The 72,089-nt window shown below is 39.6% G+C and overlaps 2 protein-coding genes, 1 long non-coding RNA gene and 2 other non-coding genes across 5 annotated transcripts; 2 read left to right on the top strand and 3 right to left on the bottom strand.

The window, feature by feature from the left end:
• Nucleotides 1-9,694: 9,694 nt before the first annotated feature.
• On the top strand, nt 9,695-11,052 carry LOC113302948. The gene is made up of 4 exons (XR_003337222.1): nt 9,695-9,827; nt 10,157-10,235; nt 10,344-10,438; nt 10,623-11,052. It is a non-coding gene; the product is annotated as an uncharacterized LOC113302948 (long non-coding RNA).
• A 679-nt stretch (nt 11,053-11,731) lies between these two features.
• Nucleotides 11,732-12,442, bottom strand: LOC113304151 (E3 ubiquitin ligase BIG BROTHER-related-like). Its single transcript, XM_026553212.1, has one exon. The coding sequence runs from the start codon at nt 12,440-12,442 to the stop codon at nt 11,732-11,734; it is 711 nt and encodes a 236-aa protein (XP_026408997.1).
• Nucleotides 12,443-16,054: 3,612 nt separating this feature from the next.
• Nucleotides 16,055-16,990, top strand: LOC113304152 (F-box/kelch-repeat protein At3g06240-like). Its single transcript, XM_026553213.1, has one exon. The coding sequence runs from the start codon at nt 16,055-16,057 to the stop codon at nt 16,988-16,990; it is 936 nt and encodes a 311-aa protein (XP_026408998.1).
• A 1,472-nt stretch (nt 16,991-18,462) lies between these two features.
• TRNAN-GUU lies at nt 18,463-18,536 on the bottom strand. Its single transcript has one exon. It is a non-coding gene; the product is annotated as a tRNA-Asn (tRNA).
• Nucleotides 18,537-48,957: 30,421 nt separating this feature from the next.
• On the bottom strand, nt 48,958-49,031 carry TRNAN-GUU. The gene has a single exon. It is a non-coding gene; the product is annotated as a tRNA-Asn (tRNA).
• Nucleotides 49,032-72,089: the final 23,058 nt, after the last annotated feature.

Below are 72,089 nucleotides of genomic sequence, written 5' to 3' on the forward strand. Positions count from 1 at the left end.
AAGCTCATATCTGTAATATTCTCACATTGAATGAAGTTTTCATGTTCCGGACATATGCAAGAATCTTGTATCTTTTTATGTTGTAGATGGTAAAAGATTTAAGATCTTAAGTGAATTTAGAAAACTTGTTGTAACTAAGGGCAGTGACTTTTTAGGCGACGGTTATAAGACTTAAGGTCTTTATAAGCTTAAAAGAAAATCTGATAAAATGAACATAGTTGATTCTTGTGCTTTCTTTTGTGTGACTTTGACATGTAAATTATAAGTCAATGCATAAACTGGATAGCATAGGCTACGTACCCAAATTTAATTTGGATATTGAACACAAAAGTTAAATTCGCGTAGAATCAAAATATGATAGAAAACCTTTTAGCAAAATGTTCATAGAAATTCTAAACCCTTAGAATTAATTCACTCGAACCTAGTTGACATGAATCCAGTTCAAACTAGAGGTGGTAAGAAATGGTTTATTACTTTTATAGACGACTGTACTAGGTATTGTCATATATATTTGCTTAGAGGTAAGGATGATGCCTTAGAAGCCTTTAAGATGTATAAAATTGAAGTTGAAAACCAAATGAATACTACCATTAAAACCATTAGGTCTGACCGTGGTGGTGAGTACAAAATTCCGAAAGGAGATTTCTGTGTAAAACATGGCATAATACACTAAGTTACCCCTCCTTATTCACCTCAGTCGGGTGGTATAGCTGAACGTAAGAACCGTACCCTTAAGGAGATGATGAATGCCATGTTAATTAGTTCAGGATTACCTTCGAACTTGTGGGGGGAAGCTGTACTCTCAGCCTGCTATATCCTGAACAGAGTACCTTTTAAAGGATCAGATAAAACTCCATATGAACTGTGGAAAGGTAGACAACCTTATTATGCATACTTCAAAGTGTGTGGGTGTTTGGCTAAGGTTTCCATCCCTAAACCTAAAATATAGGACCCAAAAATATAGCTTCGTCCATAACATTTACCGAAACCCCACTCTGCTAAGAAGCTTCATTTAGTGAAATGGACTAAGTCCGTCTGAACCAGACTTGGGATCATGCTAGTTTACCTCCGGGGAGTAAGACCATAGGATGTAAATAAGTCTTTAAGAGAAAACGTAAGGTAGATGGAACTGTGGAAAAATTATGAGGCTAGGTTGATATCTAAAGGATATAAACTAAAAGTAGGTGTACATTTCCTTGATTCTAATTCGCCTGTGACAAGAATTACTTCCGTTGAGATGCTAATTGTTATTATTGCCATAAACAACTTAGAGATACATCAGATGGATGTTAATACAAATTTTATAAAGCCTTGAATTAGATAAAGAAATTTACATAGACCAAACTGAGGACTTTGTAGTGAAAATTTGTGAAGACAAAGATTTCAAGTTGAACAAATCTTTGTATTGTTTTCAAATAAGCACGTAAAGAGAGACATGATAATTTGATCATGTGATAATGAGTAGTGGATTTAAGGTAATGAATCTGACAAGTATATTTGCAAGTAACTTGTTAAGGATGCCTATGTGATTGTATGCTTGTATATTGATGATATGCTTATACTTGATATAAACGTAGATATAATTAATTCCACTAAAACATACGCTGAATGAGAACGTTGACTTGAAATACTTAGACCTTATTGATGTAATCATAAGGATTAGGATTAGAAGATAATCTAACATTTATAGTCTTAGTCATTCTCATTGTATTGAATTTGTTCTTATGAGATACAATCAGTCTGATTGTAAGCATGCCTTACTCCGTACGATTATTCTTGTAGATTCGACAAAAATAAGAGTAATGGAATATCTTAACTTGAATACTCAAGAGTTATAGGATGTATGATGAATTTAATGAACTGTAAGAGTCCAGACATTACCTATATTGTGAGTAAGTTAAGTATATATACTTGTAGTCCAGAACAAGAGCATTAGGATGCGCTTAGTAGAGTATTATGGTACCTAAAATACTCTATTACCTTTTTTTTATTTATGAAAGGTATCTTGTTGTCCTTGAGGGACTTTGTGATGCAAACTGGATAGTTGATTCAGAGGAGTCTAAGTCTACGAGTGGATATGTTTTCACTCTAGCAAGAGGGTTTGTTTCTGGAAGTTTTTCAGACAAACATATATTGCTCAATTCATTATGGAATCTGAGAGTATTGCGTTAGATAAAGCACGAGATGGGGCCGAGTGCCTAAGATGCTTTTTAGAAGACATTCCTCTCTGGCATAGGCCTGTGCCAGCTATATCTATACATTGTGTTAGCCAAGCTATAATAGTTAAAGCTAAGTAATAACTAATCTCAATCGGCGTTATTTCCATTGATTGGCTAAAGTCCAAGGAGAATTTCGCGCAACCTTTGACGAAAGGTTTTACAAAGAGATAGTTAAAAATGCATCGAGGGGGTTGGGGCTTAAGCTCATATATTAAACTTACCATGAAGGATACTCAACCTTGCTGACTGGAGATCCCATGATCAAGGTTTCGAATGAGAAACTAATTTGTGGTGGGTAAAGGTAAACACTATCAGAGATTTTCATTCTCTGTCCCTTCCCTATGGTGTAGACGTGATAGTGTGACTTCATGTGGAGGATGACTTTTTAATAAGTCTTAATGAGTTCTATAGTTTCAATTTAAGATTGAAGTGGGGTGTAGTAGTAAACACTATTGATGGATATCACCTATCTGAATGTGGAAGTGGGTCGCTTCCTATGATAATATGAGCTGATTCTCTAGAGCATTCTGAGAAACAGGATAAGTCCAGGGCCAAAACGGACACAACAGCACGAGCATGACAGCAACCTTGGAGATATCATGCGTGGTTATTATCGCGGATTACACCAAACGCTAGCAGTTCAAGACATCGCGTTCACTGTCTAGCAAGTAGTTCCGGTAATCTCTCACTAAGCAAAGGTTCAAGACCTCATGGACACCTCTGCCTATAGTGGTATTTCCTGTTTTTCGTTTTTATCTATTTTTAATTCATTTTGAGAAAATGAGTTTTATGTTGTTTTTATGGTCTTGGTATTACTAGTTCATAGGACCTAAGGGTCACTAAGGATTCACTAGTTCATGATTTTTCACTTTGGTGAAAGAAACCTTTAGTCTCACTTTTGAGAAACTAAAGATGAAAGCTCTCTATACTATTATGATTTATGCAATCCATAGTATGACCCTGGGATCAACACACTACTGTGTGAAGGAGAGGACGTTGAAATGGCTAGTATGAATTCAACATGCACGATCTGTCTGTCTGTTCAGTCAGTTCGGGTCGTGAGATTGGGTTGTTGATTTACCAAGATCTATCTGTGTTTTTCACGTTTTATTGAGTTTTCATTCATGTGGGGGATTGTTGGAAAAACGATTGATAAAAATACTTTTTAAAGATTTTAATTTAGTGTTTCTTTTGTGAATGAAAACTTATTAGTCCCACATAGTGGAGTTTCCACTCTTTGGTTGTTTTTAAGAGACTATATAAGATTTTTAGTCCCACATAGGGGAGGAGCTCTTCTTAACTTGAGTTTGTCAATTATATAAACAAATTCACTTCTTTTGTAAATGTATGGAAAAAAGGGGTTGCTCTATATTCTAGAGGGACCCCTATATGGTAAAGGGGTTTCTTTATATTCTAGAGAGACCCCCAAGGGGATTCTCTATATTTTAGAGAGACCCCTAAGGGAAAATATTTTGTATTGCTTTCTTTAGCATTCGCGATTTTCCTTAATGTTTTCTCGGAGTTTCCAAGCTCAAGTTGAGCATCTACTACATATGCTAGTAGTAGGTGTATTAGGGTGTTTTATCCTGGAGATATCCGTCCTGTGAGGGCTATAGCATCACTCTTGAGTGTAGCCGGACGCTAATGTCTTAAGGACAGCGTGTTGAACACGCGACTCACTCTGTTTTCCAAAGTTTTGCCCTGTTGCTGTTGCGGAGATATGGGGAGCTTGTTCGTTTCGTCAAAGCAATCACTTCCACTATAAAGGAGCTAAGTATCAATACCTTTTTGCTTATTTGATTTTTCTTTGTTTTTGATTATTGCACCCAACAAAAACATAGTGGAGTACATAGGAGGAACAATATATAGTTCTTAAGAAAACAGTAGGTAGTAACCGTCTGGTAGAGAACAATATGCTTTTGGTTTGGATAAGACACTGTTGGATAAGGTAGTCATGGTATGAGTGGTCATTTGAAATTTCAGAAATAGTGTCTGCATGAGATGAGATTTAAGGAATTTGAACTGTGGGTTTGGGAGAAGTTGGTTGAACTAAAGGAGCAGAAAGAGGAGAAGTTGAACTATTCGGCATGCATGGCTTGATGAATCTCTTCCCCGCAGCTATATTTTCTTGCAAGTCTGACCGCTCTGCTTTAGTTAGAGAGATGTGTAACATGTGTTCATATGGAACTCAAAGAGAAATTGAAGAGTCAAAATTTATTCTTACCAATGTAATACCTTAAGCTCTCTAGGTTTTTTTTTTTTTTTTGAAGCATGCATATTAATAAAAGGGATTAGATTACAATTTGTCGTGGATATGTGTTATCCACTGAATTTTGAAAAAATGTGACTAATAAAAGATGGATTGACTGGTCCCATATTTTGATTGAAAAATTTCATGTTTGGTTTCCATTTACCGCATGATTGTCCATTCCGTCAGCTGCTTGATTTCCTTCCCCGTAACTGTGTTGAATAGTAGCTTGCGAGATCTGTCGTAGTCTATTTTTTAAGCTATATTTTTTAAGCTCTCTAGGTATGAACATATCATGATGACCAACAGAAAGAAAAATGATAAAAATGAAGAATAACGAGTTGAATTTTGAATAAAAATATTATCGAGAGGCGGGTACCAAGGAAAGCAAATCTTAACCGTAGGAGTGGGAGAGGAACATATCATCATGACCACTGAAGCTCCTTAACAGCAAAGTCACTGCAGCAGCTTTTGGGCCAAAAAAAAAAGAAGAAATAAACGAGAACTGCGGTCCTATCTACTTTCCCAGTTTTTCTCTCTCTACCATGTTTTTGTCCTCTACCTCCTGAAACTCTTCCTTCGTTCTTCCAGCCTCTTTTTTTCCTAGATTTTTGATCCCCTTATTCTTTCTTACTTCTTTTCTCATTCCATGGCAAACTCTAAATCGATCCTTCCTCAATATATTCACATTGAGAAAAAAATTCCTTCGTTTAAATTTTCTGAATTCTCGCTCTTCTCATCTTATTGTCATCAATCATTCTTTCCAACCCAGTCATCTCAATCTGAAATCTCTATCTCTTTGGCCATTCGGACTTCAATGTCTCTTGAGATAATTTCAGTACTTAAATCTCGAGTATGATCTTCATCCAAAACTTCATTTCTAGAAAATAAAGTCTCGAGTTCAGACCTAATACTTTCACTATCAGAAAAGAAAGGGTTGATCCTTACCACTTCTTCCGGATAATGTCTCATCTCTGTTGTAGCAACTGTACCTGATCCTATTCCTCCATATCGTATGCACTCGTTTCTAACATTAAGTATTATTTGATAACTAATATCATCACTGATATGAGGTTCAACTAGAAGTTGATAATCAGAAGGCAACCTAATTCTAGATGTCATGATGAATGACCGAGAATGAAAGAATGTGAGACCAAAGAAAGTTTTTTTGAGATAAAACAACTTATATGAAAGTGTAAACTGAAGGAACCGGTATTTATAAGCAATTCACTTGTCCTATAGTTGGAAACTAAGAAACTACTTTTGGCTGTTTTCTCAAATCGTTTTTGGAAAGGAAACCTGATTCGTGTTGCCCATTATTGGCCATTTTCATAAATCGGCGATTGCTAAATTCTTTCATGGTTTTTGTTTGTTGTTATAGAGTATATATTAATTAATCTCGGAGGTTGACGGGTCGGCCACGGTACAGGTTGGTGCAATTTTATTTTTGGAAATCTTTATTTATTTTCATTTTTTTTTTAAAGTAGAGACTCCAAGCAACTAATGAATTGTCAAAGAATGAATGATATCTTCAGTTCTCAAACGACCGCACAGTTTTTGTGTATACCATCCTCGGTGGTCCTCTCCTTGGTGTTTATACGATGATTATCTGTTAAGGATCGAGCAAGAGAGAGGAGAGCATAAACGCGGAAGCGTAAAAGACTACATTGATAATAATCTTGGTATGTCAACTTTCATGGCTCAACAACCTATTTATATTGTTCACAAACTTGACGACCACTCAAGGTACTTTCCTAAATAAGATCAAACTATAAACATAGACACTTTCCTAATATAACTCTCACAACTTAATGTGTATATCTCCTAAATATAGACTCTCATATATTATTTCCTAATACCCTCCCTCAAGATGGAGCATGTAGATCACGAATGCCCATTTTGGACAAAAGAAATTTAACTTCAGTTTTTTTTTCTTTTTTTTTTTCAACACTTTGGTGAAAAAAAAAAACTTCAGATCGTAGTTTAAGGACGTTTCGGTCCCCTTCGTAGTTTAAGGACATTTCGGTCCCCTTCGGAAGTTTAAGGACATTACAGTCCTCTTCGTAGTTTAGGGACATCTTTCGGTCCTCTTCGTAGTTTAAGGACGTTTCGGTCCCCTATTCGTAGTTTAAGGACATTTCGGTCCTCTTCGTAGTTTAAGGACATTACGGTCCCATCTTCGTAGTTTAAGGACGTTTCGGTCCTCTTCGGAAGTTTTAGGACATTACGGTCCCAATCATAGTTTTAGGACATTACGGTCCTCTTCGATAGAATACTTTTTGTACTCTCTCGACAACTCATAGGATTTCAACCTATTATTGTTGTTCTTTTTCTCATCACCTCTTGGTGATTGTTTTCTTCTCTCTCTTTTTTTTTTCTTTCTTCACAACATGAATGTTGTTTCTTCTTCTCTTGTTCCAGTCACGCTATTTTTGCGAGACCTTCACACTTCTTTGTTCTTCAAGATTCTATGACAATCTTGTCGTCTTTACAAAGTATGCCACACTTTGTAGGATCTCTAAGTTTCTGCCACAAACTCTTCAACCACACTTCACTTCTTCCAACATGTTTAACAGCTTTCTGCAATACCTCTGACAGAACTGTCACACTTGCTTCTGTTACGCTTCTGTAACGATTCTTCTTTGTAACATCTCTTCTCTAACAATTCTGTAACTGTTACTGACTTTCAGTAACACCTCTGACAGAACTGTCACACTTGCTTCTGTTACGCTTCTGTAACGATTCTTCTTTGTAACATCTCTTCTCTAACAATTCTTTACTGTTACTGACTTTCAATAACACTTCCTCACAAACCCTAAACATCACGTACTGTGATTTTTTTTTTTTTTTTTAGAGCATCATCTAATTTCTTGCTCCAAACTGCACCATTTCAATCAACAGTAGTAACCACCGCATCATATTCTTCCCTGATTTTCTCGGTGGGGAAATCTCTGCTCAATCTTCTCTAATTCAATGGCAACAGCTCTTCCTTGATTTTTTTTTTTTTTTTTTTTTTTTTTTTTTTTTACCATCTGTATTTCTAATGTCTTCAAACGTCGTCGTTCATCAGTAGATTCTCGGAAACCATCTGCTTTCTTCTAGGTTTAAGGACGACGTTATTCATGGGTATTTCAACAGCAACCACCAAGTTTGCCGGTGTTAATTTTGGCATCAAACTCGCTCCATATCAACCAATACCGATCACCACCATCCGATCCGTGATCGACAGCAAACCCATTCATCAATGTCGAGTTCCAACTCCATCATAACCTATCTCCATTCTCCTGTGATCCCTAATAGTAACCGAGTATCTATGTTTTGATCATCCTTGCTTGGCCGCTGAACACTTTAAACTTGTACCAAGACTCCCGTGTCATCCTTAGCTTCTCAACTTCGAGAGTATGTCTTAATCCAATTCTTCATACGGGCTCACGAGCTCACAACAAACCAGCTGCAAGTCCACCTTCTATCACTGACACAATGACCGACAGAAGTATACGTTTCTTTTAGCGAAAACAACATCAACAATCAAGATATCTTGCTTGAGAATAATACTGCCCAAACTTTCACAAATTCAACCAACAGCTCTGTTTCCTTGTTTGTCTCAACTTCTAAATCCAACCATCACGATGATCCGTCTTGGCTAGGAATCACACAAACACGGATCGACAGGTAACAAGTGATGGGTATAAAATAGGGTTACGGCAGATCATACGTCTTCTTCTCAATTATCAGATTTTTGTGTTTTTTTTTTTTTTTTTTTTTCTTACGACTTGAAAACTCTATACCAAAACATCTAACTTCTCTTCCTCTCCTCTCTCCCTCTCAGATACCATGTTAAGGATCGAGCAAGAGAGAGGAGAGCATAAACGCGGAAGCGTAAAAGGCTACATTGATAATAATCTTGGTATGTCAACTTTCATGGCTCAACAGCCTATTTATATTGTTCACAAACTTGACGACCACTCAAGGTACTTTCCTAACTAAGATCAAACCCTAAACATAGACAAACACGGATTTTTGTGTTTGCGAAAACCACGAACGAATATTTGCAGATGGCAAAACTTTAAACTGAACATACAAAGGATCATGAATATATGTATTTTTGTACTATGCTGGTCTAATTACTAAAAATAAGACATTTTTGGATGTATCTTTCAAAAATACCGGTGAAACGTAAATTAATATACGAATATGGGATAATGTACCATTTTTACCCATAACAGTTAACTTTATCACATTTTTGTCCTAAAAATTAGTGGACTTTCCATTTTCTTTTTTGTTATTTGTTTTCAAATGTTATCATGGGTAAATAAATTGGATAATGCTAGTGATTTCATGAATAAGGAAGGTAAAGCGAATGAGACCAAAACCATACTTAGTAGTATAAATGAAAGGATATAATTAAAAAATTAACTAATTTTTCTTTGTAGAAAAGGTGTTTATTGATTTTTTATATATATATATATATATATATATATATATATATATATATTTATTTTTTTGCCTGTTGTATAGCTTTTGGTTTTTGTGTAGCTATATTTGTAAAAATCGATTGTGTTGTATCTAACTTTATTTTGTACTTTTAATTAAATCATAACTTCTTTTTAGCTAAAAAAATAAAATCAAAAATAAATAAAGTATTTTCTTTTATTATTTATAGCAAAATTTCCTCTTTGTTTATCGTTAAGATCCACAATCGGAAGTTCGGACCTCTAACTGGACTTTTTGAGATTATTCAAAAGTACTATAATTGGAATTTATTTTTAAAAACTGAGGTCAAATGGTCCGGAATTTTTCTTACTAAAGTCTGGACCTTTTAAAAAATCAAAAATTCTTCACGAACAATGAAAAAACCGTGAAGAGAAAAGACCGCCAAAAAACTCCCACAGATGCCCGACTCCTGCTGTCCTCCGCGGAGCCCACAGGACCCACTAAAAAACTATGAGAGCTTTTTAGTATTCAGTTTTTACGTGCTTTATTTTGTCGTCTGTCAAGAACCACTGTTAAAAAATATGGGTTGCTACATAGGGACCACATAAGTTGAGAAGGTCTTGACCACTAGACTAAGAGTCCGGACCGCAGGTGCCAAGTAAGCACCAGGTAGGTTTAAGAAGTCCAGACTTTTAAAATTAAGATCTAGAGTCTGGACCATACCATTTACATCATCAATCGGTTATTGTTATTTAATTTATTTAATCTTACATCTGTATTACACCTTTGTCTCCACCATCCTAAAGTCCACAAAAATTTGCACTTACGTCCCTTCTTCCTCATTGAAGTATACCAGCAGTCTACCACTACCACCTCTTCTAAATTTCTTACCAGTACCATTATTCGGTCACTCAAATTCTTTTCCGGTATGTACACAGAAAATTCAAACAACATAATTTTTTCCCTTTTCCTAGTTTACTTGATTAGGTTAGAAAAAGTGAAGACTAAAAGTATAATTAATCTTCTCAGCTCCCAGTTGTCTTGCTTGTTTTTGTTTTGTTTCTTTCTTGGGTTTGTTACATTTATATCTCTTCTGTCACGTTCTGAGAGTTCTTCTTTTAATCAATTATGATTTTCTGTTAAAAGAAATGGAAACATTATTGCTCGTTTACTGTTTGATAAAATGCTTACTGTCTCTTTTTTGACTTAATATGTTGGTCCAATTATACCTCTTTTTCTATGATGAATCATGTAGGAACACCAAGTGGATTTGCAATCCGAGGACCTTGCTCACAGGATTGGTTAATGAAGTTCTAGTCTTTTGCTTCACAGAGGTTTTTTTTTTTGTTTTTTTTTCTTGTTCTATTATCCATACCCAGTGTTTGTATTTTAAGACCTCATCTCCAAATATCTTGTTTGTTTGCTGTACAATGATATTTCAGTGTACCAGAGAGGAAAAGGTGATTGAGAGGGCTTACAAGAAGCTTGAACTTGATTCTTTAGTGATCTAAGGACGACGACTAGCTGAGTAAAAAAAGTAAGAGGTGTCAATCCTTGCTATTTAACAGGCTCTGGTTAATTTCTCATGGGGTGTCGGTGGCAATATTGCTAACAATTTTAGGTTTATCACTGAATTATTATGTATCCTAGTGTACCTATTAGTTATAACTCATTTGTAAGTGTTCTTTTTTTATTATTAATCTCACATTATTGTTTTCCAGAGATCACTCCAAATGTGCTTTCGTAAGCCGCTGCCATATCAGGTGTTTCAAGTGTATCCTATAAGTCAACGGAAGTTGAAGGAACTTCGTTGTCACACACTATCACAAGTATTCGGTGGAGCCGTTCTTGGAATTTCGGTAGCTTTCTTTTGTTGCCAAGGTTGCTTGACATACACATAAGTTGCCAATGTACTGAAGAGCTGGAACTGTAGATGCGACCGTTCCTCGACGAGAGCTTTTCAGTTTTCCACCTTTTCCTGTGTAATGCTTGTGAAACTTCTTTGCTATTTAATCAATTCATGCATTAAAAATCTCATTTACTTGTGATTCTATCTGTATTTTAACTATTTCTCGAGGTTGTAAAGAGAGCTAGAGAAAATACACTTAAACTAAATTTCTATGTTTAATATTAAATTTAAGAAACCTAGGGTTGGATAACTGAGATAGATACCGAAGGCGCTACCTATTTATCATCCGGTCATATTTCATTTTTGTTATGGCTACTCGCTACTTAATCTGTATTTTATGGAGATTGGTCCAAATCTTTGCTGCTAGCGAAATATTTTGTTGTTATGATGAATTAAGTACACCTTTATCTCATCGTTCAGTTGCAGCTGACTATTATTTATTATCTTGAAAGTATAGTTACTTGAAACGTTATATACTTAGTCTGATATTGTACGAAAGCAACATTCACTTCATTTTCTCCTTCATGTTTTCTAATTGACGAACGCATCGAGACAGCGCACTGGATTATGTTTATTCTGAATATACACGATTGTAGGTCTTTAGTCGTGAGTTCAGTTGTGACTGTTTTCGTTTAGTGTGCATATCTAAATTTTGCAGGCTAAGATGAAATAAGATTTCTTGAAGACTTATGAGTCTATGACTGCTTCAGTTTTTTTTTTTTATCCCCTTCAGGTTTTGGCTTAATTTTACATACTGATAAAAATATTAAGAAATTATAAAAAGACAGATTTTTAAAATTACAACAATATTCACTTTCGGAATATAATATTGATATGTACGATGAATTCAATATACACTCCCGAGGGGGACCAAACTAGTTAAACCTCATGAGTTTTAAGAAAAGATGAAAAAAAGAAAAACTAATCTATAGCAGCTTGTTTAGATACTTCTTCATTGTTGCTGTTTTGGACGATGGAGCTGCGACATAATGGACATGATGATTTTCCTTCAAACCATCTCAGCAAACAACCAGAGTGGAACTCATGCCCGCATCTCATCAACATTACTTCTTCTTTATCAATAAAATCGTCCAAGCAAATACTGCATGCATCTGAATTCCCAGATTCACTGACGTACTCGAATCTTTTCAGTTGACTGATTTCTAAACTTGAAGGAGGATTTCTCCTGATCCCATTGTACGAATCTTCTTGCGTATCAAAATCTGGTTGGAATTCCTCTCCTTGTTCGTCAACTGTGCTTTCAGTAAATAAAATAATAATTACCCTAAAATCTGCCGAAACATTAGTTATTTCAGCCATTCCGGCTTCAATCTCTCTTGAGATTCTTTCAGTACTTAAACCTCGAGTATGGTTTTCATCCAAAACTTCACTTCTAGAAAACAAAGTTTCAAGTTGAGACCTAATACTTTCACTATCAGAAAAGAAAGGGTTGATCCTTACCACTTCTTCCGGATAATATCTCATCTCTGTTGTAGCAACAGTACCTCCTATTCCTCCATACCGTATGCACTGGTTTCTAACATTAAGTATTATTTGACAAATAGTATCATCACTAACATGAGGTTCAACTAGAAGTTGATAATCAGAAGGCAACCTAATTCTAGATGTCATGATGATCGGGAGTCAAAGAAAAATTTGACAGAAAGAAAGTTTTTTAAGATAAAAAAAACTTATTAAAATATAAACTAAACAAAGCCGTATTTATAAGCAAAATACGTCTCCTATAATTGAAAGCTACGGAACTACTTCTGGCGGTTTCATCAAATCGTTTTCGGAAAGGAAACCTATTTGGTACTGCTTCCTTAAACCGGTGATTGCTCGTGGTTTTGTTGTTAAGAAAAGTAAATATCAATCTAGGAGGTTGATGGGTCGGCACCTGTGGTCTAGTCTAGTGGTTGAATAGTACCCTGCCACGGTACAGACCGGGTTCGAACTGCAAACATGCTTTCCACGGACTCCTTTAGTAGAGACTCCTGTTCGGTTCGGACCATCAATACTACTCTTCAGGTCAGGAAAACCATCGAAAAGGATTCCTTCATGCCTCCAAGGAAAAGGTTAAAGGTTCGTTGTCCTCCACATAGTCCAGGAAAACCATCAAGTTGTGATCCTGATAACACACCAGATGTACCAAACCTTAAGCTAGGAAAATCAGAAGGAGAAGAGGAGCCACCTTTGAAGGAAGATGATGATGTTCTGGATCAGGAACATATTGAAGACGAGGCTAGCATATATATAAATCAGTTGGTATTGACAAAATCTTAAGTTCGCCAGCTGCCTTAAGTTGAGTTTACTTGGGTATTAAGTTGGTTTTTCCGCATCAATTTTTTTTTATATTTTTTAGTTTTCTGCAACACAAGTTAACGTGCGCATCAACAAATCCAAGAAATAAAGTTTCAGTTAGAAACTGCATGTACTTATGTATATTTTAGTACTCAATCCGGTGGTTTCATATAATTAATTGTTGAAAAACAGTGTTATGTATGATCATTAGGGCTTGCGGCACGGGATGTCTTTTTCTCTAATTCGACATTGTTTGCGTTCGGCTTATTTTATTTTTTCCATGGAAAATAGATTTGATATTCAAAATGATTTCGGCCAGGAAAATGATTAGTTATCTTTTTGTTTTTCTTAAGCATGTTATTTCTATTTAGTATTCAGCCAGAGTAACAATGTCATCCCAACATGAAAATTAAAAATAAAATAAAATAAAATAGATATTATCTCTTTTACTATTTCATCCAACCGTAATTTTAAATTTGAAAGAAAATATTTTCTTTAACAATAAATATGCCTAACCTGCCAACCCAATTCTATGACGTTTATGAACTCATGGGTTCCAAAATTACTGATAACTAAGTCTCTACGGCATGAAGCAAAGACCCATAATATTTTCCCTACTATAGACTATTCTTTTTGTGCAAATGTGAGAATTTTATAAAATTGGAGAACTCTTGGATATTGGAAGACTGAGATATACATGTGTGAGATGAAAAATAAACTTCTAAAATTCCTCAATCTTATTGATAACATAAAATGATAGCACAAAATTGAACAAATTCATGGATAAATTTTTCTTACATTAACTATGCTAAGTAGTGCGTGAGTGGCGTTCTCACACTTAGTGTTACTCAAGTAGTTTTGAACACTGAAGAACATATATAGTCATATTGATGTTTGTGTCGATATAAATTCAACTACCTTTTGAAGAAATATCATTTGTTTCGGAGAAAAATCCGACACAAACTTCTATCACCTTCAATTTGTAGAAAATACAAAAGGTTTAACCAGCCTTGAGATTAAACAATTACCCCAATATTGGTCAAATAATGTCTACAAATTCGGGATCATTATAGAGTTCCATTGGGTAAAAAGAAGAGAATAACACCAGTGTTACAAAGAGAACACCTTATATGTATCAAATTTAAAAAATCATCAACTTAATACAAAAACATAGAAGAACCCAAGTTGAACCAATACTTGCATAAAACAACACTTATAAGAGAATTTCATAATATGAAAATACCTTCAAAAATCGCCATTAAAGTTTTAAAAGCATGCCTTATCAAGAATTACGATAGGACGAAATCACCAAATTAATGTGTGGAAAGTTTATTGGATATGTAGAAGTTCAGAGAAGTCTATAGTGGTAGTGATGTCGCTCCATCTAACTGTTGTTCGACTGATTATTTTATTTTTTTTGAGAAGGTTTCGGTTTTCCTTGGAGAAACCGAGAGGGAGCTTTTCATTGTAATCATTCCAGCAAAATTGAAGCTTCTTATTCAGGAAGATAGTCATTCCAATTTTTTTAGGCGAAGCCAGCTTGATCACAAGAACCACAAGTGGAAGAAGAATATGCGTGATCAAAATATAACTAAAGCAAGGACTAACCATTACTTCGTCACAAGTATAGACAAATCCCAAAATATTCAATGGGAGCAGTATGAATCTCTACCACGAACAAGCAATACAACTATCCGGCTAATCCTATACCTGCAAGGAGTGAATTACAACCAATCCAGTGATCCAAAAAAGACGAAGGAAGAAATCAATTCGCTTCAAGATAAAAATTCAGCAGCTAGCAACAAACAGTGAGGGAAATTCAGTTCGTGGTTCATAAAAGCTCGTAAAATTAACCAAGCCTAATTCCTCAGCAAGCATAGAATTTTACGTAAACCCAATTATGACTTTCAATGAATTCAGCGAAGTATCATCATCATCAAACAACTAGTCTAAAGCGAAGTTCAATTAACTTTAACAGCTCACCTCGTCAACCAGCCATTTCAGCAGGTAAAATCATCTCATAGATAGAACTCATTTCATCATGGTAACATCATCTTCATCATCTCATAGATCGAACCCATCTCTGATTCAACAAAAATCTAGAAACCTAATTTTCTTATTCTCGATATCATCATCTCTGACAATTAAATCTGAATCAAACCCTAGTTTCTGTTTCACTGATCTTGTAGCTTGATGGTAATTCTAATCCAGTACAACTTATCTATTGAATTTGACTAGAACCCTAACTGTAATTCATCACCAAAAATCAATCCTACCATAAAACCTAAAAATGAAGTCGATCTCTACGATGAAAAAGAAGAAGAAAAAAGAAATAACACAATTTCAGAAAATATGGGTTTAGGACTAATTTTTTTCTCCAAAAATGGATGCGTGCCTGGAGGTTTTTGGGCGTGGATTTTTCAGTGGAAAAAATCTGAAAAATGGGTCTCACCGTAGTTTTCCCATCATAAAGACGTGCTTTGATAGGCAGCACTCTGGGAAACAAGTTCAAGTTCAGTCTCACAAATATGCTTCATGTCACCATAGAGTGAACCATGTATCCTGGACCCAGGCCCGTAAGGCCATAACCCATATGTTGTAGGATCGAACCCATACTTGTTATTTTTTTATTCTGTTTTATTACTCCGACGAAATTCATCAGTTTCCCCCATCCCCTATAAAACTCACGGAAAAACAAACAAAATACTTGTAGAAGAAGCTCTTCATGGTGCATTCAACTTTAACGATGTCTTGTATGTCAAGCCTACCAGAAGAGATTCAGGTAGATATGTTTCTCAAGTTACCATTAAAGTCCATTAGAATTCTAGGTGTGTATGTAAGGTATGGTGTTCTCAGTTCTCTAACCCTAAGTTTAATACGGTGCACCTTAATAATACTATTAACCCTAAATTCATAGTACACAAAAAGGATTCATGGAGATCTATGATTTACTCAGTGGATGATGCTGCGATTAATTCATCAGCAGCATCCGTATTATCACCCAAAGTTGTATATTCTGAAGCTTTTCGGAGGGTTTTTCCGTTTGCACATAACAAACAACTTAGAAATAGTTATATGGAAATTATAGGTTCATGTAATGGCTTCGTTTGTTTAAGTATCTGTTATAGTAGGTTTTGGGGTGAGAATGAAAACACAATTTGTGTATGGAACCCATCAACAGGAGAATATAAAGCGATACCTCCAGCAAGATTATTAAATCACAAAACTGATCAGATTGGATTCTGTTACGATAGTAACATTCACGATTACAAGGTGGTAAAGGTAAGAGATCGTAAGATACATGGATTTGATTCAGTTGATGTCTATGCATTAAAATCAAATTCATGGACAAGTGTTCATCAACAAAACTCTTACTTGTTTCCTATTGAAGAAAGAGGTTCCGGTTTTCTTTTTAATGGAGCTCTTCACCGGAAAGGTTTTAGAATAACCCTCAACCGAGTTATTGTCTACTTTGATATTAACAATAAGAAACTTGCGGATTTTCCATTTCCAAAACTAGATTTTCCACTAAAGAAGATTGAGAGAGAACAATCAGGTGCCCTGTACGATAACCTTGATACAAGTGTGGGAATATTAGGAGGTCTCCTTTGTTTGGCTATCGATGTCGGCAAGTCCCGCACTGATATATGGGTAATGCAGGATTATGGAGTGAATGACTCTTCGACTAAACTATTCAGTACTCTTATTTATTGTTCTTTCATGCGTCCAAGTTTGCATCTTGACAATGGTGAGATTTTGATGGATACAAAAGTTGGTTTAGTTATGTTTGACAAAAAGTATGAAAGGTGGAGAGATCTAAAAGTTAATACCGAAAGTGTACATGCACTGTTATTATGGGATTCCTCCGATGCGGAATGAACTGCAGAACAATGTGGGTAGTTAATTAGTTTCACTTGATTCAGGTAAGAATCCTATGTTATGCACATTTAGTAATTTATTTTGATTTTGTGTGTATTACACAAGAGGAGGCTATCTTTGTCGTTCCTCATTAATTGCAGTATATGTTTTTTTATATCTGAATATCTAATTATTAGTTCCTTGCTGAAATAGCAATTGCTGGATGCTGTCACTCAAGTTTATTGAAATAGCAATTACTCTTCTTAAAACTTCTTACTTTTGAGATGGTTACTTGAACACTCTCAAGGTCTCGGGGCTTGGCAGGAGGATGGGGCTTGGAATATGTTTGGGAATTTTACTTTTATATTTGTTTCTTCGGGTTCCACTTTAGCAATCTCATGACTACTCGCTTTAGATTTAAGAAACTGAAATTTGAGTAGTTTAAATCCAATCCTCCAACATTGTAGAAGTATACAACTCTCTTTTCATTGTTACCCGCCATTGCAGGTGGAACCAAACAACGGTGCATGCCATGGTTACTGTGTCCCAATACCTACCTATGTTTGTACTTTTATTCGTAATTTGCACACTAAATTCTACCTTGGAGTCTTCTAAAGAATGATTTTCCTTAGAGACATCCAGAGAAGGATTTTCCTGAAACTATACTTGTTTAGGACCGTGATTGCATGTGCAGTTGGCACTCCTTATCACGATGGTCTCTTCTTCTTCATCTTCTTCGACGATCTTTCCATCAGAGTATCCTGATACACCACCGCTCGTTTACTACCATGCACATAATCTGCGGATAAATCCAAACTTGTACAATTGTGGGTGTGTTTGCTTCATTTTTCTGAACACATGGAGTCGGAGCAGGGATGAGAGCTCTGGTGCTGAATTGAAATCTTCAATGAGCCTGGATATGAACTCTGGACTGGCATTGTTGAAGCTGAGAAGACTTCCCAGGAATACAATGAGGGAATACTTATTCGATCATGCAGGACAATATTGCGGTACACGCTTAAGAATTTCCCAAAGCATTTTGAGGATTATGTACTGGGGCATTTCTGCCTTCGACCACACCTATTTTGGTGGCTTGTAAAACATACATTGCAGGTGCTGATCAGGTCGATCGGTTGTGTTTTTGAAGGAGTGAAGGATGTAAATGAGGGTCAAAGAGAGGCTCAATTGAAGTATTGAACGTCAGAAACGAAGTGGCAGGAACTTGTCCAAATATACAAAAAGGCCTAGGAATTGTGGGCAGTGCATCAGTAGTTTAGCTGAAGCCAAATAACACTAACAAGTAGTTTAGCTGAAGTCAAATAACACTAACATTTTTAAGAATGATTTCTGCAAGCCAATTCAAGATCAAGTTGCGGAAGCTGAATGTCAACCCATATAGTGCAGAACGTCAGGGACAAGCTATAAGGAAAGAGAAGAGAGAGATATGTTTACGTCACCGGAAGAAACTAAAGTTTACGAGTTTGATAAAAAGACGCTAGAAACAGGGATTGAACCTGTGACCTTGTGGTTAACAGCCACACGCTCTAACCAGCTGAGCTATTCCAGCTTTGTTGTACATTGATTTATATAACAGGTATCTCGATCTGGTTTTGGCAAGATCTTGATATGGTTCACTCACCCATTCACAATCTTGTGATCTTGTCATCACTTAAATTAATTGTGAGAAGTGGTAAAATCTTACACTTTGAAGTGCCTCAGAGAGTTGGATCATGCGTGTCTATGGATAGGTAATGTTAACCAGCCACTCGATCGTCTTGTTTTGGCGCCTATGTAATTTCAATAAAAGTTAACATATTGTAACTATTTCTCATCTGGCCTGAAATTAATAGTTAAATCTCCAAGTGATTAGGTACACCGTACTTCCAAATTAATGCCTCACAAGCATGACATGAGTCCTAAAAACTTCATGTAACATAAAATTGGAATGTTCAATTTTGCAAAGGATTTTCGTGCGTAGGTGTCTTATCTATATGAGTGAGTTAGCAATCCCTATTCCTGGAAGCAATTTCTTGCAAAAGCATATGATATTCGATTACTTTTTCAGGGGAAAAAAGTGTATGATATTAGCGTAGTGAATTTAGTAAAAAAATGTAATGACAAAACTTGGTTGGTGATGGAATCTTCGAAATGTTGGAGGAAACTAATCAAGATATAGATCCATCGAATGCGTTATCTAGTTAGGGATAAAAGGAAGGCCGGACGTTGTAAGACATTGATTTGTTTTTCATATTCTGAAGGTGATGTACAAACTTATTTGTTTGCATAGTCTATAAACTCGGGGGAGACGGAGAATGGAACAGTGTAGTAGTTTAGTCGAGCTAACGACCAGCCAGATGGAGAGATTAGAATGGTGTATGATAGAAGATACTCTACCTTGTTTACGGTCACAGGATATTATCCTTAATTGATCAACATCTTAATAATATATATGGCCATTATCTCTCCAAAGAGGGTAAGGCATTATATCAAAAACTCCAATATGGTATCGACCTAATAGCCGATCCTCTTCTTCTTCTTCACCTTCTTCACCAAAACCAACAATGGCAGGAGATAAAAAAGACAGTCCATCCGGCGTTTGCTATCAACAACATCAAAACCCTAATCCCTATCATCCTAGACATCAAACAGGATGAATACTCATCTTGGGTTTTTCTGTTTGAACTCCATCTTCAGGCTCATCGCCTTCTTTTTCTCATCAATGGAGACAACCCCCCCCCCCCCCCCCCCCCCCCCCCCATATGTTGACGCCGACACCGTGCTCCAACTCGACGCTCTCTGTCGTCAACGGATGTTCTCCACCATGGCCAAGGATTTAATGCTCACCGTCCTAAAATCTGGCAAAACTGCTAAAGAGCTTTGGGATCATCTCAAGAAACTCTTTCAAGACAACAAAGGTAACCGCGCTGCGACTCTTGAACGTAAGTTTGTCAATCTTAAGTTTATTGATTGCACTAGTATTGATGATTACTGCGATAAGCTTAAATCCCTGTCCGATCGATTACTTGATCTTGACTTTCCCATGGATGATAAACGACCTGTGATTCAACTTGTCAACGGTCTTCCGGAGGAATACAACACGGTAGCCTCTTTTATCCAACAATCAATGCCGACGTTTGATGCCGCTCGATCCCAGCTGCGTACCGAAGAGATTTGACGCTCCCAACAACAATCTCAGTCTGCACCTACTGCTCTTGCCGCTGCAGCTCCACCCACAGACCGCAACAACCAGCGCTCACAGCGTGGTGGTCATGCCAGACGCGGTGTCCATCGCTCATATGCTCCATCCACCGAACTGCCCCTGCTGCCAACACCTCCGCACCCCTACCAGCTCTACGGTGCACCTCATCCTACGTACAACATCCACTGTCCACCACAATGGGCAGTGCCACCTTGTCCGTACCCTACAGCACCTCCGACAACACCTTGGCAGCCACCTTCCAGCCGCGGTTCCTTCCAAGGCCGTGGCCGTACTGGTCAGTCACGCGGTCGAACCTCTGGCGTTGGATGTGAACAGGCATATCTAACTCCATCCACGGAATATCTTCAACCCAGTGACATTGCCGAAGCGTCCAGCTCCATGAGTTTATACTCACCTGACGACGCTTTCTATATGGATACCGGTGCTACATCGCATCTCACTGCGGATTCAGGTACTTTGAATACTGTTTTTAATACTAGTAATATTCATTCCATCTTAGTTGGCAATGGTCACAGTATTCCAGTCACTGCCTCTGGTACCAAGTTCATAGATATTCCGTCCCGCACCCTAAAGCTCAAAGATACTCTTGTTGCTCCCGACATAATCAAAAACTTGGTTTCTGTTCGTAAATTCACCACTGATAATCATGTGTCTGTTGAATTTGATCCGTCTGGTTTTTCTGTGAAGGATTTGAATTCGAGGAAGATTCTCCTTCGATGTAACAGTTCCGGGGAGCTTTACCCTATTACTGCTTCTGTCGTATCACCTTCAACATCGTCTCTGTCTCGTCATATATCCCTTGCCGTGTGCTCTCATGACATCTGTCACAGCCGTCTTGGCCACCCAGGGAAAGCTATCTTAGATAATATACGTGCAAAATCTTCAATTCAATGTAATAAAAATCAGTCTACCAAACTTTGTCGTTCTTGTCAAGTCAGTAAACATGTTCGTCTGCCATTTTTTGAATCAAATTCTGTTACTTTTGATCCTTTTGATATCATTCATAGCGACTTATGGACCTCACCATTACATGTTGAGACTGGTTTTAATTACTATCTTATATTGTTAGATGACTTCACAAATTATCTATGGATCTATCCTCTCAAATTAAAATTCCAAGTTTATACCAAGTTCTTGGAATTTCGTTCTTTCGTTAAAACTCAGTTTGAACGTGAAATCAAATATTTTCAGTGTGACATGGGTCGTGAATTCGACAACTCATCGTTTCATGATTTTTCTCACAAAAATGGGTTAGTTTTCCGTTTCTCATGCCCTCATACCTCCTCCCAAAACGGCAAAGTTGAGCGAATGATTCGTCGTGTCAATGACATCACTCGCACGCTTATGTCTCATGCTTCTGTCCCTCCCAAATATTGGGCCGACTCCCTACATATGGACGTCTACCTCCACAACATTCTTCCTTCCAAAATCCTAAATTTCTCTTCTCCGGTGTCCATTCTATATCAACGTCAACCAACGTACTCTCATATTCGTACTTTTGGTTGCCTTTGCTATCCCAATCTTTCCGCTACCACTACTCATAAGCTTTCTCCTCGTTCCACTAAGTGTGTTTTTCTTGGTTTTCCAACTCATCACCGTGGCTATCGATGTCTCGATTTATCCACTAACAAAATCATCTTGTCTCGTCATGTGACGTTTGATGAAAACGTGTTTCCATTCAAGAACAATGTTTCTACTCCATAAAACTGTCAAGACTTTCCCTCCACACCATCTTCCACTCTCCTTCCCATTCGTTTCCGTTACCCAACATCTCCTCATCCTCCTGTCCAGCCACCTTCCGCCACTACGTCAGTTTCTTCTTCCACTACACAGCAGCGCCCAGACGTTGCTCCACCATCTTCCGCCACTGCACATACACAACAGCCCCACCGTCGCCCAAACGTTGTTTTGATACTTTCAGTCCGGTTGTTAAGCCTGCCACCATTCGTACCGTTCTCAGCATTGCCACATCAAGATCTTGGCCGATTCACCAATTGGACGTCAAGAATGCTTTTCTACATGGGGACTTGTCTGAGACAGTTTATATGCATCAACCTCCGGGATTTGTTGACCCTGCTCGACCTGATCATGTTTGTCGTCTTCGCCGATCTCTTTATGGTCTCAAACAGGCGCCTCGGGCGTGGTTCCAGAGGTTTGCGACTTTCATCACAGTTTGTGGTTTTCGGGGTAGTGTTTGTGATCCATCTCTCTTTATTTACCGGTCTGGCCGGGAAACTGCGTACTTATTACTATATGTTGATGATATCATACTCACTGCCTCTACTGATGCTCTCCTAGCCCGCTTTATCGACATGATGAAACTGGAATTTTCTATGACTGACCTTGGCCCGTTACATCATTTTTTGGGTATTACTGCTTCTCGTTCTTCCTCAGGGTTGTTTTTATCTCAGTCACTCTACACAAAGGACATCATTGCTCGTGCATCCATGACGAACTGCAATCCAGTAGCAACTCCGGTCGACACACACTCTAAGCTCAGTGCTACTTCTGGACCAGCACTTTCGGATCCTACTCTATACCGTAGTCTGGACGGAGCGTTACAATACCTCACTTTCACTCGACCGGATATATCTTATGCTGTTCAGCAGGTATTTTTATTGATGCATGACCCTCGGGACCCACACATGCAAGCCATTAAGCGCATTATTCGATACCTTCAGGGCACTATTGATCATGGTTTGTCTCTATCGGTTTCGAATATTTCTGGCCTCACCGCCTATTCTGATGCTGATTGGCCGGGTTGTCCTGACTCACGCCGATCAACATCTGGTTACTGCATTTTTCTTGGAGACAATCTTGTCTCTTGGTCTTCCAAACGTCAAGCAACGGTGTCCCGCTCCAGCGCTGAAGCAGAATACAGGGGTGTTGCTAATGCTGTGGATGAAACGACCTGGCTACGGAATTTACTTCTTGAGTTACATATGCCATTACAGCGGGATACTCTGGTGTATTGTGACAATGTGAGTGCTGTCTACATGTCTGGTGATCCGGTTCAGCATCAACGCACAAAACATGTGGAGATTGACATTCATTTTGTTCGTGAAAGGGTTCGTATTGGTGATATTCGTGTCTTGCACATCCCTTCCGAACATCAATATGCTGATATCTTCACTAAGGGTCTTCCGAGATAATTGTTTATTAATTTTCGTTCTAGTCTTAGCGTTTGTTCCTCTCCCGCTTAGACTAAGGGGGTGTAATAGAAGATACTCTACCTTATTTACGGTCACAGGATATTCTCCTTAATTGACCAACATCTTAATAATATATATGGCCATTATCTCTCCAAAAAGGATAAAGCATTATACCAAAAACTCCACTAGTGTAGTTTAGTTATGGTGGAGCAATTAGGTTTGTCACGTGTTTAGCCAAGACAAGAAAATCATTAAGATTAATGTATTATTTTTATAGATAAATTATTAATGTATTAATTTAAATTATATACATAACAATTTACGGAATAACAGTTTATCCAAAAACCCACACATGAGTCTGAGCTACCACTTTACTGTTCAAATAGTAAATAATGTAATGATGATGTCACTAGCACCACCTTTGAGCAATGTTTTGCCTACTGGTGGTCTACAGCTGAAAAGTTTAGTAGGTAGTCAAAACCTCTACCGAGTCTGCCCATATACGGATCATAGAAGTCATTAGCATCAAACCTGGAAGAACAAAAAACAAAGGCTGGTAAATTAACCGAAGTAAATTTGAACACCGACAACGATACAAAAACTGAAGAAATAAAGAGTTAACGTTGAAACTATTACACGTTGTGATGGGTTATCTAAGATCCTGCTGTTTATAATTTTTTGGGCCTCTCCACTCATTGCCAATTGGTTTTGAGTTGGGTGACTATATTCTAATATGGTATCAGAGAAGATTATTTGTTTGAGTCATGTGATCGCACCTTTACTCCGCATCACCCGATTTATTGTTGTCCACGTGTTAGACCCACGTGTTAGACCCAACGAGGCTACACGTGAGGGGGCGTGTTGAAATTATTAGTCCCACATTGTGCTGGGTTATCTAAGATCCTGCGTTTTATTCTTTTAGTTAAAACTAAAAAAACTTAAATGTTATTAGAGATGTTGTTTATGTTACTTACAGGACACAGAGTGGGAGATGAGCAAGAACATCTACCGGACCTGTGAAGTCATTTCTATGAAGAAATCTGAAATATAACGACTCTCATGAGATTGCAAAGTAAGAAAACAAAAGATAGTGAATAACGATAATAAGACGGTTTGGTATGAAGCTTACAGTTCATTCAGATTTGCCAAGTTTTCAAATGAGATTGGGAGGTCTCAAGTGACTTGATTAGACGACAAATCCCTGAAATTGGTAGCATAGTCTGGTGTATTAGATTGATTTGAATTCAAATATAACGAATGGTATGGTATGCATGCATGCATGCACCAAAACGAGAAGAGACCATACAATTGCTTAAGATTTGGAAAACCAGTGAACACATTGCCTAGCCGTTCCCGACAAGGAATTGTGACCTAGATTCCTGCACACAAATAAGAGAATATTAAAGACAATAAATAGATTTTGAGAAAAATTAAAGTTTCACAATTCACAGTACTAGGAATAAATTCATCCGGTAAAGAAACTCACAGGTAATCCAGAAACACAACCATCGATCAGTCAAGAAACACTACAAAGAAAGAAAAGCAAAAAAAAAAAATAGAGAAAAAAATGAAGTCTTACATATGTGTTGCATTTGGAGGTAAAGATGAAGGGATTTCTCCCACAATGTGACTGTTACTGACATCCCTGTTGCCACCAAAATATAACAAGTGTAAGCTTCCACCCGAGATTTAAATATAGGGGTCTCATATTTTGAAGTCATTAAATACCATTTCCAACATATCAAAGAAAAAAACATGCAGTTAGAAACAGATTTAGGAACAGAACTTACAGTTGCTTCAAGTTTAATAGGTCTCCTAGATTGCCTCCGAGGCTTCCATGCAGCTCTAGCCCATTAAGTTGACTGCATAAACAACAATGATGGCCAAAGTTTAAGAAAAAAATATAGGAGAACCGAAAAATTAGTAGTACTGGAGGGTGTTTTGATACCTGCATAAGTCATCTCAGATGTCGCAAGGAAAAAAGAAAAAAGAAAAAAGAAATCGCTTCACAAAGAGTTAACTAGTTTACTTCTACGGATTATTTTCAAAATCACAATCAACTTTCTAACTTTTTTTATTTTTATAAGTCAGAAAATTATTTCTAAAGGTCCATCCGAACACCATACACATTATTAACTAAGTGCAATATGTTGCATAGAATTCAGGTTTAACACTTGTCATTGCATATAGAATTACAAATTCAGAGATAAATTTACATGGATATAACGGATGATCCCGAACACGAGATTCCTTTCCATGACTCTTCACAGGGATCAGCTCCACTCATCAAGTTCCATCCGACCAGCTGTTGTGGTTGATCAAGTGACTTGTACAGATCTTGAAGAACTGAGACTGGAATATCAATCAGGAAAAAGTGAGTTGTCTAGTTCAACCAGAATCAATATAGAAGAAGCACAAGACTTATGAGAGGTGCTATAATTACCATCCGAAGGATCCGTGAGTGCGAAAACTTGATGAATCAGAATTGCGGAGATGAGATATGCCGTGATGATCGACACCCAGAAACATAGTTTAGCCATATTCACCGAAACCTACACCCAAGATTTTTTTTTTTTTTTCTGTTATAGAACGAAAAGGAATACCTTGTAAAGCAACAAGGTTGAAATAGTCCGTATTTATAGTGGTACATACATAAGACATGGACAAAAAAATGAAAATACCTAAATGGAATCCTAATTCTGTTGGGATACCGACTGTATTTAGAGGGAGGGGGAGTCATAGTTTCCTAGCTTACCATACTGTACAGGAAAATTGACGGTCATTGACGATTGTAAGCTCAGTGGTGGGTTACTCATATGCTTATTGGGCAGGAGATAAAATAGATCGCAACCTCCGATTGTTGTACTTTTGTTGGGGGAATTTAGTTACTTGGTGTAGTAAGAAACAACAAGTGGTAGCTAAGCTTATAGTTCTGAAGCTAAATATCTAAGTCTTGTGTGCAATATCTAAGGTTTATATAGTTTCTTAAAACTAATAAAAATTGGAAACTCCACAATGTGGGACTAAAAAGTTTTATTCACAAAATAAAATAATAAATTATTATTTTTTATTAAAACTTTAAAAAATTATTTTTTTATTAATCGTTTTCCAACAATCCCCACATGAATGAAAACTCAATAAAACATGAAAACACAGATAGATCTTGGTAAATCAACATCCCAACCTCACGATCCAAACAGACTGATCGTGCAAGTGTTGAAATCATACTAGTCATTTCTACGTCCTCTCCCTCACACAAAAGTGTGTTGACCCCAGGGTCATACTATGGATTGCATAAATCATAACAGTATTAAGAGCTTTCATCTTTAGTTCTCACATGGTGAGACTATAAGTATCTTTCACCAAAGTGAAAAGGCATGAACTAGTGAACCCTTAGTGACCTTTAGGTCCTAAGTTCCAGTAATACCAAAACCATCAAAACGAAAATCACATAAAAAAGCGCAGGAAATACCATTTTAGGCAGAGGTGTCCATGAGGTCTTGAACCTTTGCTTAGTGAGATATTACCGGAATTACTTGCTAGAGACAGTGAACTATGTCTTGAACTGCTAGCATTTGATGTAATTCGTGATAACAACCACGGGTGATATCTCCAAGATTGCTGCCAAGCTCGTGCCGTTTTGTCCAATTTGGCCCTGGACATATCCTGTTTCTCAGAATGCTCTAGAGAATCAAAGCTCATATTCTCATAGGAAGCGACCCACTTCCTCATTCAGATAGGTGAGTTTCCAGTGTTACTGCTACACCCCACTTCAATCTTAAATTGAAACTATATAACTCATTAAGACTTCTTAAAAGTCATCCTTCACATGCAGTCACACTATCACGTCTACACCATAGGGAAGGGACAGAGAATAAAATTCTCTGATAGTGTTTACCTTTACCCACCACAAATTAGTTGTCTCATTCAAAACCTTGATCTTTGGATCTCCAGTCAGCAAGGTTGAGTATCCTTCATGGCAAATTTGTTTTATGAGCTTAAGCCCCTTCCCCCTCGATGCATTTCTAACTATCTCTTGGGATAAACCTTTCGTCAAAGATTGCGCGATATTCTCCTTGGACTTTATCCAATCAATGGAAATAACGCCGATTGAGATTAGTTATTTTCAGCTTTAGCTATTATATCTTGGCTAATATAATGTATAGATATAGCTGGCACATGCCTATGCCAGAGAGGAATGTCTTCTAAAAAACATCTTAGGCACTCGGCCCCCTCTCGTGCTTTATCTAACTCAATACTCTCAGATTCCATAATGAATTGAGCAATATATGTTTGTTTGTAAATCTTCCAAAAACAAACCCTGATGCTAGAGTGAAACATATCCACTCGTAGACTTAGACTCCTCTGAGTCAACTATCCAGTTTACATCACAAAGTCCCTCAAGGACAACAAGATACCTTTGATAAATCAAATAAAAGGTAATAGAGTTTTTTAGGTACCACAATACTCTACTCAGTGCATCTGAATTATATTGCTCTGGACTATAATTAAATCTACTTAACTTACTCACAATATAGGCAATGTCTGGACTCTTACAGTTCATTAAATTCATCAGTCATCCTATAACTCTTGAGTATTCAAGTTAAGATACTCCATTACCCTTTTTTCTTGAGTCTACAAGAATAATCGTACGGAGTACAAGAAGGCTTACAATCACACTGATTGTATCTCTTAAGCACAAATTCAAAATAATGAGAATGACTAAGACTACATATGTTAGATTATTTTCTAATCCTCATCCCTAAGATTACATCAACATGGCCTAAGTCTTTCAAGTCAACGTTCTCATTCAGCGCATGTTTTTAGTGGAATTAATCACATCTATGTTTGTATCAAGTATAAGCATATCATCAACATACAAGCATACAATCACACAGGCATCCTTAACAAGTTACTTGTAAATATACTTGTCAGATTCATTAACTTAAATCCACTACACATTATCACATGATCAAATTTTCCATGTCACTGTTTACGTGCTTATTTTATAAACCATACAAAATTTTGTTCAACTTACAAACTTTGTCATCATAACCTTTCACTACAAAGTCCTCAGGTTGGTCTATGTAAATTTCTTTATCTAATTCACGATTTTAGAAAAGCTGTCTTAACATCCATCTGATGTATCTCTAATTTGTCTATGACAGCAATAACAATTAGCATCTCAACGTAAGTAAATCTCGTCACATGTGAATAAGAATCAAGGAAATATACACCTTCTTTTAGTTTATAGCCTTTAGCTACCAACTTAGCCTAATATTTTTCTACAGTTCCATATACCTAATGTTTCCTCTTAAAGACTCATTTACATCTCATGGTCTTACTCTCTGGAGGTAAACTATAAACCTCCCAAGTCAGGTTCCGACGGACTGAGTCCATTTCACTAAATGAAGCTTCTTACCAGAATGGGGTTTCAGTAGATATCAAGGCTTTTTACAAGTCCAGGGCTTAGACTACGCTAGGCATGTTATGAAGTCGGCTTCATAAGAAGTCTCAAGTCTAATTGTTTTACTTCTCTTAGGCTCAACCTTAACTTCATCTTCCTTTAAGATAAGTTCTGACTATTTGAAAATAAATCTAGGGGATCAACAACACATCTCTAATGAGGTACAGTTTAAGAATAAACATGTTCAAAGAACTCAGCATCCCTAGATTATGTAATAGTATTCACAACAAAGTCAGAAAAATCACACCAAAGTATGAAAAATCAGAACACACAACCAAAAATCTATATGTAGAAGTATACTCAGCATACCTTATATGAAGACACAATCACATTTTTGGTTTCTATCTAGTTCTTCTAGGAAGAGGAATGACAATCTTAGTCAAACACCCCCACACTTTGACATATTCATAAGAAGGTCATCTACCTTTCCATAAATCATATGGAGTTTCATCTGATCCTTAAGGGTACTATATTCAGGATATACTAGTTAAGAGGACTTCCTCCTCCCAGACCGCAGGTAATCCTGAACTAATCAACATGGTAATTATGATCTCCTTAAGGATACAATTAATATGTTCAAGGCTTCTAATTGGTTTCAACTTCAAGTTTACATCTTAAGGCTTCTAAGGCATCATCCTTATCCCTAAGAATTATACAAGATAGTACCTCGTACAATCATCTACGGAAGTTATAAACCATCTTTTACCATAATGGTTTTGGGTTGAACTCATGTCAACTAGGCCTAACTGAATTAATTCTAAGGGATTAGAATTACTATGAACATTTGTTCTAAAAGATTTTATAGCATATTCATTTCACTTTTGTGTTCAAGATCCAAACTAAATTTGGGTACGAAGCCTATGCTAGGCAGTTTATACATTGACTTATAATTTTACGGTTCCAAGTCTACCATGAAAAGGATTCAAAGACACACAAAAGAAAGCACAAGAATCAACTATGTTCACTTCATCAGATTTTCCTTCAAACTTATATAGACCCTAAGTCCTATAACTGTTTCCTAAAAAATCAATACCCTTAGTTATAACAAGTTTTCCACATTTAATTAAGATCTTCAATCATTTACCATCTTCAAGAGAACAAGATACAATATTATTTCATATGCTCGGAACATGAAAACTTCATTCAGTGTGAGAATATTACAGATATGAGCTTATGCTCGACCTTTCCCTTTTATGCAACCTCTGTCGCAGATGAGTTACTCATATAGAGTTTCTCGACATCCCTTATCCTCTGATAAGAGGTGAACAAGTCTTTCTTTCAACAAACATACTTAGTGGCTCCAGAGTCCACCCACCAGTCTCTCACATTGGTTATTAAAATAACTTCCGACATCATGGTTCATTTTGTTTCAACTAAATTAGCATTAACTTTTTACTTATTAAGGTTTTATGTTGTCTACACTTTACTTCCGTATGGCCAGGAATTTTACAAACATAACAATCACCCTTAATTAAAGTAATGCTGGATTCAGTTTTACGAAACATACCTTTATTATGAAGACTATGCTTAGAGTTGTGTTTGATGTTCTCGCCTTTGTCAGCTTTGGAAGACTTGTGTTCATCCACATGCGCCTGGTAGCCATGTTCCTTTTCAATTTCATGTCACAAACTTCGTTTATACTCTGACCACGGACACGGTAATTTCCCAATCACCTAATACACCATATCTCACAAACCTTAGTTCAGATAAAATATGAGTTTTGAAGATAATATCTAGATTTATAAACTTCGTTTAAACCACCATATCAAAAAACTCATGGTTATCCCCTTAAAAACTACTTTAGTTAACAACACAAAATTCTGCCCGTCAGAATTTTTTCAGGAACGTTTCTCAGTTTTGTAAAATATCAAAAAAATACTTTTACAACTCAAAAATTTCTGAAATTTTACGTGGGTAACTATCAGGATGTCTACTACTTTGTGTCAAAAGGGTTCATCGATATTCCTTCTAGGTTAAGAGATAAACTCGAAACTCTACAGCTGACCAAAAATTCGTTTTTGTTTTTCACTCCACAATTAACATCCATGATTCACAAACCAACCAACCATTTTTTTATTATTACAAATACTAATGTCTTAAGATTGTTGGGTGCAATAATCAAAAGCAAGAAAAAATCAAATAAGCAAAAGTTATTGATACTTAGCTCCTTTATAATGGAAGTGATCGATTTGATGAAACGAATGAGATCCCTATATCTCCGCAACAGCAACAAGGCAAAACTTTGGAAAAACAGAGTGAGTCACGTGTTCAACACGTTTCCCTTAAGACATTAGCGCCCGGCTACACTCAAGAGTGATGTTATAGCCCTCACAGGACGGATATCTCCAGGATAAAACACCCTAATACACCTACTACTAGCATATGTAGTAGATGCTCAACTTGAGCTTGGCAACTCCGAAAAACCATAAAGGAAAATCTCGAACGCTTGAGACAACAATATAAAATATTTTTTTCCCTTGGGGGTCCCTCTAAATATAGAGCAACCACTTTCTCATAGATTTTACAAAAATAGTGAATTTGTTTATATAATTGACAAATACAACTTAAGAAGAAAAACTCCCTGATGTGGGACTAAAAGGTTTATATAGTTTCTTAAAACTACTAAAAATTGGAAACTCCACGATGTGGGACTAAAAAGTTTCGTTCACAAAATAAAACAATAAATTATAAATTTTTATTAAAACTTTAAAAAATTATTTTTTTATTAATCGTTTTCCGACAAGTCTCACACTATGCGAGATTCTATGGGTTCAATGTCTAGGGTGTTGGTGTTCCCAGACCTATGCAAATGTTCTGTGATAATCAGTAAGCTGCAAAATCCATCCGGAGTAATCCAGTTTTTGATGAGCGTACATAACATATTGAAGTCCACTGTCATTTCCTTCATGAGAAGATGATGAGGAAACAACTTATCCTTGTGTAAGATCTAAACCCAGGTTGCAGACATATTTACCAAACCTCTTCTGTGGATTATGTAATAAGCTGGGCATTTTTGATGGATATGCTCCAGCTTGAGGGGGATGTTAGAGTTATTTTATATTACGTATCTATGCATGATTCTTCTTGGATCTTTGACACATTCTACGCTGGCTATGGGCTAATGCTAAGAGATGATGCAGGCAACGGGAGAGCAGCAAAGGCAAGTGTCTTCATTGCTTCAAGTGCAGAAAAGGCAGAAGCTCTAGCTCTTCTACAAGGAGATAGATGGGCCATAGAGGAAGGCTTCTCGAATTTCTGGATGGAGGGAGGCTGCGAAAGGATTATAGGGTTCACAATAGGAAAGGTGACTTTGATGAATTGGAGGAATCAAACAGTAGTGAAGTAAGCAGTGCAAATCTTAGCGGACTGCAATAATTTTTTGGGTTTCAAATTTGTTCACAGATCTGACAACTTTGTGGCAGATAAGCTTGTGGCGGAGGCAAGAAAATCATCTTTTTTTGCACTTGGAAGGTGGTTTTTCCAGCCTACTTTAATATGTTCATTAGCTTAGATAAATTAAGTAATCAGGAAGAAGATAATAGTACTATCATTAGATTGTTGTCTACATCTCAAAACAGGGCATGTCCTGATATGATAGCTTGACAACAATTTCGTCCTTTATATTTCTTGTTTTGGTTTGGTTAATGCATATCTCTTATTCTCAAAGAAAAAAAAAATGTGTTCCTTCAAGTCAGACATGGTTAATGAGATCATCAATGACTGCACGAGCTTTACAATGCAGGATTTAAGACAGGGCCAAACCCATAGCTAAATGCTGCCAAGTGATCCTTTGCAAATAAAAAATAAGACTTGTTCATTCTACTTCTACAGGTTGAACATCATTTCCATATCAAATACCGGCATATAGAAATCTAATTCTGACTCAATCACATACTGGAAGTGATATTATTAATTGAAATAATGGACTTTAAAACTTATTTTAAATATGAAAAGAGTCTTCAGGGGTTCATATTTTCAATTCTGCTGCTACATTACTACTACATTATTCTTTTACATTAATAACACTAAAGGAAGTCAGATTGAGGTTTTTAAAAATTTCATGAAAACACATAATAGCTTCCGTTTGTATGGTAAAATTACTTCTACCCCAAACACGAATTTGATGATGATTTTGTCAAAGATCGATCTATTTAATCTCCAACTGAACAGTGTAGGGGGTACCTGTAAAAAACCCTTCGATGCTAAAGTTAGTCAGAGTTTTTCACAGGAGATTTTGTATGGAAGATTGCATACCTTTTGGGGTTGTGAACCCCTGTATTTATATGGGGGAAATTTCCGTTTCTTTTCTTTAATTTTGTGATAGGAATCAATTGCAATAACTGACCCTGCATGCCTCCTCCAATAACTGGCCCTTGCATGCCTCCTGTAATTACTGGCCATGCATGCCTCCCAGAATGTTCCAGAACTTCTTCAAGGGTCATGGAATTAGCTAAGCAAAAATGGATGAAAGAGACCAAGCCCACGAAATAGTGTGAAATGCCAAGCCCAAGAAGTAAAAAGGCTTGCTTAAGCCCACATGGGGCACACAACTCCGCAAGGCCAACTGAATGAGGCTGAAGAATACTGAGCCAATGGCTTGACTAGCTTTCAACTCGGCTAGCTTGGATCAGCAAGGCTTGGATCTGCTCGGGGTTGAAATATCCATCAATTGAACAGAGGAGGCGTGCATAAATCCAAGGATAGGGAGTTATGCTACAACGCGATGCGCTGAATCAGGGCTACGGTATTAAGTTGTACCGCGCTGCACCAAAACAGAACCATAGAATTAAGTTGCGTCGTGCTGCACCATAGAAGAATTGCTGCCGGACAGATGCGGCTGGACGACTATCGCTGCACGGGATCGTTGGCTGACGGAGGTGCCGACGGCGACCTGCTGCTGCAATTCCGTCAACATCGACGGAGAAGATGAAGACGTCGGCTGCTGATGACGTCGTGCTGACGTCATGACGGAAGATGCTAAAGGCATCTGTTAACGGTAACAGAACATTCTCAGTATATGCTAGCGCCGTTAACAGTAACAGAATATTCTCGGTATATGTTAACGTTGTTGACGGTAACAGAATATTCCCGGTATAATCTAATGGCGTCAGTATCAGTAACCGAATATTCCAGCAGTTTTAGCATCTGCTGACGTCATGTTGATGTCAGCACACAATAAGCTGCTAACCGTGCCTTTGTTGATGACGTGGTCGGTGCTGGTTGGACGGGGCTGCTGACGAGGCGATGCTGAGTGGATGTCACCTCCTTCACTTGACTTGGGCCCTTTCACATGGGCTCCCATGTATGATGCTTGTGAGGCCTATCTATTTTCTCTTAGTTTTGTTGCACATGGGCTTGCACATAAAGTGCTTTTAGAGCCCAATTTGTACATATTTGGCTAATGAGGCCTAGTTAGCCTTGGCTAACAAGAGAAGCATATTTAGCCCAAGTATGGTTAATATAAGGAGCTTTTTAGGCCTAAGTTATCCAATTCTTGGTGTAGAATATTAACAGTACAAACATCGTCCCCTCTTAATCCATAACTTGTTAAGGGTTAAGAAGTTCGAGTTCCTCGATTCTTCTGAATTAGCATTTTTCTGGAGTGTTGCATAACTCCCCCCAAGCGCGTTGTTCGGAGTGTTATGCAACTCGCCCCTAGGAATGTAATGATTGCGCTGAAGTGTTATACATATTGGCCCCAAATGGTTGAGGTGATACATAACTCTCCCCCAATATGTTGCGGTGTCATGCTGCTCAATGCTCGCGCATGGGTGCACTTTCCTGCTGCATTTTGCTCGCGCATGGAATGAAAAGTTTAGTTTTTCTACTATCTTGAATTCGCGCAAGGGGCCAATCCTACTATTCAAGATGCGCGCAAAGTAGAGATGTGTACGTTTTCACATGCCTAGACAGGTAAAAGTGTTCGACACATTTGTTGATGTCCCATATGATGGGGATACAATTGGAATATGGTAAAAATGCTCGAACTGTGCATTCACCCTATCTGCGAGGTTTCAGATACGTTACTGACAGTGGACTTGAACTGTATTGTTTTGCCGTTTAGGGATGACTGCGGGTTTGAACGTCCGCATCATCTAATAATCAAACACGAATGATTTTGATAAAGTTTGGAATACTAAAATAATTTTGAATTAAATTTCTGAATAGAAAGAACAAGATAAATACCTACTGCTCGAAAACAGCTGCCTCGTTAAAACCTTTGAGTGGAAAACCCATTGGGATAAAACCATCATAAAGGAAAAAGAGTGCAGCACAGCAGGATTTGAAATCACTCTTAATGATAAAACTTATTCAATTGGAACGAATTCCATGGCTTCCATGGATTTGAATCTCGTGTACCATCGAGATTCCTTAGGTAGTAGGAGCCACGAGACGCTGGCATGTCCACTAGGACTATACCTTCCATGTTTCCTCTGATCTTCTCACAGTTTGATTCCATTATGGTTGCTCGGGTTTTCTTCAAGACATATTCCCCTGGTTTGAATGACCGTTCTCTGATTTTACAATCATAGCTCAGCTTGAATGCATGTTGGTATCGGATCAACTGCTGTAAGGTTGATTCTCTTTGTTCTTCCAGCAACTCTTTATCCAAGGCTAGTATGCTGTCATTTTTTCCAGATTGACAGAGCGAGTTTTGGTAGTCTTGAGATGTACCTCGGTGGGTATGACTGCCTCTGTCCCATAATCTAGTGTAAATGGTGAAAACCCAGTGAATATTTTTGGGGTCGTTCGATAGGACCATAAGACTCCAGGGAACTCTTCTGTCCATTTTCCCTTTGCTTTCTCCATACTTTGGCGAATATTCAGGTTCTTGCAGAAATCTTTTGATCACCCCAGAATCGAACTGCTTCCCATTGTCTGATACTAACTCGCTTGGGATTCCAAATCTGCAGACGATATTCTCCCATATGAACCTTCTCACATCATGTCTGGTAACATGTACCAATGCCACTGCTTCGACCCATTTGGTGAAATAATAAGTAGCGGCTAGTACGAATTTCACTCCTCCAGGAGCTTTGGGGAATGGTCCGACGATGTCCAGTCGCCACTTATCGAGCGGCCAGGGAGTGAAACTGGATGCAATTCGTTGGCGGGCCTTTTAGCAATTGGAGCGTACTCTTGGCATGGCACACATTTCCTCGCGTATTCTTTAGCATCTTTCTGCATGTATGGACAGAAATACCCCTGGGTAAGTATCCTGGGCGCGAGATTGCGCCCTTCAGAATGGCTGCCACATATTTCTTCATGAGCCTCTGCCAATATCTGTTGTCCTTCTTCGGCTGATACGCATCGCAAAAATGGATCTAAATCTACAGGTTTGCGGTAAAGCTTTCCCTCGATCATTGAATATCTCCAAGCATTTTTCTTCACTTTTGAAGCAAGATGCTCATCTTCTGGTTGTCAAATACCGAACATAAGGTTGACGCCTGTCTGAAATGTTTTCAGCAGGATTGCTTGAATCATATATCACTGGACTGTCAACATCCATATTTCTGTCAACGTTCTCGGTATCTCCCCGTGCTGATGCAGTTTTCCTCTCGCCCCCACTAGCGTGTTCGAGATCCATAACAAAGTGGTTGTTGGAGACGCTAGGCAACTCTTGGAAATCCACTACAACGAAACGGGTAGTATCAGTGTCAATTGCGTAAGATAGATATGCTAAAGCATCTGCGTGCCTGTTTTCCAGCCGTGGTCGTTTCCCAATAGAGAACTGGTCGAATTCGTTTGCCAGCTCTCTCATATGATCCAAATATAGGGTCATCCTCTCTTTCTTGGCTTTGTAGGTCCCCAGAAATTGGTTAACCACTAGAATGGAATCAATTACTATCTTCACGTTCTTCGCATCTAACTGTTTGATAGCCTTTAAGCCGATAATTGCACCTTCATATTCAGCTTCATTGTTTGATGCTTGAAAACCCAGCCTGGTCGCTTTATCGATCCTCGAACCTTCGGGTGTAAGGATGACACATCCAACTCCAGATCCACAAATATTTGATGACCCATCAGTAAATACGGTCCAAAATGGTTCAGGTGTATCAACCTCCATTGCGGACTCGCCCCCAGTCTGATCATTGGCTGACTCCATGGGTTTGAACAACTCCTCTTCTTCTCCAGCAACCGTTTCTATATCGTCCACAGGAAAATCTACTAGCAGTGCAGAGCGTGTCTCTTCTCTGCAGTTCTAGTTTCGTACTTGATTTCATATTCCCCTAGAAAATTTGACCAAATGGCTAGTCGGCTGGAATCATCAACACGTTCCAGGATTCTCTTCAGTGGGTATTCCGAGTAGACTATGATCTGCCTCCCTTGGAAATAAGGCTTGAGGTGACGAGATGCATGCAACAGTGCAAGTCTTATTTTCTCAATTTTCTTGTACCGTGTTTCCTCCCCCATCAAAGATTTACTGACGAAGTAAATAGGTTTTTCATGTGGATCCGGAATAAACAGCACTGCACTTACAGGGTTCTCCGTTGCAGCCAGATAAACTCCGATAAGTTGTCCAGTTTTTGGACTCACCAAAACTGGGGGAGTTGAAAAATACTGTTTGATCTCATCAAAAGCCTTTTCGCACTCATCTGTCCAACCAAAATTCACTGATTTCTTCAAAATATCAAAGAATGGCTTTAATCGATCCGACGAGCGTGAAATCAAACGATTTAAAGCTGCAAATCGTACCGCTAGCTTCTAGACCTCCTTCATTCTTGGGGATGGCATTTCTCTGATGGCTCTGATTTGCTCCGGATTTGCCTCGATTCCTCTGTGCGTCATCAAGTATCCAAGGAACTTTCCCGAGGATAGCCCGAACGAACATTTTGCTGGATTGAGCTTCATTCGATATTGCCTAAAGATATCAAACGTCTTTTGCAGATCAATAAAATGAGATTCCTTTTGCTCATATTTCACTACCATATCATCGATATATACTTTCATCGTCTTCCCAATCAGATCCTTGAACATATGGTCTACCAAATGCTGATAGGTCGCCCATGCGTTCTTTAGCCCGAACGACATTACAATATAGCAGTAAATTCCTATGTCATTCACAAACGCAGTATTCTCTTGATCTTCCTCGAACAAAGGTATTTGGTTATACCTTGAAAAACCGTCCATGAATGACAGTCTCCCATATCCTGAGGTTGCATCCACCAAATCTCTTATTCGTGGTAGCAGGTACGGATCACTCGGACATGCTTTATTCAAATCAGTAAAATCGATACAGACAAGAATTTTACCATTCTTTTTTGGAACAGGTATGACATTTGACAGCCAGCGAGGATACTGCACTGGTCGAATAAAGCTTGCTTCCAACAGCTTTTCGAATTCGGCAGTAACCCCGTCTTTTTTTCTTTGCGCCATATTCCTGATTTCCTGGTGAACTGGATGGAACTTCTCATCGATATTTAGCCTATGGCAGGCTATATTTGGATCTATCCCAGGCATCTCAGCAAAACTCCATGCGAAAACGTCGGCGTTTTCCCTTAGAAATGTAATCAAACCATCACGTTCTTGTGCAGGAAGATCTGCTCATACGAACATTATTTTGTGCTTCTCATCTCCAATCTGTACCTCGATCAGTTTCTTAACTGTCGAGGGTTCAGCTGCGTCCTCTCCCATATATGATTCTGGAGAGAGAGGATTCTATAATTAATATATTTCTGCTCGACTCGCATGATTTGGTTCCCGCTAACTTCTGACTTCTTGTGCCCGTCCATAGCACTCTCTTGACACTTGTGGGCGGCCATCTGGTCGCTCCTCACTTTCACGACTCCTTCAGGGGTAATAAACTTCAGACACTGATGATATCAGGATGTGACTGCACTGATCTCATGCAGCCAGTCTCGTCTTATAATCGCATTGTAGGGAGCTCTATAGTCAAGAAGCAAGAAATTGCCTAAAATAGACCTGTCGTCCACTGTTATAGGCATCTTCACTTTTCCAATTTCCTTTGTAACCTCGCCACTGAAACCGATAATTGGATTTTCATCCTATTTGATCAAGTCGTGTGGGAGATTCATAGAGGAATAAGCTCCTGAAAACAGCACGCTCACTGAGCTTCCTGTATCGACTAGAATCCGGTGTACACGAAACATTTCGATCCAAGCAGTTATAACGATAGCATAATTATGGGGAGCATATACACCTATCATTTCGCTTCAAAGAACTCGATCTTTGTGCATCCAAGCTCCTGAATTTCAGCTCCATTTCCACTGACAAAATCGATATGATTTGTCAAGTACCATTCTTTTAACTGCCTGAGTTTTCTCTTGGTCCCATCTTCCGATGCCCGCCTGGTCATTGAATGGATTCTAGCGTGGATGACATTAATCACATGTGCGTTAATCACATGTGTTGTGCCAAAATGTCCAGGGCCCTTCCCAAAATCCTTTTTCACGTACTCTTGTAGATTTCCAGCGTCTACCATTCGCTAGACCTCGATCTGTGACCATGGTCTTTTTGGAACTTGCAGTATTTTCTCCTATCACATTTATCACATGTCTCTATTGGCAAAGGAAAAGGGGGGCTCAAATCCTTGCTTATTTTCTCGTACAACTCTTTAAGGTTTCTGTTCAACGGAGTCATCTTCATATCATGATATTTTTGATATCCAGTTTCCATGCGTTCACCTTGGTTTTTCTCTTGAACTTCACCTCGATCGTTATGTTGTCCGCTCGAGCGGTTCTTTGACTTGTCTTTCTTCCCATCATTTGGATGATTGGATGATCTATTAACATCTCTCGTCTCTCGAGCTTTGGAGTCATCCTCCACTCGAGCATATTCTTCCGCTCGATCATACAGTTCTTCCAGATTCTTTGGTGGTCTCTTGACCAAGGAACCGTACACGCCTCTTTGATCATACTGGTACGCCTGCTTGTAAGCTTCTATGGAGATTTGGTCGTTGGCACCATCCACATCGGCCAATTCTTGCTTGAAGCGCCGGGTAAACTGTCTGATGCTTTCCTCCTTCCGAAATACTAGAAGGAACAATGCGTGGCATACCTTATGATCATGTATGTTTTATTTGTATTGAGAGCAGAATTATCCAACCATCTCATGGTATGTACCAGTCGACTGTGCCGGGAGTTGATTGAACCACTTTATCGCTCCACCATCCAGTGATTGTGGAAACATTTTGCACATCAATTCATATCTGAACTTCCACAGAGTCATGGCAGTTTCATAGTGTAAAACATGTTGATATGGATCATCTGCTTTTTCATCGAATTCTGAAAGCTTTGGAACTTGAAAATTCATTGGCGGTCGGAATTCTCTGATGTTCAGCTTGAAAGGAGCACTTGCGGTTCGATGCAACCTATCTATCCTTTCTTCTCTGGAACGCTCTTTCGACATTACTTTCTCGATCATCTTGCAGAGGTGAGCATTTGTTATTGCGTTCACGTCGCCATCAGAGGTACTGTCTTCCTGCTCATAATCTCGGTCCTTTGGAATATGAGATGTAGATCTCATTCTTTTCCTTCGGGGTCCAGTGGGATCTCTTCCATCTCTTCCTTGTTTTGAACGAGCATAGTAATCATGCAAAAATTCTCTCTCATCGTGTCGATCTCGAACCTCATCCTCGTCATTTCTGAGACGTTTTGATTGAGTGGTGGTTCTGGCCGCACTATGTTGATTTGCAGCTGGCCGGGTCCCTGCTCATCGGGGTCGTACACGCCTTCGTTTAGGAAAATCTCCAGTGACCAAGGTCGATCAAGATCGATCATTTCTATGTTTGGTACTGCATCTTGTGTGTCAATTCGACTTCCAAGGCGTAGATCGACCCTTATGGTTGTTCATATTACCAGAGCTAGGTCGAGGATGGTTTTCACGTTCTAATCTCAGGAGAGCGTTCTCCTTCTCCAACTCGTTCATCCGATTGAGTAACAGTTCTTCCCCTGTACTAGGAGTCGCGGTGCGGCCATCTTACAGGTCCTGTCGATCCTCATTCCTCCTAGACAGGCTTCCGAACACATGCCCTATGTTTCCTCGAACTTGTGGGTTTTCCCATCAACATACATTCCTTCATTATCGATCACTGGTTGTTTTTCCCTTCTCCGATTCAAATCTGGAGTTCTGTCACGGAAACGATCTCGATCTCGTCCACGATTCAAGGATCTGTTATGAGCATGATCACGATCTAGAGTTCTGTCATGAGCACGATTTTGAATCGGTCTGTTTCCAATGGGTACTGCTGGAGCTGACTGAACCTCAATTTCGTGCCTTTCATCTTCGCGTCTCCTGCACTTTTGGGAATCACTAACAGAATCGCCCCTTCGTGCAGTCTGTCTGACTAGTGTCATAACACGATTTGGTAAAACACGATTATATTTTCTCGAAAACCTTGGTCAGCGCCAATGTTTGTATGGTAAAATTACTTCTACCCCAAACACGAATTTGATGATGATTTTGTCGAAGATCGATCCACTACTTTAATCTCCAATTGGACAGTGTAGGGAGTACCTGCAAAAAACCCTCCGATACTAAAGTTAGACAGAGTTTTTCACAGAAGATTTTGTGTGGAAGATTGCATACCTTTTGGGGTTGTGAACCCCTGTATTTATATGGGGGGAATTTCTGTTTCTTTTCTTTAATTTCGTGGTAGGCATCAATTGCAATAACTGACCCTATATACCTCCTCCAATAACTGGCCCTTGCATGACTCATGTAATAACTGGCCCTTGCATGCCTCCTGTAATTACTGGCCCTGCATGCCTCCCGGAATTTTCCAGAAACTTCTTCTAGGGTCACGGAATTAGCTAAGCAAAAATGGATGAAAGAGACCAAGCCCATGAAATAGTGTGAAATGCCAAGCCCAAAAAGTAAAAAGCTTGCTTAAGCCCACATGGGGCGCACAAATCCGCAAGGACAACTGAATGGGGCTGAAGAATACTGAGCCAATGGCTTCACTAGCTTGCAACTCGGCTAGCTCGGCTCGTGGTTGAAATATCCATCAGTTGAACAGAGGAGGGGTGCACAAATCCAAGGAGTACGGAGTTATGCTACATAGCGATGCGCTGACGTTAGCGCACAGTAAGCGGCTGACCGTGCCTTTGCTGATGATGTGGTCGGCGCTGGTTTGACGGGGTTGCTGACGAGGCGATGCTGAGTGGCTGTCACCTCCTTGACTTGACTTGGGCCCTTTCACATGGGCTCCCATGTACGATGCTTTTGAGGCCTATCTATTTTCTCTTAGTTTTGTTGCATATGGGCTTGCACATAAAGTGCTTTTATGGCCCAATTCGTACATATTTGGCTAATGAGGCCTAGTTAGCCTTCTTTGGCTAACAAGAGAAGCATATTTAGCCCAAGTATGGTTAATAGAAGGAGCTTTTTATGCCCAAGTTATCTCATTCTTGGGGTAGAATATTAGGGGTACAAACAACTTCCAAGGTAACCAGGAAAGTTAAACTTTAATAAGAAAAATGGGTGTGACTGCTATCCACCTTGTCTATGCGTCGATATTCAAGCCAGGTCCTATAGGAACTGAAAGCCATTGCTTATCTGGATACATTCTAGAGATTATGGTATATTAATGATTTCAAAATTTAAAAAGTATTTTCACTCTACCAATAAAAGGTTTCAATATTCTTGTACTTTTTCAGAGGTGCCTTAACACTTTTCGGTGGTGCCTTTAATACATCTTTTGGATGCCTGTAACAACTTTTCAATCTGATTTCTTTATAACGGATTATTTATTTAAAAAGACTTAAAACAAGTTTATTGGCGAAAAAAATGAGTCTTACCTAATGTAGTCATGGGTGAAAATACGTAACACTTACATGCTTATCAATAGGGGCTTATCTATATGAGTGAGTTAGCAATCCTTGTTCAGAAGCATATGATATTACTTTTCAGAAAGAAAAAAACATGCATGATTACATAAAGCTTTATTGGCGGTGGAAACTCTGAAATGTTTGATGAAACTAATTAAGATATGGATTTTTTGAATTCCTCATCACGATACAGTTTGTTTTTCTTTTTTTTGAAGCTGATGTGCAAATGTTGTTGTTTGTGTAGTCTCTAAATATTAGAGAGATAAGGGCTATGTAATGAACAAACATGAAAAATGGATGTTCAAATCAACAAAGTTGTTGATTTGAACGTTGAGTTGGATGAACGGGGCGCCTCGGATAGAAGAGCGGGCGTTGGTGCCACAAACGCGAGCGTTGGAAGAACCAAACGCGCGTCCGTGCCTAAAACACCGGCGACATTTCCATTGACAACCGCGACTCTTGGATTATCGCCAAGTACAATCAGTGAATACTTTACTACTTTTTAATCTTATTTTATCTCACATCCTATTTTATTTTAATTCATCCTATTTTATCTCACATAAATATTATATTTTATTTTCTATCTTTATCCTACAAAATATTTAATATTAAAAAGAAATACTAATGGGATCCTAGAAAATAAAATCTATTCATTTTGACCTGCTTTATAATAGTGGAGAAATCCGTTTGGCCATCCACGTAGCTCTACAAAATTTTGAGTTTGAACATTACCATACGAACTGCTCTAAAGAGCTACGGAATAATGGTGTAGTTAAGGAATACCTTTAATGGTAAATTAGTAACTAAAACAATAATTTTCATTTTTTTTAATCTTATTATCAATTTTATGGAATAGCTTATATGATATGGATATCGGAAAGTCTATGCCGACCCTAAAGCACAAATCTGTTGAAGATATTCGGGAAAAACAAAGAAACGAAAGGATTGAACGATTTAGCATCCTCCCTTTTCTAATAATTTAAAAAGCAACCCAATAAAGCCGACACAAAAGTATCAGCAGAAATCTCTTGTATACTGTTCAAAATAAATAAGTATCGAAAGATGATATAAGCAACTAGCAACATTTCTCCCGGGATCCCCTTGAGCAATGTTCTTCCTGCTGGTGGTCTATAGCTGAAAAGTTTAGTAGGTAGTTAAAAAGTTCTACCTGGTCTGCGTAAAGGTGTATGATAAAAGTTATTAGCATAAAACCTGAAATACAAAAAAAAAAAAGAAGCATAGGCTAAGTCAAATGAACAAAGTAATTTTGTACATGACAACAGTACAAAAAAAACTGAAAAGAAAGAGTTAAAACTGAAAATCTGTAATGTATACCTTCGGTCGGGTATATGATGCATCATCTGATATGGGATGACCCCATCGAAGTTGTTAAAGTGGAAGTGCCTGAGCATATACAATTCCATATAAGAAGCAGAAGAAAAAAATGTTATCAGGGATGATAGTATGCATGTTACTTACAGGACACGGAGTGGAAGATCAGCAAGAACATCTACTGGGCCTGTGAATTCATTTCTATGTAGAAATCTGAAATACAATGTCAATAACTCTCCTATTAGATTCCCAAGTAAAAAGAAAATGTGAATAACAATAATAAGTCGTTGAATTTGCAACTTACAGTTCATTAAGATTCGTCAAATTTTTGAATGAGCTTGGGAGATCTCCAGTGAGTGTATTAAACGACAAATCCCTGAAATTGGTAGTGTAGTCAAGGGTATTAGATTGAAACTCTGAAGTCACGTATAAATAACGATATTCTAAATGGAGTATGTGCAGAAAATATAATACATTTGCTTAAGATTTGGAAAACCAGTGAACACATTGCCTAGCGTTCCCGACAAGGAATTGTGACTTAGATTCCTGCATATTATAAATAAGAGAATGTTAAGGACAATAATTAGATTTTGACAAAAATTAAAGTTTCACAATTCACAGTACTAGGAATAAATTCATCCGGTAAAGAAACTCACAGGTGCTCCAGATATCTCATTGGTTCCAACGATACAGTAGTATTTTGATTAAAATTGTTAGATGACAAATCACTGTATATTCCGAAACACAACCATCGTTCAGTCAAGAAACACTAAAGAGATTTTCAATAAAGAAAACGGAAGAAATAGAGAAGAAAATAAAGTATCTTACATATGTGTTGCATTTGGAGGTAAAGATGAAGGGATTTCTCCCACAACGTGATTATGACTTATATCCCTGTTGCCACCAAAATATAACAATTGTAAGCTCCGACACAAGTTTCAAATATAAGGGCTGACTCTCATTTTTTGAAGTCATTAAATACCAATTCTAACACATTAAAGAAAAAAAACCTACACTTAGAAACAGATTTTGGAATAGAACTTACAGTTGCTTCAAATTTAATAAATCTCCCAGGTAGCCTCCGAGGATTCCATGCAGCTCTAGCCCATTAAGTTGACTACTTAAACAACAATGCAATGTTTAAGAAAAAAAATATATGAAAACTGAAAAGTTAGTATTACTAGAGAGTGTTTTGATAGATGCAGAAGTCATTTAAAAAAAAATCGCTTCACAAAGAATTAACTTTTCTACTTCTACGAGTTATTCTCAGGATTCCAATCAACTTTCTGATTTTTTTATTTATACATAGTCAGAAAATTATTTCTAAAAGTGCATCCAAACTCCATACACATTAATAACTAAGTGTAATATATTTTAATGGTTGCATAGAATTCAGGTTTAACAGTTCTCATTGCATACAGAATTACAAATTCAGAGATAAACTTACATGGATGTAACGGATGATCCCGAACACGAGATTCCATTCCATAACTCTTCACAGGGATCCGCTCCACTCATCAAGTTCCATCCCACCAACTGTGGTGGTTGATTGAGTGACTTGTACAGATCTTGAAGAACTGCGACTGGAATATAGATCAGGAAAAAGTGAGTTTCCTAGTTCAACAAGAATCAATATAGTAACAACAGAGATGCTACAATTACCATCCGAAAGATCCGTGAATGCGCAAACTTGATGAATCAGAATCGCCGAGATGAGATATGCCGTGATGATTGAAACCCGAAAACATAGTTCAGCCATTTTCATCGAAACCTACACGACGAGATTTTTTTTTTTTTTTTTTTTTATTTAAGAGAAGAAGGAATACCTTTACTCCCTCCGTCCTAATTTACTTGTCAAAATTGAGTTATTTTTAGCAAAAATGTATTAAAAAATTACTATATTTTCCACTAAAATTTTCTAATTATTAAGAAATAAATAAAAACTAGGATATAAAAAATAATATAGTAAACAAATAATTTGGAAGATTGATAACGTAGGTGGAAGTAATTTGAATTTGTTTCAAGTTTTTGCAAAATACTATTTTGACAAGTAAATTAGGACGGAGAAAGTAATAAAAAACCATAAGACGAGAATACTCCGTGTTTAGAGAAGACATGGACAAAAACAAATACCTAAATGGAAGGCGGAAGCCAGTCTCCTAGACCTAGGCCTGTAAGGCCATAACCCATATGTTGTAGGATCATGATTCCCTTTTCTCCTCATTTAGGCCTGTAAGTCCCCCATCCTCGTATAAAACTCACCGAAAAATAAACAAAATACTTGTACCGGAAGAAGATCTTCATAGCAACTTTAACGATGTCTTCTATGTCGAGCCTACCAGGAGAGATTCAGGTAGATATCTTTTTCAAATTACCTTTAAAATCCATTGGACTTTCTAGGTGCCTTTGTAAATTATGGTGTTCTCAGCTTTCTAACCTCAAATTTATTAGGATGCACCTTAATCATGCTATTAACCTTAGATTCGTAGTAGGCAAAAAGGAATCATGGAGATCTATGATTTACTCGGTGGATGATGGTCCGATCAATTCTTCAGTGGCATCCGGAAAATCGCCCAAAGTTGTATATTCTGAAGCTATTCAGAGGGTTTTTCCTTTAGTACATGTTGAGATTATTAGTCCCACATTATCTGGGCAATTTAAGATCCTGCGGTTTATCACTTTACGGGCCTCTCCACTCATTGCCAATGGGTTTTGAGTTGGATGCCTGTATTCTAATATGGTATCAGAGCAGGTTATTTGTGTCGAGTCGTTTGACCGCACCTTTACTTCGCGTCACCCGATTTATTGTCCACGTGTTAGACCCAACGAGGCTACATGTGACGGGGCGTGTTGAGATTATTAGTCCCATATTATCTGGGCAATCTAAAATCCTGCGGGTTATAACTTTATTGGCATCTCCACTCATTGGCAATAGTTGTACGGAAATTATAGGTTCATGTAGTGGCTTCGTTTGTTTAAGTATCTGTTACAGTAGGTTTTGGGGTGACATTGAAAACACAATTTGTGTATGGAACCCATCAACGGGAGAATATAAAGCGATACCTCCAGCAAGATTATTAAACCATAAGACAGATCAGATTGGATTTGGTTATGATAGTAACATTCACGATTACAAGGTGGTAAAGGTAAGAGATAGTAAGATACGTGGATTTAATTCAGTTGATGTCTATACATTCAGATCAAATTCATGGAGAAGTGTTCAACGATAAAACTCTTACGTGTTTCCTTTAGGAGAAAGAGGTTCCGGTTTTGTTTTTAATGGAGCTCTTCACTGGACAGGTTTTAGAATAACCCTCAACAGAGTTATTGTCTACTTTGATATTAGCAATCACAAACTTGCGGATTTTCCATTTCCAGAACTAGAGTTTCCACTAAAGAAGATTGAGAGAGAACAATAAGGTGCCCGTGCCCTGTACGACAACCTTGATACAAGTGTGGGAGTATTAGGAGGTCGCCTTTGTTTGGCTATCGATGTTAGTAAATCCCGCACTGATATATGGGTAATGCAGGAGTATGGAGTTAATGACTCTTGGACTAAACTATTCAGTACTCTAATCTACTGTTGTTTCACGCGACCAAGTTTGCATCTTGACTATGGTGATATTTTGATGGATACAAAAGTTGGTTTAATTGTGTTTGACAAAAAGTATGAAAAGGTGGAGAGATCTAAAGGTTAATACCGAAAGTATACATGCACTGTTATTATGGGATTCTTCGGATGCGGAATGAACTGCAGGGCAATGTGGATAGTTAATTAGTTTCACTTAATGCAGGTAAGAATCCTTGTTATGCACATTTAGTAATTTATTTTGATTTTGTGTGTATTACACAAGAGACTATCTTTGTCGTTCGTCAGCTCAGTATATAATGATTAATTATTAGTTCCTTACTGAAATGCAATCGCTGGATGCAGTCACTCAAGTTTACTGATTAATTACTCTTCATAAAACTTCTTACTCTTGAGATGGTCAGTTAAACACTTTCAAGTTCCCGGGGATTGGAGTTTGTTGGAATTTTACTTTCATATTTGTTTCTTCGGGCTCCACTTTGGTAATATTATGACTACTTGCTTTAGAATCTAGATTTAATAAACTGAAATTTTGAGTAGTTTAAATCCAATCCTCCAAACACAGTACAAGTGTACAACTCTCTTTTCATTGTTACCCGCCATTACAGGCGGAACCAAACAAGGGTGCATGGCATGGTAACTGCGTCCCAATACCCACATATGTTTGTACTTTTATTCATAATTTTGAATTGTATTGGCTAGTAAATATCAATTATTCCCTACGTACAGGAAAGTTATATTACCTGGGAAGGATAAACTTTTTTTTTCCTCTAGATGCTGTACAATCGGTGGTTTTATCAGTATGGAGTCTATGGACTGGTACCGGATTGGGTTAACAAAATTCCCTACATTCATAAATCTAACGACCAGAGCTGGATAACATGAAAAAGACAATGTGAGCCTAGTTGTTAAGATTTTGGCATTTGCTTCGCTGTAATTGCCACTAAATTAGGTGAGTGATTATCAATACGTAAACCTGCTAACCGTAAATGAGTTGATATGGAGTTGTTGAAGTGTGGCTGTCATTGATTTGGAAGAGAATAGGCGTGGTTTACAGGATCGCTGGCGGATACCAACTTATAATTTAGGATCACAAATAACTCTTCCATAACTTATGGAAAGGAGATGTATTGATATCCATGTAGAAGATAGTTACAGTTTTGCAAGAGATACAAGTTTTCAAAATTTAAAAAGATAGTTACAGTCATTCAACCTCTGGAATCAGTCTTTGAGAGATTTCAGATTTCAGGATCAGAGATATACCTGTATATCCTTGACAGTACATGCATGCTTTTGAAGGACATCTTGTTATACATGTTTGGTACAGTAGATTTTTCTTTTGAAGGACATATAAAAAAAATTTGTCTACGTCAACGGAAAAACTAAAAAAAGTTGGTGATTAACAGTAGTGAACGCGTTTTTATGATGAAAAAGAAAACGCTAGAAACAGGGATTGAACCTGTGACCTTGTGGTTAACAGCCACACGCTCTAACCAGCTGAGCTATTCCATCTTTTTGGGAAATTGTTTAAACAAAACCTAATTTTTTGGTAAGTTACTTACTAATTACTATACCCAACCAGTAACAACAGCGTTCTAAAGGCAACTCAGTTTTAGTAAGTTTTTTTGTTTAACTCAGTTCTTTGGTGTAATTGGTGGGTCGCTGCTTTAGGTAAGATCTTGATACGGTGCACCGTGCACTCACCCTTTCCCAATCTTGTGATCTTGTCATCACTTAAATTAACTGTGGAAAGTGGTGAAATCTTACACTTTGAAGTGTCTCAGAGAGTTGGGTCATGCGTGTTTATGGATAGGTAATTTTAACCAGCCACTCGATCGCCTTGCTTTGGTGCTTATATTGTAATTTCAATACAAGTTAACATATTGTAGTAATTTCATCTGGCTAGCCTGAAATTAATAGTTAAGTCTCTAATTGATTAGGTACACCGTACTCCCTTTAATACCTCCCAAGCATGACATGAGTCCTAAAAACATCATTTCCATAAAATTGTATTGTTCCATTTTCCAAAGGATTTTCGTGTGTAGGTGTCTTATCAATATGAGAGAGTTAGCATTCCCTACTCTTGGAAGCAATTTCTAGCAAAAGCATATGATATTCGATTATTTTTGAGAAAAATAAAGAGTGTAAGATATTAGAGAACTAAATTCATAATGACAAAACTTTGTTGGCGATGGAATGTTTGAAATGTTTGAGGAAACTAATCAAGATTGCCTCATCTAGTTTGGGATAAAGGGAAGGCACGACATAGGAAGACAGTATTTCGTTTTTCTGTTTTGTTCTTCTTATTTTATGTATTTGGGAACACGTAAATCACGAAGGCATCTATATGTTCACAAACAATATTCATACTCTAGGTACCAACTCGTGCTGATAATACAATGGCATTGATTCCTTGGCTCAAAACCTTCGGGTTTATCATAGCCTCATCTAAGAGCACTGCGAGTGGCGTTTACGCAGGGGAAGATAAAAAAAATGAAGCATAAAAGTAAAACTCATGGAGCGTTAAGCAAATATAAAGTGTTGGAATGTAAATAAGACTGGGATTTACGTGGTTCAGCACTAAGGCCTACATCCACGGGGTTGTTGTTTCACTATTACTTGATGGTTACAAAGATAGTCGAGAGACTTTGGGGTTTACATAGGTCTGTATATTGTAAAGGACTAACTTACACTCACAATCTCTCTCTTCTTTTCCTCCTGATTTTTTCGATCCCCTTATTCTTGGTGGAGAGGAGGTATTTATAGGGTTAGAGTGTGGGACCCACCTCTGAGGACCGTTGGAACCTTATCTTCTTGTGTTCTGTGTCCATCACGCGGAGGTCTTCGTTCATTACTTGATCACGCAGAGTCGTCTTCGTTCGTTCCACGGGTTGATCGACACGTATGTTGCTCAGAGTGTTTAATGCGGGTAGTTGAGGTGCCTGCTCGTGTCAGGCAAGTGTTTTCTGCCCCTGTCACATCCATGTAAGTTCCTTTTCTCTCCACCGTTGATCTTGGCTTCTTTTGGGGATGAGATAAAGTAACTCTTCGGGAGTTATCTGGTGCTCCACAGTACATCGTGTTACCGGTACGTCTTTTTAACTTCTGCCCTTAGATTTGTTTGGGCAAAGATCCAACGTCGGCGGGATGAGCATCTTAGCTGTGGACACATGTCATCAAGCTTTGATGACTTTGTCTGCATGCTCTCCACGTATATTCCTATATACACGTGTTTGATGATGAAATATGTGCACACAATTTTCCCATTTTCTTCAGGCTTGAGTGTTTAGTGGGAGCATTGAAGAAAACAGTCGTTACATATTCTTCCTCTCTCCTAATAACTTCTCCTAGAGACTTGGGCATGTTTCGTATTCGTGCATTAACTGCTCATTTAATGGGCACGTTTCCCATTCCTCCCTTAACTTCCTTCTCTTTCTTTCGAGTATATTAAGGAGGAGAGAAAAATTAATTTCATTCTCCTTCGAAAATTAATTTCATTCTCTGTCATTCTTTGTTCTTCAGCCATTAAATTCTATGTCTTTCTTTGTTCTTCAACCATTCAATTCTCTGTCTTAGCATTTATCACGCTCCCTTCATTGTTTCTAGTTTGTTTCTTTATCTGTCAGTCTTCATTCTTTGTTCTTCGACCATTAAATCCTCTGTCTTAGCATTAATCACGCTCCCTTCTTCATTGTTACTGGTTTGTTGTCCTCTTCCTGCTGCTGTTTGTGGTGGTAAGGTTTCTTTTCTTTGTTCCTTTTGTTTTAAGTTGTGTTAGTTGTAAATTTGCTGCTGTTGATCGTATTGTAGCCTCCCATTTTTGCTGCTGTCGTCCTTGTTTGTGATGAAGAACCCTTTTATAATGCTTCTATGCTAGTTTGCCCCTGTTCTTCGTCGGAAATTAAGGAGGCCATTGTTTTACGTGTATTGATTGGATTTTTGAGTTTGGGGTTTTTAGGGTTTCTGTGCTATGTTGAGATGGACTTCCAATTTTGTGGTTTTTTTATCTTTGGTAATGACCTTGTGTTTGTTTCTAACTTGTTTATGTCGTATCTCTTCGCAGCCATGTCTGACCGTCCGCGTCTTCCTCATCAAACTGCGGGTTCTAGTCTACCGAGACCTCCTCCGCGCAGAGAGGCTCAAATGGATCCCCGTGGTATCAGAGTTTCTTCTTCAGGGGCGAAGGCCTCTCCTCCTAGGAAAGATGGTCCTTCAAAAAATCCTTCCGGGTCTCGAAACGCTGCCGAGCGTGCGGTTTCTCGTCCTCGTGATGATGTTAGGTGTGCGCAGACACCTCCTCGTGCGGTTGCTTTTGATGTTCCTCCGCTGCGTTCAGTAGTGCCTGTGCAGCACCCTCTACCTCCGCCTCCAGTACTTCCTCTCAAAGGGAAGAATACCAAAGGTTGTGTCCCAAGGACTGAATCGTCTAAAAATCCTTCTTTGAAAAGACGAGCTTCCGAGGATTTTGGTTGTTCGTCTGACCCCGCGGAACAGGATGAGGCTGCCCCGGTGATACGCAGTTTCCGGTCAGCAAGAAGAAAGTGACGTTCAAGCATATTGACCTTGAAGTTTTCAAGGAAAAGCATGAGCTTCAAGCCTTCGAGGTTCGTTTCTATGCCCCTGAGATGATATTACTTATGAGCTCCTCTCGAAGTATCAGTTTGACGAGTTCCATCTGTTGACTACGGTTGGAGCTTTCGAGGCGGGTCTTATGCTGCCGTTACAAGTCTGGCGACTCCTTCTATTACGATGTGCTTGCTGGTCGTGAAGGCTCTTCTACCAATACTCACAGCCGTTCCGTGTCGCAATTATCGGGGAATTATCTCCGTGCACTGAAGGAGTGTTATCTGCGGAGTAAGGGCAGACGACGATGACTGTTACGTTCCAAATCCCGCGGAGAGGGAATGGTACACTCCTGAAAACTTCAACAATCTTTTGGCGATTACGTCAATAGTAGGAATCGTAACCGTGGAGTGTTAGCCTTCGGAATCTGCTGCTCCTCGGGGTGAGATTCGTCTGTTAAGTGAGGTCAGCGATGCCAAACTGAAGTATGTTCCGGGCACCGAGGGGTCTAGTCAGCGGAAACTTTTTCCGGCCGTGAGAGGATCAAGCGTGACCATGACTACGAGTGGCACGCTACTTGATCGAAGTGTTGGTCCTTGGGCGTACGGTTGGATTCCCGGTCCACGCGGTTGGCGTCCTTCTGGGAGTAGCAGGCCACGTGAATCTCCTCCGCTCGTTATGGAGATTTCTGTCCCTGGCGTTTAAACTTCGCAGGTATGAACTTTCCTTATGCCCTCGACGTCGTTGAAGGAGACGAGGAGGAAGGTTCTGGTGCTATACTTCCACCGAAGAGTGCCACTACTGCTAAGGTATGGTTATTCAGTTTCTGGCCGCGCTTGTCGAAAGTAACTCTGTGGAAAGTAACTGTTCGGAAGTAACTCTGTGGAACATGTGTTGGTTTGCAGGTTTCGAAGAAGAAAAAGATTGGGCCGAAGCAGTCTTCTACATTGTGATGGGTGAGGCTGAGGTTCATGAAGAAGTTACCAGTCCGGTAAACGAAGAGTTTGCCGAGGATGAGATTTCTGATGGGGAAGAACGTACTGATACTTCCCCCCTAATGTTGAGGATATTGGTGCGGGTTTTGAAGGGATGGAGGAAATAATGCCGCGGTAGCTGATGGCAGTGTTCTCGCTGATATGTCAGTCCTGCTGGTGATGCTGCGGGAACTCTCCCCACCATGTCTCAAGAGTTCTCGTTTGACCGGGTTTATTCCGCAGGGGATCTCCTTGACGATGCTCTTGATTTTCCTGAAGACTTCTCCTACTTTCCCCCAATGATGATTGGGATGTGCTCGGGGGTCTGGTAAGGACGCTGCTGCACAGGAGGGGCGCGGGTGATCACGATGTGCGTGTTGATGCCGAAACTTGTGTTGATGAGGCAATATCAGCCAAGGGGAAGTCCGTGGTTGATTCGCCTTCTGAGGATTTCCCTCATTCGCTGACTTTGAGGGTGAGGACGCCATAATGGATTGGCTTAAGAAAAAGGGTTTGCTATTTGTCCCTCATCCTGCCCCTGTGTTGCTGGTGAAAAGGATTCCGATGCTTATACCCGTCGGATGATGGAACTCTCGTCCAAGGCGCGGGTATCGAGATGTGGGGAAAATTTTAGTGTTCCCGAAGCTGCCCTTGTACCGGAGCCTCCTACTTCTGTCGAGGATATGATGGCCATAGCTGACGGTTACCATATGGTTTTCCTCAGCAGCGTGTCTTGGAGGTAAGTCTTCGTCATATCTCTTCGTGACGATTGAATCCTTCGGTGTAATAATGTTTGCCGTTTTATGTGTAGATGATGAGGAGTGAGCATTGTAACCATGTTCTGTATCAATTCTTCAAGGCGAAATCTTTGAAGCTGGAGGCTAAGCTTCGTCACAGAGAAAAGGAACTATCTGCGGCTGAGGTAGAAATAGAAGAACTGAGAGCCTTAAAGAGAAAGAAAGGCTGGGTGAAGCGGAGGCTGGGCTTCGTTCAGAGCTTCTGTCGTTCTGCTGAGTTAGAGCAAACTCGCGGCCAAGTTTCAGCTTTCACAGGTTTGATTCTTTTTCCTCTTTTACCCTCGCAGTGCGTCGTAATTCCTCTATTCCTTAGTTGTTCTGTCTGAGTCTCCCCACCCTATCTCCAGTGGGTGGCGTCCCCGAGTTGATATGGCTTCGAAACGAAAGGGCACGGCAAAAATCTCGTATCAAGAGCTGGTCGAGAAAATTAAGAGTGAAGCCAAAAAGTGGGACGCGGGCTGAGGTATGGCGCGAAAGGCATGTTCAAATGGTTGATATGCAGAATCAGTATAACCATGACCGTACTTTGTTCAATGGTACGCTGCTGTGGACAAGTGAGAATCTGCGGGAATCCCGTGAGCGATCTTCGTTGTTGGAGTCTAGGATACATCTTCTGGAAGAGGAACTACAAAAGGCTCGCTCCCTTCCTTTTTCGGGAGTTGATGAGAGCATGCTGAGTCTTACCATAGAACGGGACGATGCCCGAGCCGAAGTTTGGGCTCTAAGCAAGGCCCTTGCTGCGTCTCGCGCTGAAATAGCGCGTCTGGCTGAGTCTGAGAGAAATCTTGAAGTATGTATGTACAGACTTGGCAAAGGTGTATCAGAGATAAACCACGAGGTCAACCATCTTCGTCACATGGATTCGATGAAGCAGGTAGAACTAGATGACAGTCAATTTACTCTCACCAACCTTCAACTAGATTATAAGAAATTATCCGCGGAATATGACCATCTTGATGAAGCGCGAGATGCGGTTGTTAATGAGTATGAAGAGGCTTCGGCTTGTGTCGAAGGTATAACTCTATTTCATCGAGTGTGATTGTGTCTTTACTGTGCTAACTCCCTTGTGTTGTCCTTTTCAGAGATCGAAGGACAACTCCGCGCTGCAAATGAAAAGTTTGAAAAGGATCAATCTTCCTTAACGCTCTCTTCTCGATCGTCTGTGGTTTCCGCCAATATCTTGGTCATCTAACCAAGGAGCATCATGTTGGCTTTGAAGCGGCTAATTGTTCTCTGATAGCACTTGCTCCAGTAGAGATTTATCTATTTCGAAATGTATCGAAGCCTTGAGTAGTAAAAAAAAGCGGCAGCAGGAAGAACAGACTAATCATTTTAAGAGTTTGGCGGCGTCCCGCGAAGAGGCCGTCGGTGCAGCTTCTAAAGAAGTGAATCGTCTGTCTTCGTTGTTATCCCAAGCCCAACAACAGACGACAGTTATTATGCATAAGGCTCGGTGTCAATTGGCTGAGGAGACAAACAAGATGCTGGAGAAGATTGAGCTTGGCCTTAAGACCGAGCATGGCCTTGTGAAGAGCTATCCGCGTCGTCCAGTGCCTGCTTCCCTGCCTGGCTCTTCGGGACCCTCATCTGGTGGGAGCGTCCCTTCAACTCTTCGGAACAATCCTGCTGATGGGGCGGCGTCTTCTAAATAGAGACCGCTGCATCATTATCCTTCCGTTGAGATTCCTTGTAAATTTTTGGTGTAAAGAGAATATTTTTGGTGTGTATTCCTTGTAAATTTTTGATGTGTATATTTAAAATCCATGGCCTTGCCGCCTTTTGTAACCAACCTTTATGAAATGGATCATTTTTTTGATATACCTGCAATATCAGTTTGTTGTTTTATTTTAGTCATTGTGATGAAAGACGCTAAAAATAAAAGAGTTTTTTAAGTGTTTGGGTGCGATACCGAAGGGAGGTATCTTCGTGATCGGCTTGAGACCTGTCACCCCGCTGGCGAATCCTTGGCCAGAGGATTCCCAGACGGTGGGGGCCGAGGCAACGTTCTAGGATATGGGGTTAAAAAATTTACATACACCCATTCCGTCGACCCGTTGCCTTAAGATTGGTTGGGTATCTCTTTCTGCTGGGTGCCTTCCCCCTGGTCTTACACTTATGGACACTGATGGGGGAGCCCTGAGAGATTGTAGATTAACTACTTTCCCCAATATTGTTGATAAGTTGATTTCTTGAATTTTTAGGAAAGATTGTTTGATTGATAGGTTGAGGCCTGCAATTCCTCGTCCAGAGATAGAAACATGTAGATCGGTCACGCTGCCTTCTTCTTCTGGTACTCTTCACGCAGATGCAAAGCTGCGTTGCTCCTATGGGTAATATGGTTTAAGCCACTTAGCATTCCAAGGATGTCGGAGGACCTCGCCTTTCAGATTGCGAAGGTAATAGGAACCGCTTCCCGCAATGTCGTGTATTATAAAGGGTCCTCCCCACGTAGGTGCTAACTTTCCCCATATCTTTTTCGTTGATACTGTGGGATAGTTCTTAACACATACTGTCCTTCTACAAAATTCCGAAGCTTGACCTTTTTGTTGTAATCCCTTTCTAGTCTTCGTTGATAATTTTCCATCTTCTGCAATGCTGCTTCCCTTCTTTCTTCTAGGTCTTCCAATCTCTCTAACATCATGTCTGTTGTGAGATTTTTCTCCCATGCTTCGGTCTTTGTGGTTGGCATGAGGATCTCTGTCGGGATGACTGCTTCAGCTCCATAAGTGAGGAGAAACGGGGATTCCCCGGTGGCAGATCTTCTTGTTGTTCTGTATGCCCATAACACATTATGCAACTGTTCATACCATCGCCCCTTATGTTCGTCTAATTGTTTTTTGAGGATAAGAGCGAGGGTCTTGTTGGTAGCTTCCGCTTGTCCGTTGCTTTGAGGGTATATGGGGGTGGACTTGTTTTTCCTTATTCTGAAAGTGTCAAAGAGCATGTCTATGTTTTTCCCCTGTAATTGTTTACCATTATCGGACACGATTTCCGCTGGTATGCCGAATCTGCAAATAATATTTTGGAATATGAAAGTAAACACGTCCACGTCTCTGATCCTGGCTAAGGCTTTGGCTTCCACCCATTTACTGAAGTAGTCCGTGGCTACTATCAAAAATCGTCTTTTCCCTGACCCTTCGACGAAAGGCCCGACGATATCTATGCCCCATTTCGCAAATGGCCACGGGCTATCTACAGAATTTAACAGTGTTGCCGGCGCGTGTATCTTTTTGGCGAAGCGCTGACATTCTTCATACCGTCGGGACATCCTTGCGGCATCCTGTATCATTGTGGGCCAGTAATATCCTTGCGTTTTTGCTTTGTCGGCTAGTGACCTCATGCCGATATGATTCCCTGCGTCACCATAATGGATGTCGTTTAGAATTCGGTGCCCCTCTCTCCGGGATAAGCAGCGTAGTAATGACCCGAGGAAGGATTTCTTGTATAGGACCCCATCCCGGAGATCATATCTTCCTACTTTGGAGAGTATTTTCCTAGCTTATTTATGATCCGCGGGTAAGCTTCCATTTTCGAAAAATGCATGGATCACCGTTCTCCAATCATCTTCGTTGCTGAAGTCTTCGTCTTGATTTGCTCTTAACAGGATGTCTTCTTCATCAAAATCGTTATGGATGTCTTCTCCTATTTGGTCTTCGATATTTTCTTCCACTGTCTCTTGATTGGTAGCGAAGGAGAATTGAGATGCAATCGAAGGATCGTATACCCTTGTTATTTTAATAGCTTCGACGCTTTTATCCTTCAGCATGGATGATATATATTCCAGGGCATCTGCATGCCTGAGATCCTTTCTGCATAAGTGCCGGAATTTGATGTTAGGAATTTGTGACGCTAATGTTTGGACCAAGGCCATGTAAGCTGAGAGGGTGTCATCGTACACATTGTACTCGATCTCTATTTGTCGTATGACAAGCTGCGAATCACTTGTCAGTCTTACATCGGTTACTGGTGGGCCCGGGAAAGCGTATAAATTGAAGCGTAATAAAAACGGGCCTACAGTAATACCGCAAGTGCACGGTCGTCAGTTGTAGCTCGTGCAAGTACGGGTCGATCCACAGAGACTGGGTGTGTTTTGGAGTTCTCTAGCTAATTGGGTTCCTAAATTGCTATTGGGTTATGAAGCCTTTTGGCTTAAATTGGGCTTTGAGTACTAATGGGTTTGATAACAATAAAATGAACTGAGCTTGGGCTCAGTTGGTCTTTGAAGTGGAAATGGGTTTTGGCCTTACAGTGAACTGAACTTGGGCTTTGGTCTTAAACTTAGGCTTTTGATTAAGCCCACAGTTGATTGAATTGGGCTTTGAGCCTTAATGAACTGGGCTTCAACTTTTGGTTCAAACCTGGGCTTGGTAACTGTGGACTGGGCCTTAGCTTTTTGGAATGAGCTGAGCTTTTGGGCTCAGTTGGATGGGCCTTTGCTTGGCTGCAGGAAGCAGCAGCAACAACAAGAGAAAGGAACACAGAGAAGGCACCAGCAGCAGCAGCTTGGCAGCAGCAACAGCAGCTGCAGGAGAAGAAGTGGCAGCAACACAAGGGAAAGGAAAAGACAACAGGAGAGTTGCAGGGCAGATGGGTTGCAGCAGCAGCTGCACAAGCAGTAGGGGAAACAGTGGGTAACTAAACAGGGCAGCAACAGGGAAGAAACAACAGGGCAGTGGAATAAGAGAAGCAACAGAGTTGCAGGGCAGTGGAAGCAAAGACAATGTAATAAAGAAAATAGCTAACAAAATAAACATGGAAGCAACACAGGGCAACACATGGCAAAAGCAAAGAACAAAACAAGATGAACCAAGGCCTAAGGCCAAGGGCAAGGATGATAGTGAAACTGAAATGGCAAGGCTAAGGCAAGAAAACAGGCAAACAAAAATGGAATGTCAAGATAATCAGCTTGCTATGAGCACTGATTTCTTCCATTGCACAATAAGCACATTGCATCCTAAGCATACAAATGGAATGGCAAGATAATCAGCTTGCTTTGAGCACTGATTTCTTCCATTACTCAATCAGTTCAAAGCTTCAAAGGTAACTAGCCTAGCATTCCATCAAACTAACAGTGAATTAAGACAACAGGAACAATCTAGGATGGCAAAACAGGAACAACACATGTAAACAACATACAATAACAGGAACATTACAACATTTAACATTAACAGGAACATCACACATTGAACCGAAATTAACAGTACAAGAAAAATTGGAATTAAATTAACCTAACCCAAATTGGGTGGAAACTTGGCTAGTCCAAGAACACCCCTAACAGTAGCAACAACATCCATATTTATAGTTTACAACAAACCCTAAATTTTCGAAACCCTAAATTGAAATTAGGGTTTTCTCAAATTCCCAAAATTACTCACTGATTTCTGTTGATTTGCGTCTAACCCACGCTTTATCTTCTTCTTCTGCTCCTGTCTCTTCAAGTTTTGTCCCCTCTTTCGATTGTGTAACCCTAGCTTCTCACTGTTCTAGCTTGTAGCACCTAGTTTGATGCTAAAAACGAGACAAGGGAGAAACTTGGGATGGGGTGGTGATGTACGGTGTGGTGTGGTGGCTGTTGCGACAAGGAAGAGAGGCAGGAGCTCGAGTTGCAGAGCTCTGCAACTGTCGGGTGAAGGAGAAGGAAAAGAAAGAGAAGGGAAGAGGAAGAATGAGGTTGGTTCGATAGTTTTAGGGTATGGGATGTTCTGGTGTGAGGCGGGTCCATCAAGAGGTGATGTTTCGTGAGATGGGCCGTGGGATGTGAAGCTGGTAGGTGGATCGGATGGTTCCTCCTGAAGAGGCTGGTAGCGACCGTCAGATTTTTTGATACAACGAAGTTAACAGCTCTAGATGGGGTTAGGTGTTGTAGTGTAAGGCGGAGATATCAAACTTTGATGAACAGCAAGGGAGCAACCGTTGGATTCAACTACCATCTAATCTGAAGGCTTGGAATTTCAGCGCTGTGGTGCTTGGCAGAGACTTCAGATTTTGATGCTCTATGAAGGAGCGACCATCGGATGCTTCTGAGAACTGATCTGATGGCTGAGAACGGAGGCGTTTTTGTGTGTAGAAAATGAGGTTGTGCGCACCATTCTTCGCGGCTTCCTTGCGTGATTTCTCCCGGCTTTTCACTACTTTTCTGCTCTTTTCGCTCCGCGACTCATCCGAACTTTATTTATTACCTAAAAATGCAAAATTAATTAATAAAAATATTTATTCTTGAAAACAATGAAAATACAGAATATGGGATAAAATGTAGAATTAATGCACAAAAGATGAGTAAATGCCAACAAAAAGGGATAAAATATATACAATATTTGGCACTCATCAAATACCCCCAAACCTGAATTTTACTTGTCCTCAAGTAAGACAAAACTAAGGAAATCCTAACTATACCACTGTCGCTGGTCTCTCGAATGCATTTAGCGTATGCACTAAGCCTTTTAAACCACTAAGTGTCCCTAGTGGACGAGTTGAAGTCTCGTGAAGGTTTACCAGAGGTGTACCTACAAAACCTAGGTCAAATATAAGCTCAGATTCCATCAAATGTGACATGTGCAAAACAGTTAAGCTCACAGCAAAATGGAGATGTCAATCTAGCTATCAAAGGCACAATCCTAGCACTGATAACAAATAAAGACATGTGATAAGAGTGTAAAGTGTATCTACACATGTGTAAAGAAAGATCTGAAGTTATGACTACTAATCACCAAGAGATAGTTTCTCAGGCTAAGAACCAAGGTCGAAATCTAGCTAGCTGTCCGGACTTTACGAGAATTGTGAATGAGTTGGAGGTATTTCACAATTACTCGCGTTGTACATCAATGGCATACACCCTTCCTTGCTTATTACAATAAAACAACAAAATGACTATTTACATGACTCTAATTTACATTGACTACTCTCTTTTTATTTTTGGAACAAGAGATGATGGAATTGATAATACTTGATTTTTTTTTTGTATTTTTCTGATTTTTTTTTTTTTCTTTTTTTTTTCTTTTTTTTTTTTTTGAATATATACATCGTTTTTTTTTTTTTTTTTTTTTTTTTTTTTTTTTTTTGACATAAGGAAACACTTTTGATACATAACAAAAAGAAACAAAAGATTACATGACACTTTGCAAGAGGTAGCCCTTTTTGATGCACCTAGTTAAATTCGATGGTTGTCTTTCTTAATGTAACCTCCACCTTCTATCCCAACCAACCAAAGAACAAGCTAGTCAAGTTTCGTTCAGTATTCTAAAGTGATTGGCAATCGTAACTTCCTATCAAACACCTTGAAGATCGAGGCCATACATGTATTGGTAGATCGTGCGCGTGCAAATTTCTTATCACTATGTGAATTGTGCTAGAATCAGGGTGCCTAAATATCTAGACTAAGACTCCTAATAAAAATACATATTTGCACAAGAGTCAACATTTCAAGGTAAATGAGCTCCATTTTTATGATTTTTTTTCAATTTTTTTAATTTTTTTTTTTGAATTTTGATTTTTCAATTTTTTTTTGGAATTTTTCAATTTTTTCAAAAAGAAGAAGGAGTTCGTTTTCAATTATGGCAAATTATCATGGTATCTACTCTATACCCCCAAACCTAAACTAAACATTGTCCTCAATGTTTCAAAATATGGAAAGAATTATAAAACAATATATGGAAAGGGACATGCTGAGTAGAGTAAAAGGAGAGAGAATACCCGATTTCGGCGAAAGCAGAATTAAAACTCCGTTATTCAAGGCAAAAATCCAACATATTTCAGCCGAGATCATATTGGATCAGGAAAATATATACAAAAGGAGCAAAAAGATTTTTAAAATTTATCTACTTGATTATATACAAAAAATTCACCATACACCAAAAGTCTAAAGAGTTGAGGATCAACCCAAAAGAAAAAGTGTAGAGACATAGAAAGTTTCAAAACACTAAAATTGGACTTAAATGGGAGTGAGAGTGAAAAACCGAATGAATCACCCCTAAACCAAAATTGTTCAACAGGTTTACTTTTAAGCACAAAATCTTTTAATTTTAGGGGTTCAGGATTCAAAAGGTCTAACTCATAATGGACTGTTTTCGGGATGGGCAAAGAAATGCATTCCAACTGTGGCTCTTTAAAAGTGTTATATTTTGAAGCAAAATAGTCCAAGAGGACTTGGGAAGCACACAGTTCCAAACCTAGATTAGGGATTCTCAGAAAAATTGGTTTGACAATATCGGTACAAACCAAATCTAGGTTGGATGGAAGGCCATCAGATTGTGACTCATGTAGGAGAATAGGTACGTCATTATCAATCAAATCAAAATCTCCTAAATCATCTACACATGTCACATCATGCTCACAATCATCAAACAAATTGGCAAGATCACAATCAGAGTCATCAACATCATCAACAGATTTATTCTTGTGTATCGGCACATCAGGGGAAACATCACATGGAATACTAGAAGAAATATCATGCATTAAGGTCGGGGCAGAGAAGCCTAATGTATTTGAACCCAAAGGTTCCATAACATTTTCAGTATAGACATGTTCTTCTAACATAACATCATAATCATCATCATCATCATGATAGGGATTTTGCAATCTAGGATAATTTTCAATCCTAAGTTCGGAGCTATTACAAGAATAAAACTCTAATTCATGGGGGTGACTCATATCATGTGGTGTTGTTCCTATTTCCCTAACGGATTCCCATTGATGGGTTTTCTCTGCAATCTCGGCTAAAAAATTCCATGCATCATCCACAGATTTATCAATAAACTCACCATTACACATAGACTCAACCATGGTTCGAGATTTAAAGTCTAGTCCCTCATAGAGGATGACGACAAGTCTCCACTTCTCAATTCCATGGTGCGGACATTCACTCAACAAATCATTAAAACGTTCAAAATAGTGAACAACAGTTTCCTCATCCAATTGGACAAAACAATTGATACTTTGACGAATAGCGATGGTCCTATGATGTGGAAAGAATTTTTTGAAAAATAGATCTGTGAGTTGGTCCCAAGTGTTGATTGATTGTGGTCTCAAACCGTAAAACCATGTTTTGGCCCTTTCCTTTAAAGAAAATGTAAACAAACGCAATTTCAGAGAGTCTTCGGACATATGATCAGGTTGCATAGTCCGACAAATTTGTTCAAACTCCCTCACATGAGTATAGGGGTTCTCAGAATCGAACCCTCGAAATATAGGAAGTATTTGTATCATGTTTGCATTTATTTTAAAAGGGTTATTGGTTTGAGGTAATACAATACATGATAATGGAATTTTTATTGACGGATACATGTATTCATGGAGAGCATGAGGTTGGCTCATTTTGAAAAGACACAAAGCCCACTATTTGGTTTTAATGGGTTTTAAAAAATTTGGTTGTTTTTATGGGAAAATTTTGGTTTTGGTGGGAGACATTTGAAAATTTGGTTTTGAAATGGGAGCAAAAGAATTTTTTTTTTTTTTTTTTTTTTTTTTTTTTTTTAAAAAAAAGAAAATAAAATTTGGGTTTTGAATGGGAGCAAGCCCACTGTTTGTTTTGTATTTGCTTTGGCTCCGCTTGGTTGAAAACTTTTGGTGGAACTGAGTCCAAAATCTCGGCCTAGAATTTGGGTACTCGGCCCACTAACGAGTTCAACTAGCGTGATCGGTTACAAGCTCAGCTGGGTTTAAACCCAGAGTCCAAAATACAAGTCCAATGAAAGAATTTAAACAAGCCCACAAAAATTAAATACAAGCCAACAAATAAATTATTACAAACCCAACAGAAAATAAGAGAAGCCCAAAAATTGGCTTTAATATTACAAGCCCACAATTAAAAATAGAAGCCCACAATTCGGGTTCTCTTAAATGGGTTACCTTTTAAGCACAGCCCAGCTGCTCTGATATTGTTGCAAAAACCCAGTTGGGTTTTGGTTCTTTTCCTTGGTGGCGTCCCAGCAGAGGAAAAACGGGTTCAGAACAGCAGGTCCAACAGCAAATGAAGTGAAGCAGATGCAGATGCAAATGCTATGCAGTGAAATGCAAAAATAGCTAATAAAACTACTAGAAAAACACAGCACCAGTCCCCGGCAGCGGCGCCAAAAACTTGGTAGGCTTCTAAAAGGTCTTAAAATTATCCCCGGCAGCGGCGCCAAAAACTTGGTGGGCCCGGGAAAGCGTATAAATTGAAGCGTAATAAAAACGGGCCTACAGTAATACCGCAAGTGCACGGTCGTCAGTTGTAGCTCGTGCAAGTACGGGTCGATCCACAGAGACTGGGTGTGTTTTGGAGTTCTCTAGCTATTTGGGTTCCTAAATTGCTATTGGGTTATGAAGCCTTTTGGCTTAAATTGGGCTTTGAGTACTAATGGGTTTGATAACAATAAAATGAACTGAGCTTGGGTTCAGTTGGTCTTTGAAGTGGAAATGGGTTTTGGCCTTACAGTGAACTGAACTTGGGCTTTGGTCTTAAACTTAGGCTTTTGATTAAGCCCACAGTTGATTGAATTGGGCTTTGAGCCTTAATGAACTGGGCTTCAACTTTTGGTTCAAACCTGGGCTTGGTAACTGTGGACTGGGCCTTAGCTTTTTGGAATGAGCTGAGCGTTTGGGCTCAGTTGGATGGGCCTTTGCTTGGCTGCAGGAAGCAGCAGCAACAACAAGAGAAAGGAACACAGAGAAGGCACCAACAGCAGCAGCTTGGCAGCAGCAACAGCAGCTGCAGGAGAAGAAGTGGCAGCAACACAAGGGAAAGGAAAAGACAACAGGAGAGTTGCAGGGCAGATGGGTTGCAGCAGCAGCTGCACAAGCAGTAGGGGAAACAGTGGGTAACTAAACAGGGCAGCAACAGGGAAGAAACAACAGGGCAGTGGAATAAGAGAAGCAACAGAGTTGCAGGGCAGTGGAAGCAAAGACAATGTAATAAAGAAAATAGCTAACAAAATAAACATGGAAGCAACACAGGGCAACACATGGAAAAAGCAAAGAACAAAACAAGATGAACCAAGGCCTAAGGCCAAGGGCAAGGATGATAGTGAAACTGAAATGGCAAGGCTAAGGCAAGAAAACAGGCAAACAAAAATGGAATGGCAAGATAATCAGCTTGCTATGAGCACTGATTTCTTCCATTGCACAATAAGCACATTGCATCCTAAGCATACAAATGGAATGGCAAGATAATCAGCTTGCTTTGAGCACTGATTTCTTCCATTACTCAATCAGTTCAAAGCTTCAAAGGTAACTAGCCTAGCATTCCATCAAACTAACAGTGAATTAAGACAACAGGAACAATCTAGGATGGGAAAACAGGAACAACACATGTAAACAACATACAATAACAGGAACATTACAACATTTAACATTAACAGGAACATCACACATTGAACCGAAATTAACAGTACAAGAAAAATTGGAATTAAATTAACCTAACCCAAATTGGGTGGAAACTTGGCTAGTCCAAGAACACCCCTAACAGTAGCAACAACATCCATATTTATAGTTTACAACAAACCCTAAATTTTCGAAACCCTAAATTGAAATTAGGGTTTTCTCAAATTCCCAAAATTACTCACTGATTTCTGTTGATTTGCGTCTAACCCACGCTTTATCTTCTTCTTCTGCTCCTGTCTCTTCAAGTTTTGTCCCCTCTTTCGATTGTGTAACCCTAGCTTCTCACTGTTCTAGATTGTAGCACCTAGTTTGATGCTAAAAACGAGACAAGGGAGAAACTTGGGATGGGGTGGTGATGTACGGTGTGGTGTGGTGGCTGTTGCGACAAGGAAGAGAGGCAGGAGCTCGAGTTGCAGAGCTCTGCAACTGTCGGGTGAAGGAGAAGGAAAAGAAAGAGAAGGGAAGAGGAAGAATGAGGTTGGTTCGATAGTTTTAGGGTATGGGATGTTCTGGTGTGAGGCGGGTCCATCAAGAGGTGATGTTTCGTGAGATGGGCCGTGGGATGTGAAGCTGGTAGGTGGATCGGATGGTTCCTCCTGAAGAGGCTGGTAGCGACCGTCAGATTTTTTGATACAACGAAGTTAACAGCTCTAGATGGGGTTAGGTGTTGTAGTGTAAGGCGGAGATATCAAACTTTGATGAACAGCAAGGGAGCAACCGTTGGATTCAACTACCATCTAATCTGAAGGCTTGGAATTTCAGCGCTGTGGTGCTTGGCAGAGACTTCAGATTTTGATGCTCTATGAAGGAGCGACCATCGGATGCTTCTGAGAACTGATCTGATGGCTGAGAACGGAGGCGTTTTTGTGTGTAGAAAATGAGGTTGTGCGCACCATTCTTCGCGGCTTCCTTGCGTGATTTCTCCCGGCTTTTCACTACTTTTCTGCTCTTTTCGCTCCGCGACTCATCCGAACTTTATTTATTACCTAAAAATGCAAAATTAATTAATAAAAATATTTATTCTTGAAAACAATGAAAATACAGAATATGGGATAAAATGTAGAATTAATGCACAAAAGATGAGTAAATGCCAACAAAAAGGGATAAAATATATACAATATTTGGCACTCATCAGTTACCCCCATTTCTATTATTACACGGAGGGCATGTACGACTGCCTCGTATTCAACGATGTTGTTGGTATGCTCTTTGAATTATAACCTGAGTGCCTGTACAATCCTTTCTCCGGTTGGGGTGGTAATGACAATGCCTATTCCTGCTCCTTCCTTATTTTTGGAACCGTCGACGAAGACTTCCCATTGTCTTTGACTCGCGGGTTCGAGGATATCCATTGGATCTTTGCTTTCTTCTTCGGCTTCTGGTATTCCCTTAATCTTTTAGTCGTTGTCCAGGGGGAGGTCTGCTAAGAAATCCGCCAAAACTTGGGATTTTCGAGAATGTTGAATTTCATGAATGATGTTGAATTGGTCCAGGTGGGTGTTCCACTTGGCTATTATGCCCACTTTTCCCGCGCTTTTGAGGACTGCTTCCAGTGGTGCTTTGCATGGGACGCGGATGAAGTGAGTTAGGAAGTAGGTTCTCAGCTTTTGAGTAGCCCAAACCAATGCTAGGATAAGATGTTCGATCTTTGTGTAGTTCCTTTCCGCAGAATTGAGGGTCTTACTGACGTAATAGATAGGTTGTTCTATCTTCGTATTGGTTTTGTCCAACACTACGCTGACTGCGTCTTCTGTTGCTGCTATGTACAATGCTAAAACCTCATCAGGATCCGGTTTCTGCAGGATCGAAATTGAAGCTAGGTGTTCTTTGATTTTTTGGAAGGCTTCTTCGCATTCTGCGGTCCATTCAAACTTGCTCCCTTTTTTGAGAATGTTGAGGAAATGTTTGCATTTGTCCGAGGATCGGGAAATAGATCTGCCCAAGGCTACGATGGACCCATTGAGTTTCTGCACTTCTTTTAAATTCTTCGGGGACAGCATTTCTACTATGGCCTGAATCTTTACTGGGTCTACCTCGATGCCCCTTTTTGTTACCAGATACCCGAGGAATTTTCCCGAGGTGACGCCGAAAGTACATTTCTCTGGATTTACTTTCATGTGATGTTTTCTCATTGCTTCGAAGATATCTCTCAGATCCTGGTGGTGATCTTTGCGCAGATTGCTTTTGGCGAGCATATCGTCAACGTAAACTTCTAAGGTACTACCAATCCATGGCCTGAAGATAACATCGACCATTCTTTGGTATGTTGCCCCTGCGTTGCGAAGTCCGAAGGGCATTCTAGTGTAGCAATAAAGTCCATGTGGGGTGTAAAACGCTGTGTGTGGCTGATCTTCTTCTGCCAGGGCTACTTGGTTGTATCTAGAATGTCCATCCATGAATGACAGCTCTTCATATCCTTCTACCGCCTCTACCAGCTGATCTATGCTTGGCGAAGGATAGCTGTCCTTTGGACATGCCTTGTTGAGGTTAGTAAAATCGATGCATATCCTAACCCCTCCATTTTTCTTAGGAACGACGACCATATTGGAGATCCACGTAGGGTACTTGACTTCCTTGATGAAACCTGCGTCTAGTAGTTTCCGAAGTTCTTTTTCCACGGCCTTATGATACTCCGGTGCAACTTTTCTTATTTTTTGCCTGAAAGGTGGTGTGCCTGGTTTGATGCGCAGCTCGTGTTGGATTACTTTTGGGTCAATCCCAGGCATATCTCCTAATTTCCAGGTGAATACATCCGCGTATTCTTTAAGTAATTTGGTTAGAGAATCTTCTCTTTTTTCGTCCATTATGGTCCCTACTTTGATCATCTTCGGGTTTTCTTCCGTTCCTATGTTGATTTCTTCTACGGGCTCTACTGGCGTGAACACCGGCTTCGGATCCCCGAGAACTGGGACGTTCTTTGATTGCTATTTAGTATGTTTCTGTCCTTCGTTGGCTGCTGAAGTACTTGTCTCTGTGTTTAGGACATTATCATCTTTGGTCAAACCCCATCCTGTAGTTTCCTTGAGGAACAGGTCTATGGCCTTCTCTTTCGCGGTTTCTTTATTCTTAATTCTTCGGGTTTTTCGCTGCTCTTCTTGTTCGTTGTTGATGCGATCCTGAGTGGCCTGGAACTCCCTTGCAGAGACCCGATCTCCCTTGATTTCCATTACTCCTTCAGGTGTAGGGAATCTGAGATATTGGTAGTACGTTGACGCCACTCCCTTGAGCTTATGTAACCACTTTCGTCCGATAATGGCGTTGTAGGGGGATGGGGCGTCAACCACGCTAAATCGTGTCTCTACCTTCATGGGTCCGGCGTTAACTTGTAACACGATGTCTCCTAATGGCTTCGTGGGTGAACCATTGAATCCGTAGATGGTGTAATAAGAGGTCATCATCTTTTTTTCATGGAGTTTCATTCGTTTGAATGCGTCGTAGAATAGAACGTTTACTGAGCTTCCCCCGTCTATGAGGATATTTTTGAGGTTACATCCGGCCACTGGTAGTGTGAAGACCAGGGGGTCGTTATGGTCTTCCATGTATTCTTTAAGTAATTTGGTTAGAGAATCTTCTCTTTTTTCGTCCATTATGGTCCCTACTTTGATCATCTTCGGGTTTTCTTCCGTTCATATGTTGATTTCTTCTACGGGCTCTACTGGCGTGAACACCGACTTCGGATCCCCGAGAACTGGGAGGTTATTTGATTGCTATTTAGTATGTTTCTGTCCTTCGTTGGCTGCTGAAGTACTTGTCTCTGTGTTTAGGACATTATCATCTTTGGTCAAACCCCTTCCTGTAGTTTCCTTGAGGAACAGGTCTATGGCCTTATCTTTCGCGGTTTCTTTATTCTTAATTCTTCGGGTTTTTCGCTGCTCTTCTTGTTCGTTGTTGATGCGATCCTGAGTGGCCTGGCACTCCCTTGCAGAGACCCGATCTCCCTTGATTTCCATTACTCCTTCAGGTGTAGGGAATCTGAGATATTGGTAGTACGTTGCCGCCACTCCCTTGAGCTTATGTAACCACTTTCGTCCGATAATGGCGTTGTAGGGGGATGGGGCGTCAACCACGCTGAATCGTGTCTCTACCTTCATGGGTCAGGCGTTAACTTGTAACACGATGTCTCCTAATGGCTTCGTGGGTGAACCATTGAATCCGTAGATGGTGTAATAAGAGGTCATCAGCTGTTCTTCATGGAGTTTCATTCGTTTGAATGCGTCGTAGAATAGAACGTTTACTGAGCTTCCCCCGTCTATGAGGATCTTTTTGAGGTTACATCCGGCTACTGGTAGTGTGAAGACCAGGGGGTCGTTATGGTCTTCCACGTCTTCTTCGATATCCTCAGCATCGAAAATAATAGGAGAGTCCATCCACTCTTCGTGCTCGTACACCTGTATCCCATCGATCTTTATACAATTTGCAGCGGTCTTCAAAATGCTTCCGTAACCTCTTTCCTATCTGTGCTGTAAGTGAGGGCCATGCGGCTTCAGAACACGAAATGGTGTTGATTGTGCGGTTCCCTTCTGGAAGCTGGACTGGCTTGGTTCGTTTGGATCTATCCTCGGCGACATCCCTTCGTATGTAATGTTTGAGCTCGCCAGCATCGATTAATTTTTGGATCATTATTTTGAGGTTTTTACATTTTTCGGTCTGGTGTCCGTTGAAGCAGTGATATTCACAATAATCTTTAGACTTCTCGGTTCTCGAGGGCTGCTTTCCCTTAGACCATGGCCACTCCAGGTTTTCCCTTCCTTTGATCTCTCTCAGGATTCGAGCATAGCTAGCATTGAGCTTCGTATAAACTTGATCTTCGAATTTTCGATCGCCTGATCGTCGTTCGTCCCTTCGTTCCTTCCTGTCTTCGTGAGGCCGCTCCGCTGAACAATTCCTTTTGGCCCCATTGGTTTATTCTGCTGAATTGGTACGGTGAGACTTCTGCGTGTATGCCCTAGGATTTTCACGCTGGATTTCTTCAAGGCGAGCGTGTTTTTCAATAATTATTCAAAGATCTCCCTCTGTTTTAGGTACGCTTCCATGAATCTCAACGAATAGTGGACTCATTCGGTCTAATCCCCATTTGTAGCAGTTGATACTTACCACCGGGTCCACACTCCCTATGGCTTGGCAGACCTTGTGCCATCTGTTAGTGGTTTCCTTATAGCCGATTGCTAGCGAAAAGAGCTTATCCATTCCAGTATTAACAGCCTTGTTGTACATGTAAGTTCTTAAGAACTTTTCTGCGAGTTGGTCGTAGGAGTAGATGGAGTCTGGCGGCAGATTATCAAACCAAGACAATGCCGATCCCTTCAGGCTCGATGGGAAGTATCTACAGAGTACTGCATCGTTTTGACTCCATCTATCCAAGACACGGTTATAATACCGAATGTGTGCAGCGGGATCAATGGATCCGTCATAGCATTCAAATGTCGGGACAGGGCACTTGAGAGGAATAGGGGTGCTGGCCAGGCGATGAGTTAAGGGCGTGTAGTTAGCCTCTCTCATAACCTCTTCTAACCTTCCCCCTCCTTGTCTACTTTTTTACTGCCTGATCTCATTCATCATTTCATCACGCACCTCTTCCATCGCGCGGTGGTGCCCTACGCTCTTCTGCTCGTGATAGCTTGACTCTCCGTCGTTATAATCCGAGTCGGATGCACTACTACCCCTTGCCGCTTTTCCTTTTCCTTCTACGATGACTCTTCTGGTGCATTTGAACTTGCTTCATCGAGTTGTTGGCTCGTCTTGGTGCTTAGGGAAATCCGGTCTTTTAAATCCTGATTTTCTCTGGCTAACAGAGCTACAGCATCTGCATAAATCTTCTGGCTCTTGTTCAATTCCTCAAGCTCGACCATCAATCGATGTGATTGGTTCGACCCCTGATTGGGAGTCCCGGCTCGTGCTACTACGGCAATGGTGCCACCTTCTTCTATGGTTTGCACTAAAGGTGGGGGAGGTTCAGCTTCGATTGTCGGCGTTTCCAGATCGGGCGAAGTGCCCATCTGCGGCGTTAGAGCCGCCGGCACGGTTTGATTTTGCTCGTTTGTTGATGGCATTCCGAAGGTCGGTGGGTGCGCGGGTTGGTGTGTTCTGGATTCATCCACCCTTTCTTTTGGTTGGTGAAACTGATTCGTAGCAAAAGTTTTGCTGGCTTCCACAGCCTTAGGGGAAGTCGTTGTTGTACTATACTTTGTTGCCGCTGCTTTGAGGGCCGCGGCTGCGACGGAGTTAGCGTTCATAGGCGAAGTGATTTCCGCAGTGTCCTGCCTCTGACTGGTAATTTTGACTCTGTCTCCTTTCTGCTTGCTCCGGGTGATGATCGGGGTTGTCCTTGGTGCTTCCTTTGACGTGACTTTGGATTTTCCTGCTTCCTGCATCTTTCCGTCGTGGGTCCTTTTGTCGCTTTCGTTTTCTTCCTGCACAAGGGAATTTCAAACAGCGAGAAAACAGAAATGTTCGTGCGGATCGAGTTAGTTTACAAAATTCCTTACTCCAAAACCGGGAAAAACTGCCCGAGGGCCATAGAGAACTTTTTAAAAATGCGGGTTCATTGAAGGTACGTGAAAGGATCCCCTTGAAAATGCACGTAGATCTTTTTGAAATATTTTGAAAGCAACCCACTGGAAAGCCAGGTCCGTACGAGATCTAAAAAATTTAAATCCATGGATCTAAGCGATAAATCTTTTAACCAGTTTAAATTGTTTCGACGGATACTGCCAGGACCATCGAAGATAACGGGTGCATTTTTGAATATAGTAAAGTTAACAAAAGGTAAATATTGCTAGAGCTGATGAAATAGAGCAATCAAATGCTAACTTAATATGAAATCACAAGATAAGATAAATCTTTTACCGCGACGAACTCCCTGTTTCTAGCGCCAAATTGTG

This window comes from Papaver somniferum, chromosome 8 (genome assembly GCF_003573695.1).
Source record: "Papaver somniferum cultivar HN1 chromosome 8, ASM357369v1, whole genome shotgun sequence".
NCBI lineage: Eukaryota > Viridiplantae > Streptophyta > Magnoliopsida > Ranunculales > Papaveraceae > Papaver > Papaver somniferum.

Coding starts and splice junctions, on each gene's coding strand:
- LOC113304152 (XM_026553213.1), top strand. CDS start 16,055: ATGATTTACTCAGTGGATGATGCTGCGATTAATTCATCAGCAGCATCC.
- LOC113304151 (XM_026553212.1), bottom strand. CDS start 12,442: ATGACATCTAGAATTAGGTTGCCTTCTGATTATCAACTTCTAGTTGAA.